General features: G+C 44.0%; 1 long non-coding RNA gene across 1 annotated transcript; it reads left to right on the top strand.

Moving 5' to 3' along the window:
* The first annotated feature begins 36,149 nt into the window (after positions 1 to 36,149).
* On the top strand, positions 36,150 to 63,393 carry LOC311582887. Its single transcript, XR_014774299.1, has 3 exons — positions 36,150 to 36,270; positions 52,719 to 52,934; positions 62,943 to 63,393. It is a non-coding gene; the product is annotated as an uncharacterized lncRNA (long non-coding RNA).
* The last annotated feature ends 8,696 nt before the right edge of the window (positions 63,394 to 72,089 follow it).

The raw sequence follows: 72,089 nt of genomic DNA, 5'->3' as shown, positions 1-72,089 counted from the left end.
GGTAGTGCATACCTATGATCCCAGCACTCAGGAGGCAGAGGCAGGCAGATCTCTGTGAATTTGAGGCCATCCTTGCCTACAAATAGAGTCCAGGATAGCCAGGGCTCTTACACAGAGAAACCCTGTCTCGAAAAACAAAACAAAAATTAGAGTTAAAGTCCCTACTTCACTACAGTGACAAGGGACATCAAGTGAAGGCTTTGGCTGGAAAGAAACCATGTACATCCAAATCCTGAACCATGTTTTCCTTTTGAGGAGAAGGCAGGATTAAACACTATAACTTGTGGTTGGGCATCCACTGTGGCTCCAAGGCTTTAGATGCACTTGCAGTGCACTGCGCTACTACACCGGCTTCTAGAAGGCTCACTCTAAGGCCTTCTAGAGACTTCCTCAGAGAAGAAAGCTGGGCTGGGCTGTGCAGACCTTGCATAAGGACCACAACAGCAACTCTCACTAGGAAAACACAATGGGAGGCATATTTGTCATTTAACATTTTCTAACTTCTTGCATTTCCCCCAAATTAAAAATCAGCTGATTAAATTAGTATCAATATACTCTATTAACCCAGTCATTCAAAGTATTAAGAGTTCACCATACAGTAAACATTAAAGTCATAATCAAGATGTCCTTTATCTATTCCCTCATAAGTTATTGATGCTGGAGCAGGGGGATTTTATAATTACAGACAATCTCAATTCTAGTTATACACATCTGTAGGGAATATCTGACTTATATTTAGATTTCATTTATCTCTCCGACCATTAATTCAGTAAATTGGAACTCAAGAACCCAGACCCACTAGAGATGCATGGTCCATTTTGGTCTCCGGCTCCCACCTCCAAACCTTTGGGCCAAGCTGCCTGCCCTGGGCACCCCACTGCTTGTTCTCCCTACCAAGGACTCACACATCTCCTCAGGGCTGAGCACTTCATCCTTTCTCTCCTGTCTCCTCCTCATTCGCTGAGTCTCTGCCCACAACGTGTTCATTCCCAGTCTCCCGTGCGTGTTCTTCACTCAGCCTGCAGAGCAACTTGGCTCCTGTTTGCCTCCTTGATGAAACCAGCACCTGCTCAGCACTTCCATCCCTCGAAGGACCTACATTTCAAATCCTTACCAGGATCTCATTAGCACCTGAGCCAGAGCAGAAACTCCACTTGAACCTACGACTAAGGTTCAGCCCTTTTTCCCAAGGAAATAGCTTTCTAGCTAAATGCCTTGCCCCAAAGAACACGGATATTGGTAACTCATCTTTACATCATGGTGGGGTGGGGGTAGGGAGGACTTCAATGCCAGTTTGGATCATTACCTTTCTGGCACCATTAACTCCTCCCCTTCACAGAGAACCTTCCCCCATCTCCCACCTAAGGGCCCTCTCCAGGGTGCTCTTTTCTCCCACCATGGTTTCTCATTATTTTAGTGTTTACTTACTCGTTGTTTTCAAATAATTGGCCTCCTTATTCACGAATTCTTGTTACTATACATATACATACCTAAGGTTCTGTACCCTTACAAAGTGATGCCACCAGCTGGGGACCAGGCAGTCATCACCCAGGAGCATATTCGGGGTATTTCTTATCCAAACCCTCAATATGTAAGTCCAGCTTCTGTTTCTTCCACTCTAAGTCTCCTGAGGTCAGAGAACCCTTGTGTTTTCCTCTCTGTGCACTGGGCTCCACTCCCTGTACGTACCCTGCACATTCCTGATGAATGAATGAAGTAGCTTGCCAGAGAGGTAGAAGTTTTTCCCCAAGTCAGCCCTCTCTGATAGAAATAGAATGTGAATCATGTCTTTAATTTTAAATCTTCTAGTAGATTCATTTTTATATTAAAAAATGCAAAAAGAAACAGGTGAAATCTGTTATTTTATTTTATTGAACCCAATGTATTCAAAATATAATTATTTCAACATTAGTCTAAAAATACAATGGAAGGGGTTTTTTAACCTTAATTTTGTCACCTTTTGCAATCCAGTGTCTTCTCTAATTATACCATATTTCAGTTTAGATGCTAAATTTTTATTGGAAATACCTGCTTTATATTTAGGCCTCATAAACTGACAGTTGAGGAACTAAGATTCCCGTCTTTGAGTTGTTCTAAACTCAGTTATGAAAGTTTTCCAATACCTGAATCAAGTGATGATTTTTAAATTCTGGTCAACTCAAATGAAATAAAGTAGAAGTGTCATTACCCCCACTCTAGTCTCCCTAGGCACATTCCTGGTGACCTGCAGTTCAAGGATGGCCAGGGCATTCAAGATGGCACCGCCGAGCTGAATTGTTGCCTTGAGCACTGTGGATGAATTTTACTGACTTTGCCTCCATTCTCAGTGTCTGAATTAGTTGCTTTTGCATCACTGTGACCAAAATACTTGACAGAAAAGACAGCTCCATTTCAGAGACATAAAACTATTCTGGCAGGGGACAGAGCAGTCTGCACCATGGTGGCCAGGAAACACAGACAAGAGGAAGGGGGCATTGATATGAGACCTTTAAAGACCCACCCCTCATGACTGTCTCACTTCTTCCAGGTAGACCCCACCTCTTAGGGTTTCCATACCTGTCTGAAGTAATACCACAAGCTGGGGACTAAGCAGTAAGTGCCCAGGAGCCTATCTGTGCAGGGTACGTTCTATCCAAACCATAGGAAGGCCAAAGTCCAAGTTTCAACATTGAATGGTCAAAGTGCTTTTTACATCTGCCGTCTGTGCCCCCTTCATCACCTGCCTCTCTGCCTGTTACTAGATTGACTGCAGCCACCTCAGCCTCCTCAGAGTTATTCACACTCTTTGCCTCTTTCTCCTTAAGACCTTAGTTCCCACATGTCCCTCATATCTCTCTGAGTGGCTACTACTTCATTTCCTTCTGGCCTTTATCTAAATACTACCTCATCAACATACCCTCTCCCAGAAAGTCTACTTTGAAGTAATTATTTCTATTATTTTAAGTGTGTGTGTGTGTGTGTGTGTGTGTGTGTGTGTGTGTGTGTGTTTGCATGTGCACACATGTGTATAGGTATCCAAGGAGGCCAGAGGAATCAGATCCCTTAGAACTAGCATTACACCTATGAGCATACACGGGGGAAGGAGGTCCCCCTCAGTCACAGTCATAGGGGAGGGGAGTAAGGGGATAATGGGAGGGAGGGAGGGAGGGAGGAATGGGAGGATACAAGGGATGGGATAACAATTGAGATGTAATATGAATAAATTAATAAAATATATTTTTAAAAAAGAACTAGCATTACAGCTGGTGGTGAGGTATTCAGTGTGGGTGCTGGGAACCAAAAGCAGGTCCTCTAGAAGAGCAGTCAGTGTCTCTAACTGCTGAGCCCCAGCTAGCCTGCGTTGAATCAATGGTCCCCAACAACAGGTACTGACACGTCATGTTCTCCTGCTTTGATTTGCTGTACTCACCTGTATCATATGTCACTACGTAATAAGCTCTGCATTTTACTCTCTGAGATCTTCTCTATCTCATTATTCTTCCTATAAAATGTAAACCCTGTGAGAACAAACACCTGATACTTGTGCTCCACTGGAGGGCAATTCCTCAGGGCTGGATTTGTTGGCTAGATGAATAAATGAGTAGGCAGGGGTATACTGATATCCTGTGGTGATATTATTACCCCCAGGTGCTGAGAAAATGAGCCAAAAGGAAAACAAACAGGAAGTAGTCAAAGGAGGGGCTGGGAAGATGTCTCAGTGGTTAAAAGTGCTCTCTGTTCTGCCAAAAGACAGCACCCACATTGGCAGCTCACGACTGTTTCTAGCTCCAGTTCCAAGGGATCTGACACCTTTACACCAATGCACATAGAATAAAAGTGAAAACAAAAGAAAGCAGTCAAATAAACTAGAGTGCCAAAGGGCTTTCATCAAATCCTATTCAGGTTTTATCATGCATGCTGCCTTCACAGGTTTGCTGTTCATTATAGACATTTGGGTGTGTGTGTGTGTGTGGAATACTATAAAACAGTCAAAAATGTAAATATTTCAAACACCAAATCATCCAGGCAACACGATTGTGAGGTACTCCCACTCCCACATTCACATCTGGATTTTTGCCTCCGTCAATCACAGCATGTCAGGTTGAAGCCTCGGGTAGGTCTGCTTTGAGGACCGCTGGCCTCTCTTCCCAAGCTGTGTCTATCAGAAACCCCAACTCCAGACGATGCTCATGCATTCACACTTGTTAGTATGTATGCAAATGCTTGTCCTTATAGCAACGATCGTGACATTTTAAAGTGAAACAATGGGGACTGGCAAAATGGTTGAGACAGTAAAAAGGCTGACAACGTGAGTTCCACCCCTAGCACTCACAGGAAAGGACGAGCATATTGGGATTCTACAGACTGTCCTCTGAACCCCCACACATACTATGGCACACATGCACACACAGAAATAGATGTAAGACCTATGAAAAAATAGCTGATAATTATTGCCCACTAGCCCTTTTGTATGTGTACATATTCTTATATGTGTATGTGTGCTTGAGTGTACAGGTACCTACGTATATACTGACAAGGACACGTGGAGGCCAGAGGCTGCCTTTAGGTGTCTTCCTCAATCACTTACTTCTTCACCGCATTGTTCTCCTACAGAGCCCTTTCACTGAATCTGGAGCTCATCAAGTTGCCAAGATGGAGTGGCTACCTAATCCCAGCCATCCTCCTGTCTCTGCCTCCCCCGCCCTGGGATTGCTAATCCCTATACCTGGGTAGGAATCAGGTCTTTGTGCTCACTCTGCAAGCACTTTACAGACTGACTTCTCGCCCCAACCCTGCTTGCTAACTTTACAGATGTTCATCGTCAGATGTATGCGTGGCCATATGAACTAAATACTATTATGCCCATTTGACGAATGAGGAAACCAGGAGTTAGATATGGCCGTACCATTGTTATGTGATGGAGTCAGAATTTATTTTCTGCAATCTCCTCAAGAGCAAACTGTTTGGAATGCCTGCTATGACTATTAGAAACTCCTCGTCAGAACATCTTCCGGCTGGGGGAAAAAGAAGATAGAATTAATTCAACAAGCCAAGTTAAAACCCATTCATTTCCCAAATAAATTCACAAGTTCATTTGCAGATATGTAGAATCTTGTAGCAATTACGTTGCCTCGGATTTGCTTAATGGAATGACAGCTCGGCAAAGGAGCAGTGGTGCTCAGAGGGCCTTTTATTAACATTTTTCTTTCTATAAATCCACCCGCGAGTCAAGTTAATGATAACAAATCATTAGTGGGAAAGCACCTTCCTGAAGCTGTACATTTTGGTCTTGACCTTGGGATCCATAAATGCTGGCATAAACACATTGCCTTAGCTTCCCCTCGCATCAGGTGTGACAATCTGGGAGAGACTAATCCAGCCCCGGCGCTATGTTGACAATCATTTGTTGTTAAGTGACACACATATTTCATATTCTCAATGTGCAATCGGCCTGCTTAAGTATTGCCATTAATATTCACAATGTGGCTGCGACAGAGACGCGTATTGAGAGGGTTATCTGCATTTCAAGTTTCCTAAGGAGAAAGAACGAGATGTTGTTCAGTGAAGGCTGCATGGGTAACAGAAAACAAAAAGCCCTTCAAAGAAGCTGAACTGAAAGTAGAAAGTGTATTGTAACAATCGACTCATAACTCAAGGGCAGACAAGGTAGCCTGGCCTGAGGCATGCTGAGATGAGAAAACTAAAAGAGCTTAAGTATACTGGACACTATATCCCGTCATCTTTGCTGCCTCACAAATAATTTCTAGGCCTTTGATTTCCCCCCTCTCCCTCCCTACTACAGCTTCTGTCTCCCCATCGGCTCGCACACAGAAAGACCACCGGAGCTCTGAAGTTTACTCACTCCCTTTAAAATAACCTTCTGACAACTGCGAAGCCCAAATTCTCCAGGAATAAATCAAATTGCCATAGTGTTGCTCATAGAAACTAACATGGACTCAGGAGTCAGCTTTGCAGGGAACAGCTGTGGGAAAAGGTTAGGAAGGGAGACACAAATGGATTGTGTGTGGCTGGATGGACACCTAAGAAGGTATCACGTGTTGGTATGCCTGCCCTTGGGCAATCCTTTGCCACCATGGCCATCAGTCTTAGAAAATTCACTGTTTTTCAGTTCAGGTTGGATATGAAGTGTCTCCACTGTGGATTGGATGTTGGGGACTTTTTTTTCAGCCATTGACAATGCTTCTGGGGTTTTTCGAAGCTAAAGTGTAAGTCCTCACTAAAGGAAAGGCCTGTGAGCAGGTCCTTAAGAGTGTGCCTCACACCTCGGCTCCTCTCCTGCCTCCTGTCAGCATGTGATGAGAAGCAACTTGGTGTCACACTTCCACTGCTGTGACGGTCCTCCTGTGCTCACGAATCCAAGCAACTATAGATTGAAGCATCTGAAACAATGAGCAAAATTAAATGCTTCTTCCCTTAAGTTGTTTAGGTTGATTATTTTGGTCTCAGCAACAAACCCGAGCAGATAATAGATGATAGGTAGATAGATGGATGGATTATAGATGTAAATAAGTGAATAAATCTATATATGATCTCAAAAATCTGAACTCTATAATACTCCCCAAATAGAAACTTCTTGAGCACTGACATGAAGTCACAAGCAAGGGATTCCACACCACTGAACTTTTAATTACATACCAAATTATTTAAAATACCACACTAATTTACCTTCAAGCTATGTGTATGAGGTCTAAATAAAATATGAATGAATTCCGTGGTTAGACTTGGGTTCCCTCCACAAAATACATGTGTGTGATATTTCTGAAGGCTAGAGGGAAAACAATCCCTCTCTAGTCTAAAATACTTCTGACCTGTGGCATTTCAGATAGGGAGTGCTCACCCGACCTGTGCTTGTTTGGTCAATAAGCATTGACTATGTAATTGGTCACTAAGTAACAAGGGCCAACTCTAACTGGAGGAAGACGCAGCACAACGGATGAAAGCACTAACAGGCTACTGTTAGGACCTGTAAAGCAGCCAGGTATGTGGATCTCTGCTGTAACCCCAACAGTTGGAGGCTGAGACAGGGGGTAGTTAGTGTTCAAGGCTACATAAAGAATCACTCCCTTCCCCTCCCGTGTGTGTGTGTGTGTGTGTGTGTGTGTGTGTGTGTGTGTGTGTGTATGTGTGTGTTGTGTGTGTGTGTATGTTTGTGTGTTGTGTGTGTATATGTGTGTGTGTATATGTGTGGTGTGTGTGTGTGTGTGTGTGGTGTGTATGTGTGTGTGTGTTGTGTGTGTATGTATGTGTGTGTGTTGTGTATGTGTGTGTATGCGTGTGTGTGTGTGTGTGTGGTGTGGTGTGTGTGTGTGTGTGTGTGTGTGTGTGTGTGTGTACTATGGGACAGTTACTATAACGGCAAACCACGAGACACTGGAAAAGTGGATGAGCAATTCAACCCTCATAGAGTTGGATAGGTCAGGACGGAAGACTATTTCCCAGAAAAGCCAAGACTGAATGGAGCTGTCAAGGGTAAGTAAGAATTAAGCAGGCTACAAAAGAGCGGAGCAGGTAAACATTTTTAGACACGACAAGTACAGGTATACAACGCTGAGTTATCAGAAAACAGGGATTTGAGAGCAATGCAGGAATTTGAGCTGGAAAGATGAGCAGAGGTCAGAAAATAAAGAAATATCTGTACCTTAGTGAAGAACTCAGAGGCTCTGCAGCTGTTCTAAACACTAGCTCAGTGGACCCAAAGACACCCTGCTAAGAAGGCAAATGTAGTGACAGCGGTTGATTTGTACAGTATCCCTTTGGAGGCTCGCAGCTTGCTTCAGCATATTAAAGGTTCTGAGAAGTCCTGTAACCAATGTCTAAAAACACCTGATGAAGTGTGCTTAGCCAAGGGTTTCCCCATTGTGCTAGACCCGATCCCATTCCAGCCCTACCCTGTGAAACCTCATTAATTCAGCTTGAGAAAGTCTGTGTGCAGCAATGGGGAAGCCCGTGAAGGTTTCAAAACAGCGAAGTGAAATGACTCAGTTTGCACACTAGAAACGGCCTACTGCCTGCTGTAGAGAATGGAAGAGAGCCGTGTAAGCCAAGATTCGAGGAGACCGGTTAGGGGCCGTCATAATTATCTGAAGAGGAGATGACGAGGGCCTGAACTGGGGCCCTGGCAGTGTGGATGGTGATGCTGGGAAAGTCGTGGCTGCCTGAGATCCTAATACAGATGGCTATGTCAGGCGCCATTGAGGGAGATAAAAAATGAGCAAGAGACTGACCTGTATTGTGAGAGCCAAGAATGGAAGCATTAGCCGGGGGCAGGGCAATTACCAACCTGTGGCTAGAACTCTCTGGCTTCTAAAATATCTGTCCTTTCAGTGAGGACAATGCCCACCCTGCTCTGGGACAGCAAGCCTGCCCTCTGGGAAGGCCCGCTGAGTCAGAATCGCTGGCCAGGCTTGCGGATCAATCCACTCCCACAGAGGTGCTGTCTTGTTGAAGCTGAAGGCTGCAGTGGGCAATCAGAAGGGCGTCCCAATGCCAAAATGCAGCCTACCCCTTCTTCTTCGCATGCTTTAAGTACGTGCTGTGTGCTAAATTGTTTGGTACTTGAATGTCCATCTTCTAGTCTGTCTGTCAGCCATCAGTTGTCATCAAGCAAGTCATCCCACAGGTAATGCCTCAAAATATGCTCCTCACAGTCGTGTGTGTGTGTGTGTGTGTGTGTGTGTGTGTGTGTGTGTGTGTGCATGCGCACGTGCCTGAGCTTCTTGGATGCATGTTCTGCTCTCCGCATGGTTTGCGTCAGTCATTTTCTATCACTATAACAAAAATCCCTCGGTGAATTAATGTCACAGTTTGGAGGTCCCAGTCCGTGATGGAATGGCTTTGCCACTCTAGGCCTGTGACAAGGCAGTGCATCATGGAGGAAGAACACAGTGGATCAAAAACCTCCCGTCAGGATAAGGCAGCTAAGCAAGAACGCTGGGCTCCCAAGGTTTCCTGAAAAGGTATAGCCCAGCGACCAGAAGACATCCCAACTGGCCCCAGCTCTTAAAGGTTCCACAGTCACCTAAGGCTTACTCTCTTCTCCTCAACGTGTGATTTTGATAAACTACCAAGAGACAGGTAATAAAAGCTGCCTCGCAGAGCCATCAAAATGACTTAAAACACGGGGCAATTCTGCGTATAAAAGTTAAATTTAAAACCACCAACACAACAAAGCAGGTACACTCACATCTCTTTGTTCCTTGCCTCTCTCTTACTCTGTAAGTAAAGATATCAGTCTGTATCATTTTAGTCTGAATGTACACAGCATAGCGTTCTTAGCATTAGGCTTGCCTTTTCCCATCACTGAGACTTCCTGCCTAGGCTTTGTCTTTGGCCTTTTTAATTGCTGAGCTATCCCATTACATGCCTGCAGTCATTTACAGGAGCCTGCCCCCACTTGCGTTGAAGTGATTCCTTATGTTCAGCTCTGTAAATTACACTGATGCCTACATCTCAATTGCTCCTCTCTAAAAGCAATTCTTTTTTTTTTTTTTTTTTTTTTTGCAGCAATTCTTTGAACTGCTATTTGTTGGTAAAGGTATATAAAAATATATATGACTCTTGGGTGCACTGATAAACAGTCTCCCAAAATATGTGCACCAACTCCATCACAATGCCACCCACACTGGGTTTTTGATAATTTCCTTTGTTTTGTTTTGTTTTGATTTTCCTGTGATAGGAATGAAATATATGCTCTGTCTCCTGTCTATGTCTTAAATTGCCTGCATTATATTGTACAGCTAGCAATTTATGGAGAGCTCACTGCATGTGTGTGCTATATTAAATATTTTCCAGAGGTGTTGAGAGTTACAAAACAATGTTTTTTTTTTTCATTTCTATTTGTAACGACAATGGAACAGACACTTGGAGACTTTGAATAGTGAAAGATCTGGGATATCATTAAAAAGTTAGCTACTTACTCTGAGATATTAATAATTTTATTCATTCAGAAAAAAATTGTAAATGTCAGTAATGTCTAAGCCAGTGAGCTGGTCAGTAAAAAGGGTAAAGTATACCTTTGGACTGAGTGGAATAACAAACACAACACACACACACACACACACACACACACACACATACAAACACACACACACATACATACATACATACACACACAAACACACACACATCAAAAACACACCAAACATCAATTCATACTCTTTGCAGTACAGCTTTAATTATTTTTAAAATTAGACTATTAATTTTATTTTATGTGTGTAATTGTTTTGCTGACACATGTGTACATGCACATGTGTGTGCTTGATGGCCATAGAGGTCAGCACAGAGTGTCCTGTCCCCTGAAATTGACGGATTGAGAAAAACCATGTGGGTGCTGGGTTTCTATGAGAGAAGCAAGTGCACTTAACCACTGAGAGATCTCCCTCACCCCACTGTTATTTTAATTGTTAATAGCATTGCTGAGAACTGAACTAAAATTATACATAAGTCATTGTTTTCCATGTTGCATCGATAAAACGTGCCCTTTGTCCAAGAGGGTGGGAAGAATAAATAAATGTGCTATGGACTCCGCACCAGAACTTTCTGGAGCTCACCAGCCAGGGCTGCAATAATTCTAGGTAATTCCATATAAGAGGGAGCAAAGGGTCATGACCTCACACCTTGACGAAGGCACTGCTGTGAGCTCATGGAGTAAGAGAACCTTGGGTTAGTCCAGAAACAATGGGAAGGGTCCAGCCTTACAGAGCCGAGGGACAAGGAAGAATCCTGGGTATTAGCTTTGTAAAAAAGTTCTAGCATCTCCATCCTAGAAATGCCTCCCCACCACACAGACAGTGCATGCAGTTTACTGTACAACAGTCAGCAGTCACCCTTAGCCCAGCTCTCAGGGCCAATCAACATTAAACACTACAGCCTGGGTCTCTGAGGAGCTTAATTGATGCAGAACTAACTGGAGAAGAAGATAAACTGGGGTACAATTAACTGCTAATTGGGTGGTCCTGAAGCTCAGGCAGCTTTCTCAAACGAACCAGATGAGAAAACACCCCTGGAGCACTTACTTCGTTAGGATTTTCAAGGCCCCACTCATCCTTGGAAATCTCCATCCAATCGGGTCTGGTGGGAGGGTCAGATTCCCCAGAACCACCACGGGTGTACCGGAGCAGGCACAGCTGCAAGAGCTCTGGCTCCTTCTCCCAGAGGGGATGTCAGAGTCCCTAGTACGCAAAAACCCATAGCCGTGCAGGAATACCGAGGGGAAAGGATGAATGCTTATTCTTTCGTGTGTGGCAGCTCTGGAGATAGGAAGAGGATTCCTGGAAAGCATGGCCTTAAGATGGATTTGAGTATATATTGGAGTTCAATTAAAAAAGAATGCAGGGCATTCTGGGGGGGGGCATTTAAGCTTGAGCTGAAGAAAAGATATAGGGGTCAGAACTGAATAAATGATGTTTGAGGCAAAAAAAAAAAAAAAAACTGAAGGGAAATGACTGAAGTAGGGAAAAATTAAAGAGGACCTAGGAAGTCCAGACTAGCCAATGATGATGAGGGAGAAAAGGGAGGAGAAGGATGAAGAGAAGGAGGAGGAGGTGAGGCAGAGAACATGATAGTGATGGTGGTGGTGGTGACAATGACAACAAATAATGATGAAGATGATGTGTGTAGGTTACGGTGGTGATGCCGATAACAATGATAAAAAATCAATTCTCAGAACCACACACCATTATAAAGAGCAAACGAGGACACTAGAAAGCAGCCTGTGGTGTCTTGGCACACCCTACGGAGCCCTGTTGTGGATGCAGCACGTGGAAGCTCTTCCCCGGCATGTGTAGCACCTGCACTGCAGGCTGCCAAGCTAAGAAGAAACCCGTCTGCCTTGTGCTGTACAAGGCAATCTTTCAAAAAAAAAAAAAAAAAAGAGGTTTGTTTTCAGTTGTGTGTGTTTGGGGGTCGGGGGGTAGGGTGCACAAATGAGGGAACGTGTCCGTGAAGTCTAGAAGAGGATGCCATAGCTACAGTTACATGTGAGCTACTGACATGGATGCTGGGTACCAAACTCACTCCTCTGCATGTCAGAGATGGGCCTGGGGTCCCATGGAAATGGCTATATAATCCAAAGTTAACTCATCAATGCAGAAAGTGTTACTAGTGCAAAAGGCCATGGAACCATGTGAATCAAGTAGGCAGGGAATTCAGCGTGGACCCATGTCTCACTCTGAGTGTGGTTAACTAACTCAGAATGACTTAGCATAGTACAGTTTTTGAAAACAGGACACTGCCTTGAGTACACGTTTTGATTTCACGAACTGTGGGTCTAGGAGATATTTGAACTTCTTCCAAGTGGCTTCTTGACAGCTGTTTTTCTTGAATGAAGTTTTGTCTTATTTAGCACTTTGATGGAAAAGACAGTAGATTCTGTTTACATTTCCCACATACAAAGGTATTGCACATTCTTCGCAACAGAGCCATCTCTCAAGCCCTGAGTCCTTTCCCTTCACGGCTTCAGTTCAACAGGCCACGATGGTTTATCATTCCCGCATGTGCTTTATTCTTCAGGCTTAAATGATGGTCAAGGTCTACAGTGAAGTCTGGATGTCTTGTCTCCCATATCGGCTCCCCTTCCCTGCCTTGTACTTGAACTCTCTGAGCTTGGCCCTGCCACTTACTTGGCATTTTTCTGATGACCAACTGAACTTTCTCTTTCGTTTCTTCTTCATCAATGTAGGACCCGGACAGGACAGGACATAGACAGGGGATATTTTGTGCCTTTCTCAATGGAGCTGGAAGTAAGAAGTTGCTTAGAAGAAATGACTATAGGACACAGAGAGGATCACTAAAAATCTTGCAGGACCTTAAGCCCTTAGTGTTGAGTGGTCCCAAAGGCAGCTTCAGCATCTGACCTCTTATGATGCATCCTCTAGATTCCAAGCTCCACAAGGCAAGGGGTCTCCATTGATTTTGAAACAGCTATGGTACCAGCAGGCAAAACAATTCTAGTCCCACAGTAGATTATCAATAAATGTAATGTATCTGCTCTCCTCCACTTTCAACCAAAGTGAGCTAGCCCTGAGTTCTACCAACATGATTTCCAACACTCATTGTCAGGAACACTTTCTATCAAGATTGAAGGCAAGAAACAGTGTTTACACTCCAGCTCCATACCCGGGCGACTGGGAGTTACACATGTTAATATGGCCAGGAAGTTCTCACTTCCAACATCTTGTCCCAGAATAAAACCAATCTAATTATCAGAAATAATATCTGTGTTCCTCAGTGATGACATCGATCAACCCAATATTCTTGGGTCTCTAGGGGATAATTGCCCACTCTTTGTTATTTTTCCTTCAGCTTGGAAAAGAATGTCCTAAGGAATCCTGCTCTCATTGCCTAAATGGGATGGACAGTGAGCTATGTGCCCTCCCCTTCCCCATGTGCAGTAACTCATCAGTCCACAAACCCCATTCCAGCAGGCAGGATGGAGACAGGAGAGGCAGACTTGGCACAGAGAGAGGAGCGCAGGTGTCTCCTACCCAGGCAAGGAGCCCAGCTGATCTGGAGATCCTTAGGCTTCGCTCCAACAGAACTCAGTTTCAGGAAAAGGCTTGGACCTCTGTCTCAAGACCTAGCAGGGTGGCTATTTGGTACTCACCAAAGAACATCCAGGTCGAAATGAAGTCACCTACACTTCCTTTGAACTTGAAATCTACGAAGAAGAAAAAAGCCAGACCCTCAACACTACAAGCCAGCTCTAGCAGCACAATTCCAAGGTCTCTTCCTGCAGAACACATTATCAAAAGCTCTACTGAGCTGTGAGGCAAAGTGGGAGGCAGTGGTGTTGTAAATTAGCCATGTATTCCATGGTTTGAAAAACGCGTGTGGACTTCCCCAGCCTGCAGTGCCCCAGAGAGCACTGAATGGGAAGTACTCACACGGGTTCTCCTAGTCAAGAGCGTGGGGTAGCTCCCAGGGACAGAAGCCAGGCTCTCCCTGAAGGCCAAAGCCATTTCCTGGAGCACATTTCCCATTAACACCAGATCGGAGATTTGATGATATGCTCTTGTAGAACTGAGAATTCCACAGCCCCGAGGGGTTGCCTCAAAGGAGGTGAGTGATTGGAAGAGGCAAAGCAGGCGTTGCACAGGCTTGCACCGCAGGCTGAGGATGCGTGCCTTGGTGCAGCCTTGGGAAAAGACCGGTTCCTGAGCATGGAAGCTGAGGCAATGAGGTGGGTTTGACAGGGTAGACACAAAAAGACCTAAAGGGGAAGGAGGCTGGGTTGGAGACAAAGAGGGAAAGGAGAACAAGAAAAGCAAAGAGAGGCACTTATTTCAGGCCACAGGTTTCTTCTTGAGCCCAATTCTCATGGAGAATTCAATTCTTAAGGAAGATAAAGAAGAACTGAAGAAAATATAATCTCCTTTTCCAGACTCACTCATTCATTGAATATACAAATTTCACCATATACCCTGCTTTGCACTGGGTTTCGGGATGCTCAAGATCAGAATGCAAGAGGCCTCTGATAATAGCCACCATCCTCAGGAAGGTGCCCATTGCTGCTGGCCTGCAAATCTCTTCCAGCACGTATTGTAACTCCTTTCTGTTCTGCAGAAGTCAGAAGCCTAAATCTGTGCTGCTTAGTCTTGACTGTCCACTTCACAGGATTTAGAATCACCATGGAAACAAAATTCTGGGCAAGACTGTAAGGGATAATCTAGATTACATTAATTGAGGTGGGAATAACAACCCCTAAATATGGGCATTGTCATTGCTGGAGTCCTAGACTGTGTAAAAAGGAGGAAGTGAGCTGAGCACAAGAATAAGTGTCAAGTCCTCTGCTTCCTGGACATAATGTGACCAATCATCTCCAGCTCCTGGGGCCATTACTGTACTTCTATGATGGAGTGGAACTACTGGACCTAAGCCAAGACAAATCCTTCTTTCTCAAGTTGCTTGATCGGGTGTTTCTTTGCAGCAACAAGACAAATAACTAACGTACCATCTTTCTCAGACTCCATTACAACTGAAGGTCCAGATGTGCTGTTATTTTTTCCCACTTTTTATATGTGAGGAAGCAGATCTGAGTCAAGCGAGAGAAGAGGCAAGCTGCAAAGAAGCACCATTTTTGGTGGTGTGGGTCAGGACAGCAGGGGGTGTGAAGGCTTCCTTGCTGAATCCATAGGCCATTTCTCAAGTCTACAATCTGCTGACTGTGGCCAGGGCAGCAGCATTGTTAGGGCCTCGGTTCTAGGGTACCAAAGGTTCCCTGACCTTGTTTATTAGAAACAGCTCATCCTGTGATACTAGTGAACATTTTATCACTCATCCTTTAATAGGAAATAAAAGCCATAATATCATTTACCACTTTCCAGGTCTAAATATTTCCCCAAATGGCTGCCATCCATATGCATCACCACATTGCATTTTTACTGTATGAATAGATGTTATATAATAGTTTCCTCTGAGTTGAAATATCCCTCTACAGAAAGAGGCTCCTTAACACTGAAGGTGTAAACAACTCGCAAGTGACAGGGAGTCTTTGAAATTCACCAGATGCACAAGGCCCCTCCTTTCTAAGGTTATGTGGGCAGTAAAGACTGCAGGCCTTGGGAGCTGCCTGCATGAAGTTCTGTGGAGAGGTACAGAATTGCAGTTTTCATTCATTAGGTTCAAGGCTCGGTAGGCATTTCAGTGATGCAGCTGCCTGTATGCGCCCCCTCACTCATATTTCTATAAGTCATCCCAATAAACTGTTTCATCAAGTTGGACTGCGGTGGAATCATTTCTCTTCTCTACCATCAGCTCCCCATCTGAAGTGCATAGACATTTGCTTGCATCTCCCTGGGAAAAATCTCAAACAAAAATCGTTAGGTGACAACAACCTCGGGAGCATAGAGCACAACAAAATAGCAAAATAATTAGATGAGATTTGAGGTTTTATTAGTTTTGCCTTTCATATCACTTACTTAATTATACATTTCTAAATGCAATTTTTAGTAATGTGTATGTTTAATAACCAGCTGGCAAAATTTCTTAAACCAGTTGACAGCCGGCTCTTGGAGCTCACATGAGCCAAATCCAGTATATCATAGACCTCCATGTACCCAAGTGGTCACTGATCCTGAGGACCTTATAGCTCAGTGTCATCTGTATCTCTGCTAGGAAGCCTTCCTCACAATAGCATCCCAAATCAACCACAGCAATAGCACACTAAGCAACCAGAGAGTGCCTCAAAAGATGCTCAGGAGTCCACGGTTGGGAGGCAATAAATGAGGGGGCACATACATTTCCATGCACACACACAATGGGGCAATTTTGATCCATGCTCCGCCAGCTTTTAGACAATCCTAGAGATTGCATCTAGTTCACCGGTAACAGTGACCTCATCATTAATGCACCCTGCACAGCTGCTCCCCACTTCTCTATTCCACATCCCCCTCCCCTCCAAACACACACTCATCGTGTCTTCTGCTGACAGTCTCCAAGTAAACTCCTCTCATGTTAGAGTCTGCATTAGGGAATATCCAAACTAAGTCAGTGTGGAATTCACACTGCTAGTGAGGCAAAGCGTCTGGAACTAGGCATGGGGAAAGTGCACACTCAAACATGTTTTAGTATTGCATGTTTAAATATTTATGGGGGCATGGCAGTTACCGAGTGCCTGCTGCGTGTTTCAGGTTGGGTGTTGGGCATTGTACGTTGTTGTTAGGTCAGCATCCCAACAAGGCACACACAGGTGGAGGAATGCCCCTGGGGCATGCACTAATAACAATTACACCATGAAGGCATTTCAGATGCTATTAGAGGTCTCTTGGCCCAGTGCTTCTTATTGGTCAATTAAAGAAATGGGAGTGTAAGGAGAAGAAGAGAAGCATCAAAGGTCACTTGGGAAATCAGCATCAGCAATGAAACTAGATGCTGGTATCTTGATGGACAATAGAGGGTGCTGTCCACTCCAGTCCCTGCAATGGCCCAGAGCCATTTTCCTTGGCAGAGCGTGAAGAAGCTGCTGGAGTTCTGTGAAAGATTCTCAGACCCCTCCCTAGGACTATGAAGTTGACTTGGGGAGAGGATTTTCTAAGAGAGGTTCACTGAGCAATGTTAGAAATTCTAAAGTTTGAGCCACCTGTGACAATAAGACTTGATGGAATAAGATCCCCAGGACCACCTGAACTCATCACAGCCACTCACGCCAGTGGCACTGTGGTCTCTTACAGGAGTGGAACCCCATTCAAGAAGGGACTGCCACTCTCTAAACCTTGGCTCTCAAGGGAAGCCGATGTCTGGCACCATGCTTACACCTCAGTCCAGACACCAGGATAACTCCTAACTGCCACTGAAATCTGCAAAGGGCCAAGTAAGCTTCACACACATTATCGCAGCACTTGGGTGGAAGTGTGCTGTGCGCCATGCTACCGGAGTTCTCATGAGAGTCTCGTGAAAGCCAAGGTCGTTGGTTTCATTTCTATCAGGCTTCTTGCAGTTCAGTGCTATTAACTTCTATGTCCAAGCTTATGTCTTTTTAGGAGAGCCTGGCTTTGAGTCCTGATTTTGGAAGAGGAACTTAAAAGAATTCTCACTGGCTCACTAAAGAATGACAGAATGCCCCTATTAGGCAGCAATGTCATGACGTATTCAAGAACAGCACCAGATCCAGGACTTGAATGCCAGGCACAAGGTCAAGGGTCAGAGCCTTAAAGGCCAAACTGACTGATTTTGTTTTGTAGTGTGGGGAACAATAGAGTTGTATTATATGAAGTTAACCCCATCTCAAAGGAAGGCCTAAATAAACCCTACACCCATCAAAAGTAAGAAGAAAGTGTCCAAGAAAATCAAGGAGGAATTCCCCCCAAAACTCCAAGACCTTGGAAGTTAAAGCCAATACCATGGGTTAGAACCAGAGACTCATACCACACTCAAGCTTTTTGTCTAGAGTCAATGTATGCGAGACAGCACAGGAGAGCAGAAGCCAGTGGGCAGACACTTAGAATGGAGACCATATATCTTTAGATAAGCTCACTTCTCTCTTTCATCTGACCAAAGTGGCCCCTTCTGACACAGTACTTGCTTTGCAGAATCACACTACCAGGAAAAGGGGAAGATGCTTTAGTCTCCGTTGCTTCCTTGATCAGGATTTGAAGGATGAACAGATTTGGAAGTGATAATGGATGAAAGCAAGGCAGACTGGTATCGACAGGAATACATATTCCTGTGGTTTCTTGGATACCTAGATGCATGAGCCTGGGTAATCTAACGGGACTTGGTATGTCAGTGTAGAAGGATGACAGAGCGGAGGGGCGGGAGAGCAAGTTCAGAAATGTACCTATGTGTAGATGGATTGTTAATGCCTTTGATGATCAATACCAAAGAATTCTATGGTGAGAACTTCGGCTGGGTGCTAAGTTCTTTGGAGGCACCTTGGAAGCACACCCCTGAGGACAGGGACAGTAATGGCCCAAGGCTTTGTAGAGTATACTAGGGGCAGGGTAGGGAGCAGATGCTACAATCCAGTTACAAAATAAAGCAACCATGGCCCGAAAAGCAGTGCAGATACTCTCTCTATGGAAGGCTGCATGCTCCAGTTCTCATGAAACCCTGGCAGGTATTTCACAAAAGCCAGTAGGACCACACCACAGAAAATCTTCTGCTACATAAAGATTTCAAGTGAAGAGAGAATTGAAACCTATTTTTTTTTCCTAAGTATGCTGCCTGCAGAAAAATGCCTGTCCATCCAAAACTCAATTTCTGTCTTTTTAATTCAAGTGCAAATGGATTGAAGGCTCAGATAACAACATAAAATTGGTTAATCAACTTTCATCCCATATTTATATTGCAACAGGGAGATTTTACAGTTTTCTGCAGCTCAGCCTGGTGTTCTGTGAAAGCCAGCCAGCATTTTATGTCCCCTTAAAATTGCAAACCAGAGTCCCCTCTGCTGTCAGTGACCCACTGCCCCCCTGCTAACCAGTTCTGGCCTGTCTGGACAGGGCCAGTCGGTTCTGTTTCCATTCTGTGTGCGTAAGGCCCTGCAGGAATAGGTTTTATGTTTTACTGGAGAAAGGAAAAATCATTTTTTTTTTTTTGCGCCCTTCATCACATCACCACAGAGGCATGCCAAGGAAGTCATAGAATGAGTAAAATTACTGAAAATATTTTAAACTTAATTTTCTGTGTCAGGCAGACCCATGCCATGCTCATCACAGGCCTGGTTAAATCTCTCTCTTGGCTTCCTATTGTTCAAAGGCTCAGGTTAAAAGCTTATAGCCTGACACACAAGGGCCTCTGGAATCTGCCCCTTCATCGATTTTTCTAGAAACAATTTTTTGGAACCTGGGGGGGGGGTGCCTGTCACAGCACTGCAACTGGGAATGCAACTGTAAGAGGAGCACCATTTCTCCTTTCAAGGGCCCCCTCCAAGTAATGACGTGGGGTAACAAGTGAATAAAATTACATTTAACTACAGAATAGCAAAACAAAGGACTCAGACAACCAGTAGGAGGGAGGGGAGGGAGGAGGGAACCAAGGGAAAGATGATCCTTTTTTCTAAAACTGAGGTTGCTAGGCAGCGGGAACAGCATCTGCGAAGGCTCGGAGGAAACATGAGGCTGACGGGTTTGAGAACAAAAAAGGAAAGCAATGGCTTGACAGCAGATTGAGACGGAAAAGCCACGGGTAGGGTCGAGGTCTGGACGGTCAGCCGAGGCCAGCCCAGGCAGTTCCTTTGTGCATCTTTGTGCATCATGAATGACACAGGGTTAGGTTGCACTGTAAAAGGACTGGAGAACAATGTCAAGCTTCTTTGGCTGAAGCTAGAAACGCACTGGGACTGGAATCAATAGAGTATGTGAGTAAGCTGAGAAGCAGTTTACATGCCCAGCGTCCTTCTCTTTCTAACTATGATCCCCAGCCCCCCAGCCCCTAAATGTCTTGTACTTTTCACTGACTCGAGTCACTTATCCCTTCTCCTTTTTATATATTAAAATCCCACATGCAAGGTGGTTTGGGAGAGATAGGCAGTTGATAAAGTGTCAGTCGCATAAGCATGAGGACCTGAGTTTGATCCCCAGCGTCTATAGGAGAAGCAGACATGGTGAGTGTGATCCCAGCTCCAGAAAAGTGAGACAGACCCACTAGCCTTCCCTGGCCTTCCATTCTAGGCAAATTGGTGAGACCCGAGCCCTAGTGAGAGGTCCTGAGTCAAAAAGAAAAGGGACAATGGATCCTAAGACTGACTTCTGGCTTCTTTCTTCTGTGAAAGTGTGCTTATAAACACATAAATATGTGTGTATACCTACACACACACACACACACACACACACTTCCTCAGAGGAATATTAAGACAAAGACAAAGACATCGACACACCTGAGTGTTTCAATGTTTACATTTAGGGATATGTCCCTAACTAACACTGAATGAGCAAAGTAAGTGAAGGGCCTGTCTTCAGAAAGAGCCCAGAACATCTTCCCCAGCATAGCTGACCCTGTTCATTTGTAGGGCAATTGCTCAAATGTTTAGAAAGCAGGAAGTGGAGGAGGAGGAGGAGGAGGGTGAGGAGGGGGAGGAGGAGGTGGTGGAGAAAGAGGAGGAAGAGGAGAAGGAAAATAAGAAGAAGGAACACGAGGAGGAGGAGGAAGATAGAATATAGAAGAAGAAGAAGAAGAAGAAGAAGAAGAAGAAGAAGAAGAAGAAGAAGAAGAAGAAGAAGAAGAAGAAGAAGAAGAAGGCGGCTTCCAACTCTGGCACCAAGTCCTATAGGCTTAAAAGTCATCTGGAAAATTAAGAACAACACTAACATGATAATTAAAACTAAACCAAATGTGCCCATTCCCTGGTGCTCAGTCCTGGTGGGAACAAAGAAGCATCTAAGCCACCCTAATTATGTGCTCGTGTGTGTGCAGCATCACTTCCTCTGCCATCACCTTTCACAATTAATTTGGTTTCTTTCCTACACGTATAATAATCTGTACCAGCAACACAAAGTTTATTGTGTCCTTTGCACTTTAGTTTTTAAAAAACTGCAAGCCCACAAGTACAATTAATATTTAAAAATGAAGTTCTCCCCAGTGTGAGTTTAAGATTAATGATATTTGCTATTATTGGATGATCTGCCTTCAGTAAGTGGCATGAGTAAGGACTACCTCTTGATCTTAATGTATTTATTTTCATAAGCCAAACAGCTATAAACAACATCAAAGACAATTCTCCAGAATGGTAACAGGTTATTAACTTCTTAAGCCATTCCCTAATGGCTTGTAAATCTCTAAAATACAGAGACTTCTAAAACAAAGGAGACATGGTGGAATTCCCTCCTGCCTTGGGAAACCAGCCCATATTCATGTTCTGAGCTCCTGGAGGGGAGCCAGTCTCGCAAGATGTCTTCTCCAGCTTCCCTGGGATTGCAGAACGAATTGCTTTCTTTCCCAAATCCCTGCCGCTATTTTCACTGCATCTCCCCACTCCTGTTCCAGGGTAGGTACAGAATCAAGCCTCATTACTCATTACATCATAGATATTTGTAACCGTGAACCAGAAAGTCAGAAGCCTATAGCAAGCCCAGGGTTTGAGCCTCCAGCCCCAGGTCCCGTTGTGTATGAACAAGTCTTAGACACAGCTGGTTCCTCGATGTCTTTCAGAGCAAGAAGAATAGAAGACGTACGGTGACCCAAAATCCTCCTGGGTAGTCTTGTTCTGAATGGAGGACTAGCCTCGCAGCTATAAGCTATGAGGATGAGAAGGGCGAATGAAGAGCAGGAAAGAGATGGAAGGTGGTTGGTGGGGCAAAAGACAACACCAGAGAATTGCCTTCAGCACCCGTGCACATGTACTCACAGACAGACAGACAGACAGACACATACACACACACATACACACACACACACACACACACACACACACACACACACACACACCACCCCACCTTGTGTACTGTGGACTTGCTGGACTAGATGTTTAAGGAGCTCCAGGGATCTGAGTATCTGGCCTCCCTAGTGCTAGGGTCACAAGCGTGCACCACTGTGTCAGCATTTCACTGGAATCCACCTGGCCTGGAATCAGCTGGCTGTTTTATTTTGTTTTGTTTTTGTTTTGTTTTGTTATATCCTACAATACCTGCTGCCTGTGTGTTCTGTGAATGCCTCTTTTTTAGATTTTTCATTTTTTTTGTTGTTACAATTAAAAAATAATTATATTGTTTTGCCCCCCTTCCTCCTTCCAATCTTTCCCAGGAACCTCTACCTTGTCCTCTCTTAAACTCATGGCCTTTGTTTTGAAAATATATAAATATAACCTGCTCTGTCTGTCAGACAAGTATAGGTTTCACACTAATCAAAGAAACACCTTGCAACAGGTAAAGCTCATTACAGAAAACCACAAGAGATCAAAGTGCAGAGAACAATTGACCCTGTGGTGTCTGGTCCCACTGGTAGAACAAGGGCACCCAGAGCTCATGACCATAGCGGAAGAGACGGCGGAACGACTGTAAGAGGAGCAGGGCATTCACTGTGTGTGCTTCTTGCCCTAGACACTTCTCTTCCCTGCTAAAGCTTCCTGTGGTGGGGGGGATATTCTGACATGGTCAAAAATAAGGGAGAGGGTTCTGGTTTTTTTGCAGAGCAGGAAGGAGCAGGGTTTGCTTCTCTTCGGCTTCGCTTTGTTGTCCTTTCAGCAAATACTCAACTCCAGGTTTCTAGGATGAAGAACATAGTCGGAGACCTCTAATGGACAGACTGATCCTCTTGCCCCCTTTCTCAGCCTCAACACTTCTATCTTCCAGAGACTCTTGCTTGGCCTTCAAGTCCTGCTTCAGCAATCCTTCCAGAAGGGTCTGATCCGAGTTTGCTCTTTAAGCCTGGGAACATCTACAGTCCAAACAAATGTTAATCCCCAGATTTGCAAGAGAAAAACCAGTTGCACCATTGTGAGCCAAATTTGAAGCAAAGTTTAATTAAATACATCAGGATGGACTTTGGTCAGGGACCAAATTCCCTGGAATTCCCAGGGAATATCGTGGAGACTTGTGATAGGAGATTTTTAAAGGCAAAACCATATGGCCGCCATATTTTCCCATGTGGCTATGATATTTTCTAAGAACTCTAACTCCCAGCGTACCAGGAAGTTACCTGGTCCTTGGGCAGAGGAGGCTTACAGTTGACGATGGAGCTTAGAGGATCTGACGCATGGGAGGGAGAAGCTGAAAGAAGCAGGTCACAGACAATCTTGAGACTGGCAAACCAGAGAAGAGAGAGACTGTGATCTAGGCAGAGCTATTTAGCCAGTTACTGCCTGTCTGGGCTGACCTTTGACCCCTTTTGGCTAAACTTCTCCGAAGGCTTTGTTAGAGTATCTGTCTTAGTCCAGACTTTGTGCACATTGTGGGGGACATGGTGAACTTACAGAGTCCTGGATATGACCACGGAAGAGCTGAAATACAGGAAAAGGACACTACCCATGGAAGTGCAGTTTTATCAGCTTCCCCGGGCAAGTCTGAGATTTCCTAATGAGTACAGTGCCTGCTCTAGAGAAAATCTCAGAAGTGGAGCTGAGCTTGTAGGCTAATGCAAGGATCTGCCTAGTCTCCCTTACGGTCCCTCTGTTTCCCATGCAACAGGCTGACAATGAATTGGTTTTCAAGGGCTCTCTGCCTTGTGTGCGTGAACTTAAGTGAGTTAGCAGATGTGTAAGCATCTGCCAAGGCCTGACAAGGAACACACATTCATTGATAGGAGCTGCCCTTGAGAAGGAATGCAACTCTGACCTAAAACTCCAGGCAGAAACCAGCAGGGTTTCATGAGAGAATTTCATCCATAATCCACAGAGACACAAATGAAAGGACAGGGAAGAAAGGCCCCGCATTGGGTAGTGATGACCAATCATTTCTAAAAGGCAGCATTAGCCTGACTGTGAGGACCCACAGGACTCCCAGGTAGGGTGGGAATCATTTTCTTTCCCTGTTTCCCATTTTTCAAAATTGCTTAAAATGTTCACAATTTGAAGTCCCTCCTCATCAAGGCCATCAGCGGATGGGCAAACAGTTGGGAGACCAGCAATCCCTCAGCCCCGTGCTGAAGCCAGAGCCTTGGTGAGGCAGGCTGCCCTTCTCTTTATCTCCCCGGTGTGGCACTGCAAGAATTTTGCACTGAGCAACATCTCCACACATCCAGCGCTAGTCTCCTCTCTCAAGCTGCCACCTGAGACTCAGCTCCTGGCTGAGAGAGCTCATTCTTCACAGACTAGAAAGGCCGCACCAGTGACTTTTGTGGCATGAAGGAACACATCTAGTTAACAATTTAAGGAGGCGGGGAGACCTACTTTACTTACAGTTTCAGAGGACATCAGCCGGTCGTAGAGGGGAAGGCAAAGTGGGACAGTTCAGTTCAGGACAGACCTAGAAGTAGGGTCAGAGACCAAGGGCCAGACTGTACCTTTCAAAGAGTCCTTCTGTCAGCTGGGCCTCATCTTCTACAGATTTGACATCCTGCCCTAAATCCCATGACTAGGTGGATTGGTACAAGATATCAAAGTATTAGTCTGTGGGAAGCACTTTTGGATTCAGATTTTAATAAGGACCTTTCAATAACAGATACTGAAATAGTACTTATGTGTATCATTTCTGATGGCGTTGTTTTTTGCTTTTATGAGACGTGTAGTCTCTACATAAACCCTGGCTGTCCCGGAACTTACTCTGTAGGCCAGATTGGCCTTGAACTCACAGAGATATGCTTGCCTCTGCCTCCCAACTGCTGGGATTAAAGATGTGTACCACCATGCCTACCTATGTATAATTTATTTTGTTTATTTATTTTTATTTGGTTGGTTGGTTGTTTTTGGGTTTTGGGGGAGGGAGGGGTTTGTTTTTGTTTTTGTTTTATTTTGTTTTGTTTTTGATACACAGTTTCTCTGTGTAGACTTGGCTGTCCTAGACTCACTTTGAAGACCAGGTTGGCCTCAAACTCACTGTAATCTGCCTGCCTCTGCCTCCCCAAGTGCTGAGATTACAAGCATGTGCCTTCGTGCCTGGCTTGGCTATCTGTAATTTAAATTCTATATCTCTCTGGTTGTCTGTTAGTCAGTTGGTCTGTCTATCTATCTGTTGTGTGTGTGTGTTTGTGTGGGGGACATGCATACACTGGAGCACACACTTGAGATTCAACCCAGGGCCTTACACATGCTAGGTGACAACTCTAATATTGGCCTCTATCTGAAGCAAGAGTTAAAGCAAAAGTCTTGTGACATCATTGTATTTTGAAAGGAAGGAAAGAAATATAGTTTCCTATTCTTTGTTGTGTAAAACGTAAGGGCAATATACCTACCATAGGAATAAATCAAATGTATAAGGTATAAACATAAAGGGTAAATAAATAAATAGAATTTGAGAATGCAAACAGGAAAATAGAATGAGAGAAACAAAACAATCAGGTAAATGCAAAATGTGAGGTAAAATGGGGAAGATGAATCAAAATATGCCATGATTTATTAACTATCATTAAAAAAACACATGGTCTCATATTAGACTGGGGGAAATGTAAGATATATAATGTCTGTTAAATTCACACAGAAAATCTGAAAGTCAAGAGAGAAAAAGAAAGCCACCCTAATCAAATGCAATCATTTTTCTATACTGATTCAAGTTATGTTTTATAAATTTACCATAACACTGAGTTGAACCATTGATTATGGTAAAAATATACAGGTATGTTTCTGTAAGCTTGCACTGATAACATTTTCATCAGTCATTAATACAAAGCATTGTTTTTTATGTGCCTGTTTTAAATGTCTGATATTAAAATATTAATTTGTTTTATTAAAATTATACACACGATGTATACTGCAACTATCTGTTTTAGAAATGACTGCCCAAAGTTTGACACAATAAAAGAATTCTTATTTCTGTCTTTGTTGACAAAGATTTACTCATGTGGTTTTGGATTTCCAGATGGAAGTATTATTCTAAAAGTCATCACGGAGAAACTAAGCAATTGATTCCACCCTCTTTGACAATATATATTTTGTTTATTTTAGTGAGTCAAGCAGACTACCTATAAGCAAAAATTGCTTCAGTTGGAGGTTCTCAGTTAGGTGTTTGTTCTGAGACAAATCTCATTTTAAAAATTTCAACAATAATTATTTAGTGGTTTTTGCTTTTTGTTTTTTGTTTTTGTCCATTCACTCTGTAAAATGACATGGACTCAGTTGCCTGCTTTTTGATCACCTATCCCTTGGTGGGGCTGCCTTGCCAGGTCACAGGGGAAGAGGACACACTCAGGCCTGATGCAACTTGATGAGCTGGGGTGAGTGGGTAGGGGGCTCCCCTTTTCTGAGGAGTGGGAGAAGGGAGAAGGGGAAGAGGGAAGAAGGGTGGGACAGGGAGGAAAGGAGGGAGGGGCCATGATCAGGATGTAAAGTGAATAAATAAATTAATTAATTAAAAGAAAATCAGGTACGTCCATAAATAGAACACTATTCAGTGTAAATGGTATCATGCATTAATATCTGCAAAACCATGAGTAAACTTTATATTTTTTTTAAAAAATGTATATTGTTGATTTGTTAATCCTGAACTCAAAGCCAGGAGCACTATAGCCCAAGATACAGATTCATCTAACATGTGAATTTTCTCCATAAGGTACATTACAGCTTCCTTGATTTATCGAATGTTACTGAGGACTTTAATATTATGCCTTAAGGTCACTTTAAATTATAAAATCATCAACAAAATGCATTAAGATTTTTTAAAATGTTGAAATAAAAAGATTCTAGAGGAGGTGGTGAGCTGGCTCAGCAGGAAAGTGAAATTGTTGTCCAAGCTGGTCACCTGAGCTTGATCTTTAGAACCTACAGTATGGTGGGAGTAGAAAACTGACCACACAGTTAGCCTCTAACCACTGCATGTGCCTCATAACATGTGTACACACACGTGCACACACACACACACACACACACACACACACACACACACACACTTCATATACACAATTATGACAAGTAAAAATTGAAAAAAAAGGTTCCAAAAGAGACACTTGTTTATACTATGAGAACTGAAGGCTGACACAGGTCACCTTGTTTGTCATCAGCTCAGAAAACACCCATCACTTGACGCAAATTTTTCCTTGCTCTGCACATATCAGAAACTGACCACAGTGATGCCGTAAGTATTGATTCTGAAGTTACAGATAACTTTTAGTGAGTAGACATAGCCAGAATCCATGAATAACAAGAACCAGCTATATACGTGGAAGAAAAATGCAGCTTCTATATTAATAAATCAATGAGCAGCCAATAAATGAAACTGGGACAATTGACCATCACTATAAGAGGAAAAGTAGAACAGAATAAAATTAAATCCCAACTTAAATTAAGCCCAGATGGTTTCCAATTAAAAGAGTGTGTGTGCATGTATATGTGTGTGCATGTGTGTTTCTTGAAAAGCTAATTAAAAACTAGAAATATAAAGATCCAGGAAATTTGAAGAAGTAGAAGAAAGGGAATAATTTGCTTTGCTGGGTCTGAGAGTGATTATAAGCTCGGTTAATTAAGTTAGAGTGGCAATAATAGAGAAAGAGACAAATATATTGATGTCACAAAACAAAATACAGAAAAGAGCCCACACATACACAGAGCCTTAATCCATGACCAACATGCTACCTACCACAGAATGGGGGGGGGGGGGAAGAGAGCTTCCTGGTAAATGGCTAATGATGCCTGGGTATCCATGGGGATAGAGGTGCAACCAACCCATCTGTATCCTCAAACCACAGCAATCAGAATGTCCGACAGCTGCTGGATGCAGAAGTGCACTGTGGATGTCCATGGAGCACTATAACACACCATCATGAAAATGGTCTACACATATCAATTGAACTAGTCTCAACAGGCTGAACACTTGGGAAAATAATGCTGACACGGAAGACTAGCATATGGTTGGAGTACATCTCTGGAAGTTCCATATGTTGAAAGCTGGTTTCCCACATAGTGGATGTAGTAGACCATTGCAAGGCAGCATCTAGGTAGGTGACTGGGTCATTAGAAGCATTGCCCCAGGACCATCCTTAGTTCTTACAAGAGAACAACAACAAAAAAAAATCAACAACAACAACAAAGAAAAACAAGGCAAGATTTCGTTCAGTCTCTGGTTTCCTGTCTCACTCAGTTATCCCTCCCCTTATTGTCACTGTCCTGTGATGTCAACTCCCATAATATGATGAAGCCTAAGGGACCCTCATCAGAGACCAAACACACAAGGCTACCCAACTAAGACTTTCTGTCTCCAAAACTATGAACTGACAACCTCTTTAATTTATAAGCCATAATGTCTCAAGTATTTTGGTATAGCAATAGGAAAGTTGGTTAATGCAGGGTGTTACTATAGAATTCCATTTACATATAGCTTGACAAATACAAACAAAACCACACAATAGACCTTAAGGATGTTTAAATAGTAAATATTACTTTTACTCATTTTCAGGCTGATTGTATACTTAGTAAAACTGTGATTAGAAGCAACAATATGACTGACATACTAGAGCAGTGATGGATGCAGGCAAAGTAAACAAGTTATAATCGATAGCAGGCAAATCTGGGGTTTCTCTAAGGCTGTTTTATTTCTTGTCATAGAACTAGTTGCATCACAGTTACTTTATAATAATTAAGTATTTGGTTTAACTTTAAATTTTTTTACTTTAAAAACATTTTAACCCATTTGTATTGTTGAACTAACTGTAAAAATTAAGCCTTAAATCTCTTGTAAGGCAATATTGTGGGCTATATTTATGGCCTTATAAGAAGAGAATTCCTTAAACAAAATGTTAAATGCACAACTACACTATGTTAAGATTTATAAATAAGAGAAGGTTCTGAAAATAATAAAAGATAGCCAAATATTGAAAAAATCATTTTCAATGGATATAAATAAAAAGGATCTGTATACAGAATATATAATTTCTACATGTAAAAAAAAATAAGCACATGTCAATCTTCTCCATTGATCAGAGAAATATAAAATTTCGTTACATAGTTACATGCTGTCTGTTGTACATAACATTGCATTGTGTGACAATACCAGTGCTGGAAGGCAGGCTCTGTCATTTTATTAGTGGGAGTCTCTCTAAAGTGTTTGCACACACTTGTACAAACACTTTAGAGAGCAATTTGGGGCCATTTACTGAAACTGTAAGTGTGCACGTCTGACATTCAGGTAGTCTACCCTTACGAACCCAACTGAGAGAAGGCTGATGTACCTGTGTTAAGAGCTCGGAGCAGGAAGAGTGGTTTTTGTATCAACCTAAATGTTCACCCAAAAGGGAACGGATAAATACACCATGGCATCTTTGTGCAATAGCACATAATCATTAGCTGAAATAAAGAAGCTCCACTTCACTTGACCCATAAGGACAACTCTTGGGGATCTGCTGTGAATAGGCAGGGGAGAGATAAGTTGGGGAGCATGTATTTATTACTGTGCATGTACATATGCTTGTGTGTGCATATGTGAGTGTTCATGCACATATGTTTTAAAACATTACCATGAGCCTAAAAACTGACAGCATAATAATAGAGCCAGGACCCATATCAACTTCAAAATAGTGTTTTGTCTAGTTTAGAAGAGAGGAAAGAATGGGGGGGGGGGGGGGAAGGAGGAAAAAAAATGGTCCAGTGGGTTTAGAAGATAGATGCATGTCCACAGCATGGGTTCTTAGTTGCTTTGTGGAATATAGAAAACAGATGCAGTAAAGTAATTCCTTTGTTTAAATCTTCCTAGTATGTATACACATGTTCCTAGTATGTGTACACATGTTTAGGTGATCATGTTTCTGTTCTTCGCTGAACATTTTTATATATTTCAGAATTTCTACAAAGGTATAATACTATGGAAAGGGGGGTATGACACACCTCACAAAGTGATGCTACAATGTAATAGAACATCTTGTACACAACAGAGTTTCTGGGATCTTAATTCTTTAAAGTCCTTTGGCTCCACAGAGAACAAGTCCGAGGGAAGAACACAGGCACAAGGCTCTAAGGTGGGTCAGCCAGTGGCCGAGCTTCACTTCCAGCATCCTACCTTGTGCCAAACTCCAGTGTTACACATATTTCGCTATGTGGGAACTTTCGTTTATGTGTCTGCCTCCCCCACCAGCCTGGGAGCTCTGGGGCAGCGAAAGAATCTTGTGGCATGCAGCAGGTGACATTATACATGGGCAAATTTGAAAAATGGCATGCACACCAGCTCAATGACTTAGGATGCCCATGTCCTAGGTAAGCTGAGGATTTGGGGTTAAATTATTCTACATCTTATGCTGAGAGGGGCTTGGGGTGCCTTGGGGGTGCCTTGGGATGATGTAGTAAATCTTTTCCTATGAGTCTAGTGGGCTAGGCCCTCCAAGAAGGATGGAGTAGAGAGCAGCCTGTGATCTTGGCCTCCGCTCTCTGGCTATATATCACAGTAAATGGTGTGAACACTCACAATGACAAAGCACACATTTACAGATGCTTCTGCACAGGGACCCAAAGGGACCATAGCAGCATGGAAACAGTTGTTGCATCAAATTGGGGAAATTATACCTTTCCACCTATCTTCCCAGCTTTCTGCAATATGGTTTTATTGTTCTAATAAAAACTTATAATGAATATAAAAACTATTTCATCTATTGAGTTGATGGAATAGGATGGTAAGTATCTTAACATTTCAGCAGATTTATTACCCTACCATTTAAATTTTCCATTGTAAATGACCAATAAATATAATTGCAATATATATACATATACATTAGATTGTCTATACATTTATATTTCAATGAAATAGATAATGCAGACAACAGTTCCTTGGGAAAGGCAAACTCAAGGATCATTTCTGTAAGAGTACTCATGGGATAGAGAGATAGCTTAATGGTTAAGAATGTTCACTGCTTTTGTAGAGGACCTCGGTTCAATTCCCAGCATCCATAGCAGACATCTCACAGTTTCTTAAGTCCAATTCCTAGGATTCGACCCTTTCTTTCTGCCCCTAAGGGTACCTGCATACACATGTTGCACAAGACTTCACACACACACACACACACACACACACACACACACACACACACACAAACACACACACACTTTTAAAAAGAAAGTCATCAGGAAGGAATAAGAAATAAAAATCAGGTTTTCATGTGGAGGGTCCCCAGTCAAGGTCAGGAATGCATGTTGACCAAGCTTTCCAGGAGATTCAAAGATGCCTGCAGACGAAGCTGTGGACAAGCAAGAACAAATGTAGGTTCAATGTCTACTCAATAAAAGCAATGCTCACAGGATACAAGTGCATAGAGTCTGAAAGTCAGAGAGCTCAGTCAAGGTAGATGAATGTGGCACAGGTAGTAGTGGTCACCAGGGTGGCCGGGATCAGCTTGTCTTTGACATAAAAAGGGGTGCAAGTGAAGTGAAGGGGTTTGGTTGACAAGGCAGGGGTCTGACCATCAACTGAGGAAGGGACAGAGGAGAAGTCTTCTTCAGGCCACTTCTACAGACATGGGAAAGCTGCACTATGGCTTCCCCGGAGACATTATGCACCCCACCCTGTACACAGAAGCATCCCTGTGCAAGTCAGCATGGACCTCAAGAAAGGCACTGCTTCCCTGATCTGCTTAGTCTTAAGGATCAAGAGCCATTCAAACTCGTTACTCTTCCAACATTGAGCAAATTGAACTTCTCTCTAAGAGAATGAGAACCCCTAGAACTTCTGAGAACATACTAAAGTTCACAAGAGAGGAATCTTTCTGAGTTTCCTCGGCAGTGATACAGAGAGCAAGAGAACTAGAGAAACAAGAATGTCTTCTAATTTAGATTCCTCACAAGGTTCTTTAGTCATTAGGATGGTTATATGCAAAAGGATAAAAAAGCATTGTTTCTGAGTGGATTTGGATTGTTGAAATATACTACTGTATAAAAACAGAGTTAGAAAGTCAGAAATTGTCTGATACTAAAAACCCAATTGGACAAATTGACCTACTTGAAAACTCTGCTTCTCAGCCCCAAGGTTTACGAAACTTGAAAGAGCAAGTTCCTCAGCACAGGTTAATTGACCTGAATCCAATTGCAACTATGACACTCTCTTGCCTAAGCATAATGTCATCTAACTGCCACTCAGCCTCTCCAAAAGTGACATTCAGTTGACTCCTAGGACAACTTAACGAATATTGTCCAAAGTCAATGGAACCTTCCCTTTGCCTTTCCTCAAAGGAAAGATACATTCCCCACTTCTATGAAACTGGCCCCTGACTTACAGAGATCCCTCCCCCAGAGAGCTATTCTCTTTTGCTAGTTAAATCATTTGTTGAACATTTTTATATGCCAGGCACTGCTTAAGCAAAGGGAAATAGTGTCAATAAGACTATAAGTATCTTAATAAGTAATTAATAAGTAAGTGTATAAATACCATGGAGTGTGGCATTGACATACAAAACCCAAACCACCCTCTAGTTACTAGAGGAGTGACATGTCAGGATATTTGTCTAAGTATTATTAACAAGTTATTGAATGAAATAGATACTATCGTGTGTGCGTGTGTGTGTGTGTGTGTGTGTGTGTGTGTGTGTGTGTGAGAGAGAGAGAGAGAGAGAGAGAGAGAGAGAGAGAGAGAGAGAAATCTGCTTTTCTCCAAATTTAATTTTTGAAATATTAGTCCTTAAAAGTGGCTATATTTAGGCTGGCTATGGTGATACGCTCCTTTAATCCAGCACTTGAGAGGCAGGCAGATCTCTGAGTTCGAGGTCAGCCTAGTCTACAGAGCAAGTTCCTGAACAACCAGGGATACACAGAGAAACCCTGTCTCCAAATCAAACAAACAAAAACCCTCGAAACATGGCTATAATTAAAGATAGAGGTTTCATAGTGCGTGCTATCTAGGATTTGATAACACCTTGGCAGACAGCAACTTGGAGAGGAAAGGCTTTATCTCTCTAAGTTTCAGGTCACAGTCTGTCACTGAGGGATGTCAGGGAAGGCACTCAAGCAGAAACCTGGAGGAAGGAGCTAGAACAGAAGCCATGGAGGAATGCTACTTACTGGCTTGCTCCATTTGTCGCCTTATATGCCCTAGCACCACCTTTCCATGGATGCTACTGCCCAAAGTAAGATGAAGACTTCCACAATAGTCATTAGCCAAGAAGATGCCCTACAGACTTGCCTTTAGGCAATCTGATGGAGGTATTTTCTTAGCTGAGGTTCCTCTTTCCAGATAACAGTGGAGTATGTGCTGTCCATTGGCTAGATCTGAATAGGAGTTCTAGGTTTACTACATTAACTGTCCTTGATTGGTACAGCAGTTTGAGCAAACCACCTGGGTCCAGATCTGCCAGCCTTGATGTTCTTCTTTCCAAGGACCCTCTGGATCCTTCAGTTTCCCCATTCTCCCATACCTCTCTCACCTAGAGTCCCAGTAGGAAGTCCCAGCATCTATCCCAATCTCCTGCTAAGTGAAAGCATTCAGGGGACATCCCTGTTGGGCTAGTGTCCAATTGGAAGTGAGTACATACTATGTGTATCTTTCTTGGTTTGGGTTAACTCACTCAGAGATCCCCTTCTGTCACAGACCTAGCGGAGGAGACTAGGATGAAAGAAGGAAGGAGGGGGGGAATGGGAAGATACAAGTGAGGGGATAACTATTTAGTTGTAATCTGAATAAATTACTTAAATTAAAAAATTAATGTTAAAAAAGAAAAGATAAAGAAAAATCCAGAACAGGATATAATTAGAATTAAATGAGATTTTAAGGGTAAGTCTTACATAAATAGAGTTAGAGACCTTGCAGGGATAGGAAGAGGAAAAAAGTACTTCTGTGTATATGCATGGAGTAAAGATTATAAAAGGACAGTGAGTCAGTAGCCATTTATAAAGTAGGAGGAAAGTCATCACCAGTGACCAAACCTTGCCTATTCTTGACCTTGAACGCTCCCACCTCCATAACTGTGATAATGAATTTCTACTTATTTAGGTGGTATTTTGCTACGGCAGGCAAAGGGAACTACAGACCAGATCTTGAAGATTTCTGGATAAGGATCTTAGGCTGTTAAAAATGCTAAAACTTGGAGCTAGAGAAATGGCTCAACAGATACCTGCATTTGCTCTTGCAGAGGACAAGAGTCAATTTCCAGTTCCAATGTGGTTGCTCACAACTCCCTGTAACTCCCATTCAAAGGGACTCAGTGGCCTCTGTGGGCACCAGGCTTACATATTATACACAGACACATATCAGGGAAACACTCACATCTATAAAACAAAAGGGGATTTTAAAAGTTATTTTTAAAATGGTAAGACAAGTGAGGGCAAACTTGGTGGATTTAAGGGTCAACTAAGAACAGCCAACATGGCTGGAACAGAGCAAGCAGGGGATTGCCAACAGGTCAAGTGTTGGCAGAGGAGGGGAAGAGGTGAGGGCAGATCATGGGGAGACTTCAGTCTTCATACTGCAGGGAAGAAGGATGCATGGAGCACCACGATGCATGGAGCACCACGATGCATGGAGCACCACACAAAAGGCCCATTCTGGGTACTGACTCAGAAACAGTGTCATTTGGAAAGCTAGACCATGATGAGCAATGACAGTAGCCTGGGCTGGGGTGATTATGCTAGAGAGAGTGAGAAATGCTCACTTGTCAGGGTATGTTTTGAAGGTAGAACCCACAGAATTTGGCTGTGGATTTCATCGCAAGTATAAAAGAAAGAGGATTTGAGGCTGGCTGCAATGTTTCCCTCTTCTCTCACACAGTGACGGGATTGTCATTTACAAAGAGGCAAGATGCTTCTGGAAGGGTGAGAGAGCAGGCTGGGCAGAGAGTTTGGTTGTAAGGCATTGAATTCAGATGTTGTTGAGGTGTGAATGTGCCCAGGAGGCTGCAATGACTGAGCCTAAACCCCCAGGAAACACATTTGAGAAAGGCAACTGCAAAAAATGTCTGGGCACCACTGAACGAGATCCTCTGTGGACCAGAACCTGAGTAAAATTGGAAAAATGAAGAAGTAACCATCATCAACTGAGAACCCACAGCAAGGAAGCTGGGAGAAGCAGTGTCTCCTGGGAGTGTGGAAGGAATAGGAAGAGATGAAAGGGTTGATGGGGTTCTGAGTGACTTAAGGAACAGATGCTTGGCTTTTGGATCCTGGACCATTAGTAGCTGCAGCAGGATAATGAGGACAGCAGCCTGGCTGGATACCACAGAGGTAGAAGACAGAGGAGAGGACGGAGTGTCTAAGATGGACAGCTTGCATAAAAAGTTTGTTTTGCAAGAAGATGGTTTCAATAGACAGATTCTTTCAATGTGAGCTATTACAACATGATGAATGGTTGGATGGATGGATGGATGGATGGATGGATGGATGGATGGACGGACGGATAGATCATCAGGCTGGTCAAAGGAAAACAAAAGCTGAAGATGATAGATAGATAGATAGATAGATAGATAGATAGACAGACAGATAGATAGACAGACAGATAAACAGAGAAGGACACCAAGGATGAAGATTCACATCACATCTCGCAAACTAAGTCAGCCTTCTTAATGTCTCCTATTGGTTTAACTCGGACACTCCTTCAACTCCAGTCCAAGTTCCAGCTCACCTCTTTTTTCATTCTTTCACGTAGCGAGAAGTGATCTCTGCTTCCTCCCTGTGACCCCTCATACCATTTAATCTTGATGTTTTATTGCAGCTATTCATTTCCTCTCTCCTGCCATATTGTAAATGCCTTGAAGGCATAGAGTATGCATTATAAACCTATTCATCCTTCCCGGCCATTAACACGGGGGGCCTAGCACAGGACAGGAGTGCAAGCAACAGTTACAGCAGGCCAGCAGGTGGGGAGAATCAAAGGGGAGAGCTTGTGTGTCTGAAATGTAAAACCTCTAGCAGTTCAGAACCCACAGCTTGGGACTGAGAGAGGAGGGAGGGAGGGGAAGAGAGAGAAAGTAAGGAGGTAGAAAGGAGGAAGGGAGGAGGGAAGGAAGGAGGGAGGGAGGAGTTCCTCCTTGCCAAAGTCCCCTCCTAGGACTGACCCCCTAATACTTATGGCCTCCTTCCTTCCTGACTAGAGGACAGCATTTACGTTAACATATCCTCCAAGGGGCTGTTACCCCTTTACTCTTGACTCTGCCTCTTTCCTGGTTCTGTTCCGAACTCACCAGGCCTTGTTAATAATAAATCAAACACGCAGACACTCCGCAAAGGGGAAGGCCTTCCAGGTGTACACCTGTTAGGTCAAGAAACACCTGGAGAAGAATTTTACCATCTGCTGAACTGCAGCTGGGACAGAAACTGCGGGAGGACGGGAGAATTTCAATTCAGGAGCCTCGGTAGGTCTCCCACTCCACTCGTGCCAGATCCTGTGCTAAGCAGAAAGAGTGACAGGAGGGAACAGAAACGGTTTTTCCCAGGCTCACTTCCTGTGGGATGGATGGCAGAGTAGCCGAGCCAGAGTCAGAATTCTGTGATCATATGTGAACATGTATCAATCATTTGACTTCTTTGAAAATTCTGTTCTGGAGACTCGGGTACTGATTAAGTCCTCAAGGAGCTTGACTTATTTTGTAAGGGATTGATTGGCAGGTACAGAATTATATAAGCATGGGGCTAGAAATGTAGCTCAGTTGGGAGAGGGCTTGCCTAGCAGACAGGAAGCCCTGGGTCTAGTCTCTATCACCATATAAACCATGGATAGTGGCACTTGTCTGTTTGCCAAGTACTAATGAGGTGGAGGCAGGAAGATCAGAAGTTCAAGGTCATCCTTTGATACACGGTGAGCTTGGATCAGCCTGGACTGCAAGGACACTTGAGACTGCTTCCTGCATTGCATATGCCACCAGGTCACTGCTGCATATGAACCTTTCCATAGCTCACTGCCACCCTGAGGACAGTCTCTAATCTCCTTTGGAAGGCCTCAGCCCCTTCACTGTGCTCTCCTTCAGACTGACTCTGCCCTTACCCCATTTGGGAACTTGTTTTTGTTTGTTTGGCTGGCTAGTTGTTTTGTTTTTGTTTTCTTTTGTTGCACAGGCAGGTGAAGACTAAGCTGGGTTAACTTCTCTCTCTGTAGACTGTGAGGCTGTCATAACTTTTTGGAGTCACAGTTTTCTTACACTTAAGTCTCTTTCTCCTGAAGGGGGTGAAATATTAACCTGTACCAGTCCTAGAATCATTAACCAAATACTGTGCAGGAAGAGGCCTTGCCAAACATGCAACACAACAGGGGTAAGTCAATAAAGCTGAACCAGGAAGACTGCAAACCATGCTAAAAGCCTGGCCTGTGACCAAAACTTCTGAAACCATGTGTCTAGGAGGAGGCTTCAGCTTGCACTTTGTAAAAGCTACCTAGTGATTCCAACTTGGAGCAAGTGCCTAGACCTTATAAAATAGAAAAACGTAGTGAGACTTGCGTAATTTTGATTTCCTTAAGAAAACACAGACATGCTATGGGAATATGTTTTTGCTTTAATCCCAGGGGTGGGGCTATGGGGCTGCTTTACAGCAGTTGGTTATGATTTGCCTCTTGCTCTAGCAGGGGCATGGTTTTACCAGCTGCAGAGTTTCTCCATGTGTGTGACATTTGGAATTCTGGGAACTTTTCAGGGGATATATATATATATATATAAATGATACGGGGCCAGAGTGGCAGGGTGGCTGTTACTGGTTGGATGCTGTTGGTTAAGTAGTTGTGTGAAAAGAAACAAGAAGAAATTAGAAATTCGGAGGGCGAAGATGAAACTTGACTCAAGAAACTTAACTCTCCTAATCAGCAGGCAGTCATCTGACAATAGTGACACCCCCTTTCCCCTCCAGCCTTTCTTTCCCTCCCATCTAGTGTTAGTGGGTTGAAAGAGAAGAAATAAAGGGGTGGAGAAGGGTGGTGTGTGTGTGTGTGTGTGTGTGTGTGTGTGTGTGTGTGTGTGTGTGTTGGGAGGAGAGAACAGAAGAACATTTGAAAGCTATTGTGCTCCTTTCTCTAGCCTATCATTACAAATGAAGAGTCCTCTGCCCTTCGATTTGTTTTGCTATTTAGCTGATTTTTAAGATTTTATCATTTTCGTCAGTTTTCAGTTTTCAGTTTTCTATTTTAGTTATTTTGCTCTTTAACTCTGAAATTCCTGTTTCATTCTCTGTTATATCTTCCAGTCTTTTTCAGTGGCTTTCTGTGTTTTTGATTGCTTCAGGGATGTTTGAAACCGTTTGTTGCACACTGTGCTGTCTGTTGTCTCTATGCTTCTGTCAGGAACCTTTGCTTCCCTTTCAGATCAAGGTACTTTCATTATGGGTATGTTAGGTGATTTTCTATTAAAACCTGGATACATCATGGGTTATGTGATGCCACTGTGGATCTTTTTGCAAGCTATTCTATTTTTAACAGTAAATATTAATTTTTTCCTAAACTTACCTTTCTGTGCTTCTTTCACAATGTGATGTCTTTAACTGAAACACTCAATAAGAACTAAAGTTATCAGATTTTTACTTAATGAATTATGTAAGACAAAATATAGTCAGAATAACAATGGTTTTCGTAATGGGAACTTGAGAGTCCAGCTGTCATTCTAATTCTCATTACAGCTCTACAAAATCATTTGTTTTAAATGATTTAAAGAGTCTAAAGAATAATCTACACATAGTAAAACTTACCCTTCTTACCATACCTCTCTGTAGGTTTTGACAAAAGCCCACTAACATTATGATGCTGATACAGTATAGCTTAATTTCCTAGATTAAAACATACAAAAACTTTGAAGGGTTTTAAACACCTTCAGGGTGTAGCTACTCTGTGTTCCAGGACATCAAACTTCTTATGATCCAGCCTTTGTCCCAAGAACCTAGAGTTCATATGGGAAATAAAAGAAGGTGGCAAGTCTGCCTTTACCTTCTCCTCTGATGCAGGTTCTCTAGAGTCATCTTCAGGCTCTCCTTCAAGGTAAAGAAGAATATATATTCTGACAACCCACTGCTAAAGACAATGAGGAGTCAGAAACAAAACCACGCCTGTGTCCTTCTGCCCCTCCAGTCCTGTGGATCCTTGGTGAGACTGACTCAGATGATCCCTCTCATAGGCTGGCATCTCAGCTGAGCTGCAGTCTCTTGGATCCAGTTGGAATTCCTGGGGCCTCAAATTCCTGGAGATTGGATATGTGTTGAGTCTAAGGGAGCCCTGGCTGGACCTGTTCAACTTGGCTACACATAGTCTGTCAGGGGTCCAGCACCAGCTCAAGGAGGAACGGTGGGAAGCTATTTAAGCAGGCGGCAGCTTTCAAGTCTTTAAGGCACATCTCCTGTTATGAAATATGTTTAGTACTAGTAAGAGAGAAAGGGCGAATGTGTAATGCTATGCAGGCCACAGCACGTGGTGGCAGCTAAAGGACAACATGGTCGAGTCAGTTCTCTTGTTCCACTTTTACGAGGGTTTCAGAAATTGAACTCGGGTTGCCTGACCGCCAAGTACCTTTCTCCACTGAGCCATCTCACTGACTCAAAGTATTGCCAGTAGGACGTCAAATGAAAATGGGGTTGTGAGATTTTTCTATGCAGTACTAGGCATTGAACCCAGGACTTCATGCATGTTAGTCAAGCTCTCTGCCACTGAGCCACATCCCCTGGCCATTACATCATACTTCCCCATAGGCCAACAGCTACATAAATACAGATTCGAGGAATGAAGAAAGGGACTCCGTATTTTGAAGAGCAAAAATGCAGTGTCATATAATAAAAGGTTGGGAGGAACTTGTGTGGTTATGTATTAACAACACACCACAGTGAGGTAGAACAAGAGACAGCAAAGCACAAGGGTGAATCTGAATGTCCTTGGCAGAAGCCTACAGTAGACACTCATAGCCACACTGTATCCAGCAAACCTGGATAGAGCACGTGGCTCATCTTCATTTTGCACAAACTGTCTTCCTAAAGAGATCCCAAGGCATCTGGGTTCCCGAATACACCTTAACTTTTCCAGGATGGGGAAGTTATAGCTCCCTGTTCACTGACCAGTCCAAGGAGGCTGTTATTTGGTACACTGCCTCTATTTTCCTATTAACAATCAATGGTACACCAATAGCAAGGCTTTCTCTTGGCAAAGGCCATAATACTGTTCCTTCCTCCAATCCCTCCTTCTCCCCCGACCCCTCCTCTCCCTCTAGTTAACAAAGACAGGGTTTTTCTGGGTAGCCTTGGCTGTCCTAGGCTCCCTTTGTAAGACCACCTGCCTCTGCCTCCCCAAGAGCTGGGATTACAGGTGTGTGCCACCACGCCATGGCCATTCCTCTCTTTATATACTGAGGACAATCATGACAATGAGTAGTTACCACAGATATGGGAATCAAGCAGATTTATCTTTGACTATTTATTGTTTAAGCAAGTTAGTTAAGCTTGCTAAACTTCTGGTTTTTTGTCTGTAATACAAGAGTTAGAGGTCTTGCACAATGCCAGGCACATGGCACAAGATGCCTTTGATAGTGGCTTCTTCCCTGGCAGAACAAACGGAGTTCTGACCCAGAGGCAATGGTGCCCACAGCTTCCAGGCCATCAAAGACAGAAGGGGATTGTTTTCTTTGTTAAGTTATAACTTGAAGCAGACAGAACCAACCCTGTAAAGTAATTTATTTGTTGCCTCCAGGCCCATGTTGGGAAGAGCTCCCTGTCTGTTCCAGGCTGATTTTGCAAACATTAACATATGTCAAGAGCTTACACAGAGCCAAAGATATAAAACTGCTCTTCACTCTTTAGGAGATAGAGGAAATAGTGCACAGTGCTAGGAAAAAATCAGGTAGTAAAGACCAGATATCAAGCAGGACGGGCTATGGCTTCTGGGTTTGATGAACCATGATTCCTAATTGAAAGGTAAGAAAAGAGGCTTCCAAGGGGGAAGTCTGGGTTTTCCTTACGACGATGTTAGCAAGCTCTTTTTATGGCCCACCTTCTTTATATTATTATGTGCTACCTTCTTTTCCCATTCTGTTTATTGTTCTCCTCAGGAAGTACTAACTTCATTCTGTAGACTATGGAACTGATATTCATAGGTAGTAAGTAATTTGCCCAACTTCATGCAGATTGTGTAAGACAGAACTGAAATGCAATCAGAGGTCACTGGATTCTAGAAACTATATTTTTTTTCCTGAATCAGTTTCCTCTATCATAGAACTGTTCTTTTTCAACTTGAATATATATTCAATCATATATATATATATATATATATATATATATATATATATATATATATATATATACATACATACACACAGATTGAATCCAGGGACTTGTGCGGGGAACAAAGTGTCTCTGTCACTGCCCATCTCTCTCATTTTTAACTTTCTTTAAGCAAGCTAAGACACTGAGACTCATTGGGATTAAGCAAGCTTCTGGGAACACAGCACTGTAAGGAATAGTGCCATGACATGGTCTTGGCTAGGGGCTCATATATATCTAGGTCTTCAAGTTAGACCTCAGTGAAACTCATGACTGTCTTTCTGCCCATCCCATTGATCTGTCAACACTAACGTCACCTAAGGTCACCACTCCCAGTCTATGATCCCCATACATTGGCCTGCTGGCCCCTGAACACTTTGGGTTGTGATAGGTGTTTATCCAGCTACTTTCTATTGCCTCAGGTCTAGGAGGCGGGATTATCTTCTGTCTTCCTCTCGTGACCTCAGGGCCCTCCTTCACTTAGCTGCTCTCCTTCATTCAGGATTAAACCTTCGCGTTAGGCTTATAGGAACTGTGTGTATTGTTAAGGCTGTGAGTGTAAATTCCATACAATTCTTGTTCTCGATGAGCTTGTATTCTATTCTGGGGTGACAGAGACACAAGGAGACGATCACAGAGCAATAGGTTCTGATCACTTCTCCACATGGCTTCTGCCATAACAATGAATCCCTCCGACTTCCTATGCAGAAAGTGGGGGCATTTTCAGTTTTAAAAAGTTTGGCAACTGTGCCGAGGACAACGGATTAGATGGGGCAGAGAATATGGCAGGTGAATACGTGGAGGAAGCAAATGCAGAAATGCAGCAAGGGTAAAATAAAGGCAATGGAAGCAGAAAGCATTAGGAAGGTCTTATGAAGGGCAGAAAGCCGCTGGTGATTGATTGGTAGAGTGGTAGTGGAGGAGGGTATGAAAGAGACTGGTAGTGGCAACGGGCTTGATTGCAGCACTCAGGTTTAGACCCGGGGCAAAGGAGGTGAGCGGAATTAGATGCAGAGCACAGAGCCCTCTGCAAATGCAAACCCTGAACCAACTAATAGGCATTTGCTGAAAAGGGGGAGAAATAATTACCAACAAGCTGCGGTTCAATACATCCTGGGCTTATTGCTCTGATTGTCCCGACCTCTGAGATGTGAGGCGCTGTCATTGACGCGAGGAGGAGAGGTTACTCTGCGAGGAAGATTCACACACCTGACTGCTTCAGGCTTTCATGAGAGACAGGAGGGAAAAAAGGGGGCCTACTTAACTCAGAATCAAGAATTGCATTCAACTTCTCTCTGTGAAAGCCATGCATCTCAAAACAGAAGAGCACCCAAAGAAGAGGGAGTAAAGAGGCATCCTGGACCCGCACAGGCTCCCAGAAGTCTACTTTTCAGTGCTTTAGAGATGAGGCCTTGAGGCACTCACACCACCCAGTTCTCGGCCGCCCCATCTCTCACTCTCTACTCTTCTTATATGTATCAAAGGGTGCTTTTTTTTTTTTTTTGAAGGTTCTTAGACTGACCCTTTGTGCAAAAGGGTTTGCAACATCTTGGATAAATGGCTCAGTTGGTGAAGTGCCCTCTGAGTTTGGATTCCTGGGACCTACATAAAAAGGGCAGCATGCTTCTGTAACAGTGTGCTGCGAGAGTGGGCCATGAAGGCACAGGTAGATTCCTGGAGCTTCCTAGCCAGCCAGCCTAGATGGTCAGATGACCTCCAGGCTCAGTGACAGATTAAGTATCAAAGACTAAGGTGGCAAGCCACTGAGGAGGACACCCAACACCTCTGGCCTCGAGGGCACGTGCGTGTGAATACTCTGGGACTGCAGTGGGCCTCAGGTGACTAAATGAAAGTGAAAGAACAGATAAGGAGGTAGCAGTGAAGGTGTAGGCTACATTCCAGGCCCATCTGACATTAAAGAAATGGCTCATGAAATAACAGTGTGGACCAGCTGGGAACTATCCATTGACACTTTTCTGTAAAACTCACCCCAGAGCCTAAGAAGAATAAATTGCTTACTAAGCCAGGCATTTGGCTTGTGTCCTGTAAACCAACCAAGTAAATAGGCTTAAGTGAAAGTTTGGTATATTTATTTCAGGAAGTAGATCAACTCTTTTTAGGTGATGTTTGCATTGAATTCACAAGATGCTAGCTAACGAACAATCCTTGGTATGACAGGTAAGTAGGTCAGCCACTTGCATGGTAGTAACCAGGGTTTGCCTATAAGCCAAATAGCCTGCTTCAGAATGGGTATTAAATCAGTGTCTTCAAGTGGGATGTTTACACACATGCAGACAGAAAGTGGTCTAGGAACCGGGAACGGTCTCTATAAACTAGTCAGTGGTGTCAGCTCTACAGGACACTGACATGACATTATCTTTAAAGGCAAGACTCTGGCTTCTTCTAGAAGGTATGTAATCACATTGTTCAATTGTCTTACAATGAAGTTCTACATTCTCGTGACAGCTCTTTCACCGTCCCTAAAGGATCTTACCTACCACACACAACCCAAGTGACTTGAGGGTTAATTTCAGTCCATCCACTTGATGCTATTTCAGATGGTGTTTGCCCAAGGGCTAGACACACAGGAAGAGAGGGATTGGGCAAAGGGTTTTTGCGAGGAGATGTTCAAGCCCTGCGCTGTATGTCAGTGACTAGGAGTTGTACTTGAATCATTTACTGATGGACTCTTTACATTTTGAGTCACAAAAACCATTTAGACTTGAAGGGCTGAACTAGACAAAGAAGGGATAGTCAGGGGAAAGGAAAGCAGAATAAAAAGCTCAAGCTTGCATCCCTCTGCCTATGAAATAGGCAGAGTCATAGAAAGACCTTACCTAGGTGTGTCTAAAAATTACACAGCTTCATGCTAACTAACAAAGCCAGGAGAATAGACCCAGACATCCCTAAAGTACAAAGGGGAAGCTTCTGGTCTTGACTCGCAAATCGGGGTTCTGTTTAAGTTACTTTAGGACTTCAGAAAATAGTTCCAGTTTCATTTTCCAAAGGGCAGATAGACTTTCCTCCCTTTCCCTCCTAGTAATAACTTCCTTAGGACGGACATCAGTGTCCTGGTGTCTGTGTATGGCCTTGTCAGTTTTCCTTAAGTGTCGGTGCCGCACCGTCCAGCGGAAATAAGACACCAACAACCAGACTTCTTCTCGAGATCTTTACTCAGGATTAAGCTCAGTGGGAATGGCCCCGAAGAAGGGAAGGGCCAAGCTTAAGTACAACTCAAGGGCCAATCAGCTCATGCCACGTGCCACCTCCTCATAGGTCCACGTCAGAGCAGGACTGCGCGTCATCAGATCACCAGTTACCCTTGCACAGCCTTTTGCCATATAAGGACTTGTTTATCTTAGCGCTCACTGTTGGGATGGCGGAAACTTGCACCTTGTTAAGGCACGGCACCTCGCAGTTCTCCACACTTAAGAGCCTCCTGTGATGGTTCACTATGTACAGGCCTAAGAGATGCCCAGGATGCTGGCAAAACATTATTCTTGAGTGGATCTGGGAAAGTACTTCTGGATAAACTAACATTGGAAGCGGTAGATGGAATAAAGATGGCCAGCCCACACATTTCAGAGGCCTTACCTAAACCACTGAGAATTCAGAGAGCTCTACCTAAACCACTAAGAATTCAGAACACTATCCCTAAACCACTAAGAATCCATAAAGAACAAATTTGGCCTCTTTTCCTTAAGTGGGGAGTTGGTCCTTACCTCCCTCCAGCTGCCACTCCTCTCAGTTCTTAGGCCTTCAGACTCAGTTTGGGGATTACACTGTTGGATGCCCTCATCCTCAGACTTGTAAGTTTGGGAAAATTTTTTCCATGAGGTCTTCTGTGCCCCAATTTCTCAAACGGACTATGGGATTTCTTGCTCTCATTTACATGTGTAAATTCCCCCACAATAAATTAGTTTCTACAGATTTCTCTCTGTATTTCTAACCCCTGCTTGTGTATCTTCTATCTGTCTATCTGTTAAAATACCCCCCATAGAGTGGGTTCTATTTCTCTGGAGAAGCCTAACATTCTGCTATATGTCAGCTACTTAAGCTACTAAGAACAATAAGACACCCTCACAAGCCATGGATAGGCCACATCAGCACAGGCACACAATTCTAGAGATGAAGGCAGAAAGTTACAAGTCCAAGATCTCTCTGAGCAACAGGGGAATAACTTATCAAAACTTTGACTCTCACCTAGAATCCCAATAGGAAGTCTTCCCCCTCTGTCCCACTTTCCTGGTAAGTGAAGACTTTCATGGGACTTGCCCCTTGGGCTAGTGTCCAGATATAAGTGAGTATATACAATTTGACTCCTTCTGCTTCTGGGTTAACTCACTCATTATGATCATTTCTAGTTCAATCCATTTGTCCATAAATTTTGGGAATTCCTTGTTTTTAATAGCTGAGTAGTATTCCATAGTGTAAATGTATCAAGGATCCAAAGGGTCCTAGAAACCTACAAGTAGACCATTATGATGGGCAGATCTGGGCCCAGGAGTCCTGCTCAAACTATGGCACCAGCCAAGGACAAGATGTGCAGTACACTTCGAACCCCTACCCAGATCTAGCCAATGGACAGGACATTCTCCACAGTTGAGTGGAGAGTGGGGACTGACTTTCATATGAACTCTGGTGCCCCATATTTGACCACATCCCCTGGATGGGGAGGCCTGGCGGCACTCAGAGGAAGAATAGCAGGCTACCAAGAAGAGACTTGATACCCTATGAGCATATACAGGGGGAGGAGGTCCCCCTCAGTCACAGTCATAGGGGAGGGGAGTAAGGTGAAAATGGGAGGGATGGAGGACTGGGAGGATACAAGGGATGGGATAGCAACTGAGATATAATATGAATAAATTAATAAAATATATTTTTAAAAAACTTTGACTCAAACTTTAAACAATATACATACATACATACAAACAATCTGGAGATCCACCTCAATGATAGGACATAAATTGTATTCAATTCTCAGAGAAGAAGAAGGAGGAGGAAGAGGAGAAGGAGGAGGAGGAGGAAGAAGAGGAGCAGGAGGAGGAAGAAGAGGAGGAAGAGGAAGAAGAGGAGGAGGAAGAGGAAGAAGAGAAGGAGAAATACGAAGAGGGGGAAGAGGAGGAGGAGACAATGATTCAGAGAATTGTTACATTAGTTTACACAATGGATAAAAGTGTCACACATATAGTGGGTATCTAGTTACACTATTTTCTACTTAGGCATTTAAAATATAGATATTGCAACAATTAGTCTGGAATGTCCTTGAGTTGGCAATAAAGGCCTTACCTAGCCTAGTCACAAGAAGTATGGTAAAATAAAGTTGAGCTTCTGCTGTCCGAGTAAAAAGATCAGCTTTCAATAGTCATTAGTGATTTAAAATTAAATCACTTGCAAAACAATCAGTAGAAGGGTGATAATTTTTCATGCTCAGGAAAGATGACCCAACTGGGACTTCAAAATTAACAGCAAGAAATAGTGTTGTCAATATGACACCAACACAGTCCATAATTAATAAAATCGCAGCCCCTCTGTCTGCTGGGAAACCTCTGGAGAAGTCCATTCCCAGTGCCTTGAAAGATAAAGGTTGACCTTGCTTCACTTGCCTAATAATAATTTATAGATGTGTAAACATTTACCACAACAATTACAGGTCAGCCTAATGAAATTCGAGGAGCACAAGTCATGGGAGACCTGACTGTGCATCATGAATTCAGATACAAACTGCAGGCTGTGGCTGCAAATAAATGATGCCAAGGCAAACCCCTCAAGAGCTGACTTTCACTGGGCTCACAGGGCAGGGGTGGGGATGCTCTAAAGCCATGAAAGGACCTGGATATCCACAGGCCAGGTCTCAGGTGCCAGCCAGCTCTTTGGCATCCTTTACTTGAAATTCACTTAACCTTCCCGGAACTGTCTCCTCATCTGTCAACTGGGTGGATGACAGTATTGGGACTTCTTTGCATGGCAGATATGAGTGTAAAGAAAAGACATGCTCATTGGTTTATTGGATAAGTAATTATTAATTACCACCTATATCCCAGACATCTAATGTTTACAATAATACCAGGCCTCTGAAAGGAAAGGGTGGTGATTCTTCTATATTTGATTTATCATTACCCATAATAAGTAGCAATCTTACGACTATGAGAAATCTACTATTTAGAATTTTATAGGGAGCAGGTTTATTGCAGAGAAGCATGATGCTGGAAGAGGCAGGGAGTTATCAGAACCTCTCCCAGAGCCCCAGGAGACAGGTTTGTAGGCTTCAGCAAAGAGAAGATAAATTAAGGCTCCTGTTCTCTGAGTTCACGTGAGCAGAAGTGTTACGTTAAGGAGGAAGAGGCTGAAGGTTTCTGAGTGGTTCACACACACCAGGCCTTTGCTGGGGAATATTTACACCGTATCATTTATTCCCTGAGGATTTCTATTGAATTTTTTATCCTCATTGAATAAGCAAAGTAATTGAGATCTCAGGAAGGTAGATCCAAAGAATATAAAGAAGTGGGAAAGACGTCTAAATATACACAGATGCACCGAAGGGAATTAGCAAGCATACATTACTCCCAAAGTCTAACAGCAAAATCTAAAGTGTCTGTCACTCACAGTAAGAACTCTCTGTGTACATATGACAGATGGATAGACAGACAGATAGATAGACAGACAGGCTGGAGATGTAGCTCAGCTGGGCTAAATGCTTTCCTAGCTCTCTCTCTCTCTCTCTCTCTCTCTCTCTCTCTCTCTCTCTCTCTCTCTCTCTCTCTCTCTCTCTCTCTCTCTCAAGCTCAGTCTCCAGCATCCAGCAACCTCAGGGTGCTGGTACCTGCTTTTAATTCCAGCATTAGTGGGATAGAAGTTCCAGGCAGGCCATCTTCAGCTACGTGACAAGTTTGAGGCCAGATGCAGGAAGTCTTTTCTAAAGATAAAGCAGAGAAAAGGAGGGGAGGAGAAGAAATCAGGACACAGCTAACACCACTCAGGCTCCTTGAAGGGTCCAGTGTATGAGATAGACTTTAAACTCCAAGGCAATATCTGCTGGTTCCTCAATCCAGCAACTGAGATCATTAGTGGGAATGTTCTGGAAAATGTTCCTTCTGTCACATTGCAGTCCACAATTTTCATCTGCTTTTTACACAAACCTGATCCTGTTTTTTTTTTTTTTTTTAATGCAAATACAAGGCAAGTACCCAAAGGCCAGGCTGGAGGAACTCTCTGTGTCTGATTAATCCTTAATGTGGCTCTTCAGCACATGTGCTATTCTCCTTAAGTATAAACCCCATTTGTGAAGAAAGATTTGTTCCAGTTGATTGCTTGGCTTGGCTACACATCTCGTTGCTGCTTTTTTTCTCTCCTCTTGTTACTTAAAAGAACCAAGCTCAGACCTCTGATTGCTAAGCATATTCTGAGGTAGAGAATCTTATGTTCTGATCAATGGATGCACTTCCTGGGTAACCCATGCCCTGTTAAAAACCTACCCAGATTTGGATTGTGTTTCCAAAGACCTCTTACCAGGAAAGGGCAATAGCAAACCGAGAAGTTCCTGGATGGAGTTCCAGCATGGCCGCTGACACAAGTCATACCCTCTTTGTGTCCTCCATCACTCATATATTGTCACAGTTGTGAGGACTCAAATGAAACGTTTATACAAAGCACTGAAAATGATGTCCATGCATTGCCTATGGAGCTCCCCCAAATGTTAGCTAAAATTATCATTTTCTTGTGGGAATGGAACAAGGCAGCTTGTTAAGTTCTGCTAGACAGCTGGCACCTGTCTCTGTGTTCCTTTAACCTGTCGCATCCCAAGCAAAGGCTGAGCACTTTTTAGTGTCAGGAACCTTATTAGAATTTCCCAGCTTCCTCTTAGTCTGATATCATAGGAAGGCACAACGGTGTGATGCTGAGAAGGTGATGTAGGCCCAGAGAAGAGGCATCCAATTTGCACACTGCAGATCCATTGAGGTGTTGCTTTCCGAACCCCTGTAACCTCCCATGCCTCTTGCTCACCATCCTCCCTAACTCACTTACAAGGCGCTGGGAGAGATAGGGTGCTGATAGAGGGGAGAGCCTTGTGGAGGAAGTAACATGACTCCTGCTTAGGTACAATATGTCCCAAAGAAATCTGAGGAGGAGGAGGATGATTTCTGTCAAATCCTCTGATTGTTTTCCAAGATAAAGAAAGAACCAAAGGCAGTAGACAACAGCCACATCAAAGGTCCCTGTGCAAAGGAGGACACAGAGGGACATTCCATCTACCTGAAGTTCAAAACCAGGGTAAACATCACGCTACTGTGGTGGCCAGTGGGAAGCAAGGACTGTGGGAGAGGGTGGGAGAATCTTGCGCTATCTCGTGGGGGTTCTGGATACATGATACAGTCATCAGAAGTTGTTCGATTGCATTCTGCCAGTTGTAAGACTCAGAAAATTACCGAGTTGAGAAGGATGGAATGGAACTCACAAAATGGGGCAGAAGGTACAGCAGGGATGGGGTGGGGTAGGGCCCAATCAAAAGGCTACAAGCCAGGAGGTTGCTGGGGGAAAAGCCAGATCTGGAGTGCATCCATCATGTGTCCCTCGCACAGGTGTGGTCTAGGTTTGGGGATCTCTGGGAGTTCATGCTACTCCCTCAGTGCTCCACCTTTCACTCCATGTCCTAAGTTCATTTACATCGCCTTGGCACCCCATCTCCCAGCAAGTGTAAATCCTTAGCCTCCACGGAAAGGATCCAGCTCGGACTTCCTGCCAAAGCTCTAATTCCTTACCTAGACATCGACAGTTCATGTCCATGAGAGGGATTCCCTTGAAAGTGACACTGAGGGCCTGGGGACGAGACAAGTGAAGCTGCTGGCAGTTCCTACAGTCCCCAAAGCAAGAAAGCCATGGCTTAATTGGCTTTTATGATTTTTCTGGTCATACTGCAATCATGTTGTTGATGTCAGCCCCAGTGCTCTGACTTGTCCTGAGTAAATAAAAGATCATATAGAGGCCCAAGTCCAAGTCAGTGCCAGATCAGATTTTTGTTCTCTCTGTCTCTCTGTGTGTCTCTGTGTCTCTCTCTCTGTCTGTCTCTGTCTGTCTGTCTGTCTGTCTGCCTGCCTCTCTCTTTCTCTGCCTCTCTCTGTCTGTCTCTGTCTCTGTCTCTGTCTGTCTCTCTCTCTTTCTGTCTCTCTCTCTCTGCCTCTCTCTCTCTCTCTCTCTCTCTCTCTCTCTCTCTCTCTCTCTCTCTCTCTCTCTCTCTCTCATTCTGTGTGTGTGTGTTTGTGTGTGTGTGTCTGTCTGTCTGTCTGTCTGTGAATCAGTGTCTGGGTGTCTCGGTCTGTCTGTCTGTCTGTCTGGGGGCCTAGGTGTCTGTGTTTCTGTGTGCCTGTGCTTGGTGTCCAGGTGTTTACAGGTCCATGTGCATATTTGTGACTGCCCCTTAGAAGTTAGAAGCTGACATTAGGTGTCTCCCTCAATATTTGTTGTCCTAGTTCTTGTTCTCTTGCTGTGATAAGCATCATGACTAAAAACCATTTGTGGAGTCTTAGCTAGGGTTTCTATTGCCATGAAGGGACACCATGACTATGGCAAGTTTTGTAATTGAGGGTGGCTTACAGGATCAGAGGTTTAGTCCATTATTGTCATGGCAGGGAACATGGTGGTGTAGAGACAGACATGCTGCTGGAAAAGTGACTGTAAATTCTACAACTGCATTGGCAGGCAGCAGGAAGACAGAGGGACACTGGGCCTGGCTTGAGCTTCCAAACCCTCAAGCTCACCCCCAATGATACACTTCCTCCAACAAAGCCATACCTACTCCAACAAGGCCACACCTCCTAATAGTGCTACTCTTTATGGGCCTACATGGGCCATTTTTATTCTAACTACCACCCACCACCAGGAGGAATGGGTTTATTTGGCTTACAAAGGCATAGCCCGTCATCAAGGAAAGCCAAGGCAGGAGCTTGAGGCAGGAATTTGGAGGCAGGAACTGAAGCAGAGACCATGAAGAGGCACTGCTTACTGGCTTGTTTTTCATGGCTCAAATCAATTTACTTCTTGATGCAACCTAAGACCAACTGCTTAGTGGTGGCACTACCCACAGTGGTGTCTGCCCTCCTACGCCGATCATTAATCAAGCAAATACCCCCATTGACTGATGTAAGCATTTTCTCATCTGAGTTTCCATCTCCCCAAATAGCATAGTTTGTGTTGACTTGACAAAAACTGATCTGCATAGCTCTCACCTTAGTTTTTGAGACAGGATTGCTAATGGGACCTGGAGCTCACTCACCATTTTGGATAGACTGACCGGCCAGTGTGCCCCAGGGCTCCACCTGTCTGTGCCTCCCCAGTGCTGTGGGGTTACAGGCATTCCCAGCTTTGTTATGTAAGTTCTAGGGGATCCCACTCAGGTTCTTATGCTTGTCCCACAAACACTTTTCAAACTACACTTCCACAAACTGGACTGTGCTAGAAAACCCACAGCACCTGAAAGCTCAGCATGTTTACTACATAGAGTTGAACATGAGGTGGGATTGCTTTAGACATTTAAACAAGGAGGCAGGGTTTGTTGTGTGCAGCTGGACTAAGGGGACAGGTTCAGCTAATTTCAGTAGGAGCTGTTTCTGTGAAGGAGCAATCCACAGGCCGTAAGTGCCCAGGGGGAGAAAGTATTGGTGGATATTTTCTATATACATTGTCAACACATTGTCAAACTCGGTCTCCTGTGCAAGGCTTTGCCATGTCCCTGAGCCTAAGGCTTCGCTGTCCTTGACATTACTATTCCTATGTCAAACAATACCCATTGAGTCCAAACTGCACCTACCCCTGGCTTCCTCTGATCCTCACACTGAGCCATCTTCCCCAGGCCATATCCCAAGTACTCAATTCATTTTCTTTTTTAATTCTCGATGGTAGGAGCAGCAGCCATTATCGGAATTACCAAAATATTTTAAATCCCATTTGACCTTCATATATTTATACTTGCTGTACTCTTTGCACGTGATTCATTTGTTCTTGTTTGGGCACTTTGCTTATTCTTCCCAAGACTGGGATGTCCCTACATTTACAGATGTATTTGATCATGCTGACCCTGTTCCTACCTCACAACCCAGGCAGCACTGGGCACCCATGCATCCATCCCTCTCACTACTTAACAGCTGTTTAACCTCAAGCCACAGAGATCCTTCATTCTTTCCTCCTCAGAGTACACAGTAGGTGTTCAACCAATGCTTGCTATGATAAGGTGCATGCATCCACCTAACCTGAAGTTAATGGAATGGTGCTTAGCACAGATCTTCCCTTTCAGGTTTGGGATCTGTACTGAGGAGGTCCTTCTGATCTGAACTGGAAAGAGTTGACATCCTCCCATCGCTCCATCTCTGTGAACAAGACCTAGCAGTGATATTAAATCTAGGTCCTCCGAATCTCCAGGGCTTGGAGCAGGGAATTTAACCCAACAACTCAGCGGTAAATTGAGGAAGTTGATAATGTCCTCATGTCTTAAGGAGTTTTGCACCCTAGTAGGGTTTTTTTTTTAATTTTGATTTTTTAAAAACTTTTGTTTTCCTCCTCTTCTTGTTTTAATTTTCAACTTCCTCCCAAACAGGAGACATCAAAGGGAGCAGTAAATACGAAGCACTGAGCTTTTTTAACCATGGAGACTCTCTGCCCTTACAGGGGCATTCAAGCAACAGAAGAGGCTAACCTGGAGGGCCAGCAGCCCCACCTCCAGAGCCCAGGCAGCTCTGCCAAGGATCCCTGAAAGGCCTGTAGGCAGGGTTGCCATGGTTACAGAGCTGTCACAAGTCCAGGGTCTTGCTGGGTAAGCACAAATGGATGGCATGCTGGATCCCTCTTTTCATTTGAAAATTACCACTAATTTGCAATTAGTTGGAGGAAAATTAGAGATAGAGGAAAGGGAATTGCTCCTTTCAGCAAACAACCGCAACCATAGAAAATTGACTTTTCTCCTGAGTCATGATGGAGAGGAAAGAACAGTTACTACTAAAGAGAACACAGGCTTTTGGCTTTGGAGGCCATGGGTCCTGGTCTTCACTGATGTCCTAGTTGTGTGACCTTGGGAAAGTCCCTTGAGATCCCCAGCTTTGCTTTTCTCCAGATGTGAGACACACATAAAAAAAAAAAACTTACCTGTATTGTTGGTGGGAAAGGTTAAGAATATAAAAGAAGCAGTCATTAAGTACACAAGTTAACAGTAACTTACTACCATGATTGGAGGCTTGCATTCTTTCCCTGTATGCCCTCTGTCCTTTATCACCTCTTTGGTTTCACTAATTTATTCATTCCCATTAATATTTGTTTATCTCTTCTCTAAGTATCTTCGAGAAACTACAGCTTGTCATATCCCAAGCTTATGAGCTGTGGATTAACTGTATCTGCCTTCAGCCTCATAGGATCCTTCAACTCACTGCCTTCCAGAGGACTAGCCCCATCAGCACCTTCTCTGCCAACTCAACTAGGGTCAAGATTCTCTCTTGCTCCTTATTTGAGTAGCTGAGGTTCCCAAAGCTAAAATACAAAGCAATATCAAAGATGGCGACCGTGGGAGCAGCAGACCAAAAGCCCAGCCAAACCCGGAAGTCTCTGCGCTGTGAGATCTTTAAAAGGTTCACTTCAGAGGTTTCACTCCCAAAATCCTCCTGCAGGGCGCTCACCTAGGGTCTGCTTGCACAGAACATCCCTGGGGAGCAAGAATTGACTACCTCCGGTTTTCCCAGGAAACTGTTCTGCTAGGAGAGCTCTTTTCTCCTTGCCTTAGCGTCCGCCCTCTTCCTCCCTCAAGGATGCACTTCTAGAGTGTGTGAGAATGAGTGCCATGCATGCTTTCTCTTTCTGTGTTCCCACTCCTCCCCAAATCAGGGGAGCATGGCAAGGACCAATGCAGAGGTCAGAGGTAACATAAAGTTGTAGTCCAGCCTCCTCTTCCCTCATCTACTAGGCTCCACAGCATCCAAGTCCTGCCTCCCGTTATCCATCTGACCTCAAACAAGTTACTGCTTGGAGCTTCAGTTTACTCATTTGGAAAAAAAAATGAGTAATCATCACTTGATCTCTCCAAGATAAATTCCTGCTGTTTAAATCCGAATTGCAAGGCCAAGAGTAAACACTGTGCTTTTTGTAGGAAACAGGACACACACTGTGAAGTGCAGCGGGAACTTTGACAATAATGACAGCAGAAAAGTGAAGCCCTTAGGCTTACACACGATGGACAAAAAGCCGAAAGGAAACAAGTACCACCATGCCACACAAAGGCATAGGCACCCCAGTGGAGCCACCTCGTAGCCTTTCCAGCTCACCTTCCATGTATAAGGGATGGTGTTGACTAATGAAGAATTATCCACCCACAATGTAAGCCACAGACAATTGTGAGTTCCATTACCCAGCATCTTGGCCAGGCTTCCTCCAGGCTCATCCCCAGATTCCCAACAAACTTTCACCCAGAGACCAGAGCGCTTGGAAAAGAGGTGGTTAGTTAGGATGCAAAACTGGCTGGTTCATTAAGTCCCTCAGCAATACCAGGCTGGTCTCTTAATCTAATGTTGCATTGCTTTTCTGTGGTATGAGGAGGGCAAAGGAGGAAGAAGGCCGAGGGATCAAGATGAGCATGTTCAAACAACTGCTCTGCTGTGAGGTCACTGGAGAATTGATCTCATGCCTCTGAGTTCCATTTGCCCCTTTGCCCAAAAATATTTACAGGGCTTGTCTAGACTAGCCCTGAGCGGTCTTCTACCTCCAACATGCTTGATGATGGATACTGACCATTGTCAGTGCCACTGACCTGCACGACACTTTGTCTTTATAACAAGAACAGATCACATTTTTCAAATGTTAGTTCTACCAAACACAGGGATTTACCATGAATTGTTTCATCTCATCCTTAAGATAAGTGACAGAGTATTCCTATTGTCACTGAGTTGACAGGCAGGTAATTGGAGCTCAGGATTAAGTAATTCGGCAATGGTTATAACAGATGTTCTACAAAGCCAAAATGTAAATCTAGTGGCCGCCCAGAGCCACCATTCCTGACCCAATTCCACATGATCTTCCTTATTCTGGATCACTGAACGTATCTGAGAACTCCTAAGTTGCTTTGGAGCTACAGTAATCTAACAGCATCACAAGCGATAGGCATGACAAGTCCTAGTTTAGATTCGGCTTCCTCCCTAATAAGTATCACAGAGCATAGGGCATGTGAAGGAGTAGTTTTTATCCGTCACACTAAAGTGTGACCAATCTTTGATTAACACTGCTCTTCAGCTACTGTTGGCTCTGGCTGATAACTCAGTGACCGTTGGAACACTTCCACCACTGCCTCTCACTCTGGGCAGCAGCTGATGCTGGCCCTTCTGCCTAGGTGCGGCCTTCCAAAGTCGAACAGTCACTGATCAAAAGTTCTGTACGTAACCAGGGCTCATTGTACAGGCCTGTAGTCTCATCTACTTGACTGGCTAAGTTAAAAAGATGCTAAGTCCAAGGCCTACCTGGGCTGCAGTGTGAGTTCAAGGCCAGCGTCAGGAGCTCAATGAGGCTCTGTCTCAAAAGTTAAAGCATGAAAGAAGAATGTTGGGTTTTTTTTTTTAATGTAAAAAGGGGGCTGGAGGATAGAGATTAGTGATGAGCACTTGCCGACAAAACACAAAACAAAGTGAGTCATCCCTCCTTATTTGTTTCTCATGAACAAATATTTTTGACTGTCGCACATAAGTTGAGTCATCCAACAAGGTCTCAAGCTTTGCTGAATAGAATGAGTCAAGATCAAGACAGGACTTCAGCTGTGCACTTGTTTGCCATTTCATTTGATGAAAAGACGCCCCTTAAACGCTCATAGCTGCCATGATCATCTAACCAGGCTGAACAGCAGAACCTTCTAGTAGAATCAAGAAGATAGACTGGTGTCCCCCACTACTTTACTGATTCTGAGTGTCAGAGATGAAGTCCTCAGGCCTTCATGCTGGTGCTCAGTCTGTCTTTGTTGAGTGAACCTACAGAAACGACTAAAGCTGTTGTTTCTCAGTGTGATATTTATGATGTCACTTTGATCTATGGACATGCTTTCTAATCTTTCCATACCTTAGTCTACCTCTCAGTAAAATGCACTGAGTAATAATAAAAATATCTGTTAACCATTTGAGAACAAATATCTTGATATATAACCCATGTATTATATAAGTCACACGTTTAAGCTATATAGTCCAAATACTTTTAGTGTATCCAGGGTGTGTTGCACATTGTGCATCTGTAGAGGAATGCTGAGTGGATGTAATATCTATCAATAAAGCGCTGTTTAGCCAATCAGCTGCGCAAAAGGTCAGGAAGTGAAAGGCGGAGCTTCCTGGGGAGGAGGAGGCTTGTCAGTTGGGGTGTAAGTATTATATATCAGTTTAGAGTAGTTTGTTTACCATAATTTAGGAATAGATTTGTATTAGTATAGTTTCTTCCCGGAGCATTGTGCTAGCAACTTTAAAGTACGCTTCAGACTCTATATCCTTATTTAGCACCATAGGCCGAACCAATACATTTTTTTTACTGTAACATGCATCTATCACCATAATCAATTGTAGAATAGTTTCATTACTTCTCTGTCCTAGTTTCACTTCTATTGTCATGATAAAATATATTCTGACAAAAAGAAAATTTATGGGAGAAAGCACTCTATTCTAAATCTAGTTTACTGTCCATCACAATGGGGAAGTCAAGCCAAGAACCTTAAACAGAAAGTCCCACTGTATTCACAGTCAAGAGCAGAATGAAGAGGATGGATACATGGCCACTTGCTTGTTTACCCGCTTGTACTCAGCTTGATTTCTTACGCAGTTCAGGAATCCTTCCTAGGGAATAGTACCTCCCACAGTGGGCTTGGTTTTCCTACATCAATTAATGTATCAAAACAATCCCCCCCCACACACACGCATGTACATAGATATCCCCACAAGGCCAGCCCAATAAAGATGATCACTCCTGGAGACTATTTTCCATGGTGATTCCAAGTTGTGTCATCTTGACATTTAAGGCCAACTATCACAACTCCAAACCTATACAATGTCAACAATAATTTCCTCAACCACTCCTCCACTCTTCCCAACCCAGAGAACCATTAATCCATATCCTGTCTCTATATATTTGCTTAATCTGAATATAACCTAGCATATAACATATGGGCTTTTGTAAACAGTTTCTTTTGCTATGCATTGTGTTTTCAAATCTCACCCATGTCATGTCATATGACTTTTGTGTATCTGTGTGGATGGTGTGTGTGTGTGTGTGTGTGTGTGTGTGTGTGTGTGTGTGTGTGTGTGTTCTTGTGTATGAATATAGGAACATGTTTGCCACTTGTTTGGTCATTGTGTATAATTTTTGTACATTACTGAATTTGGTTCTTTATAATTTTGTTAAGGGCTTTTTCACTACATAGTGAAATGTTAGTCTGTTCTTTTCTGGCAATATCTTTGTCTGGACTGGGTATAAAATAATACTGAGTCAGGCAGGTGGCTCATACCTGTAATCTCAGCACTCAAGAAGGCAGACACAGGCAGACCACTGTGAATTTGAGGACAGCCTCATCTATAAAATGAGACCAGCACAGCCAGGGCTACACAGAGAAACTCTCTCTTGAAACAAACAAACAAAAAAGAAGTAATATTGACCTTTCAGGGTGAATGAGAAATTATACTACTTTGAATTCATGGAAGAGGTGCAAATAATTGCTGTTCATTGTTTAAATATCTAATCGCATTCATCTACAAAGCCCTCAGATCATGGGCAGTTCTATACAGGAATTTTTTATTAATAATTCAACTGTCTCGTTTGTTAAAGTTTTTATGATCCTTTGTGTTTCCTTGAGTCAGTGTAAGTAGTTTGGATATTTGTAGTTTTCTATTTCTTCTACGCTCTCTGTATTGTTGACCTGCAGTTATTAATAGTATAACTGTACACATTATTTATTTCATTTCTCATTTTAGTAAATTGAACCTAATAGATAGTTGTCAAAATTATAGATCCTTTGGATGAGATAACACTTTGTTGAGTTGATTTATTTCCCTACATTTTTTCTATTCTCTACTTTTTTATCGACTTCCAATTCTTAGAGGTTCCTTCCTTCTGCCTGCTTTTATGGTTTTCCAACTACAAAATTTTCACTTGCTTTGTTAAATTTATTCTTTGGGTTTATTTGTTTTCATAGTATTTTAAATGGACTGCATTGTTTAAGTCCAATGTTTCATAGGAGTAAGGAGAGTGGACATCTCTCCTCTGTGTGTGTGTGTGTGTGTGTGTGTGTGTGTGTGTGTGTGTGTGTGTGTGTACATGAACGCAGGTGCCTTTGGAGGCAAGAAGAGAGAATGTGATCCCTTGGATCTGGAGTTAAAGGCAATTGTGAATCCCCTAAGTGGATGCTAGTAACCAAACCCAGGGTCTTCTTTAAGAGCAGTTGACGCTATGAGCCATTTTTCTACCCCACCCCACCCATATATATTAATTTTCTGTATTTGTGAATTTCATAGATCACTTCCTTTTCTTAATTTCTAATTTTATTCCAGGATTACCAAAGAACATATTTTGTACAATTTTAATCCTTCCTACATTTATCAAAACTTGTTTGTAACTCAGAAACAGTTATGCTAGAGATTTGTCTGAATTTGAAAAGAATATGTGTTCTCATGTTTCTGGCTAGAGAGTTCTTCAAATGTGTAAGTGTCTAACTTACAAATAATGTTGTTTAAATATTTCCCAGTTCTTGAAATTTAGTGGCTTGGAATGCTACTGGCTTTGATCCTTTAAGCTAGATAGCAATGCCTCTTTCCTCATTCCTGATTTTAGTAATTTAAGTCTTTTATTTCTTTTCCTAATGGGGTTTGTCATATACATTATTTTTAATTGTCTGTTTTTCTCCTCAGTTTTGCCAGCTTTACTTAACATATTTTGAAGCTTAGTTGTTAGGTTCTCCCCTCTCTCTCCCGTGTGTGTGTGTGTGTGTGTGTGTGTGTGTGTGTGTGTGTGTGTGTTGCGCATGCACGCCTGCACATGTGTACATGCATGTGTGCTGTGTGAGATTATACCTGTGACTTCCTGAAAAACTGACCTTCCCACCATTATCAAATGTTCCTCTTGAACTTCTGTAACATTTCCAAGGGCTTAAGTCTAGTGTATCTGAAATGAGTATAACCATTCCACTTTCTGCATTTCTATGAGTGAAATGAATTAGCCCGTATGAGTCACATAACAAGACAAATGCCATAGAGTGAAAGTTAAATAAATATTAGCTAGCACTGTAAACAGTGGTACACTATCAGAATAACCACTCATGCCTGACGTCAGCCAAGCCTCATATCCAGCCCTGCAGAACATGTACTTCACTGTATTTCATAGAAGAAAGATGGAGGAACAAAGTCCAATTAGATTGCCCAAGATGCTATGGTCCTACGCCCAGAGGATGAATCCAAAAGACTCCTCTGATTCCAACTCCCATTATCTTCCTGCATATTATGCCTCAGATGACATGACAGAGAACTCACCAATGGGACGTTAACTCTAAAGCCCAAAAGAAGACAAACTATAGTGGCCAAGACCATGATCTTAGAACAGGCATGGCTATGCATAGCTGTAACTCCTAGTGCTTAGAAAACTGAGGCAGAAAAGTCACAAGTTCAAGATCATCATGGGCTATTCTGTCTAAGTATGTAAGAACGCTAACTTGGAGACCATGAGAATTTGGAGCAATCCCTGGATCCAGCACCCAATTGATTGGAGGACCTGTGATAATTTCCATACCTTCAGCATGGCTTGGTTTCCTCACCTGTTACATGGTCATGTTGATGTTGTTGCCCCCCAAAAGTCATGATGAGTGCTAACATCTGAAGGTCCTAAATTACTTTTTGGTACTTGCAGAATGCACTGACAAAAGATGACTACAGCCAAGACAATAATAATAATGGCCATTATTATGATGGCCAGGTAAAGAGAGAGATGCATTACCACATCTCCTAGAAAGTTTAAGAACTCCTTTAAGGTGTAGAAGAGAAAGATGTGCATCCATTGGAGGGAAGAGTATGTCCCTGAATGATAGAGCATCTGAAGTTCCTGAGGACTGTGGCAGTTCCATAAAACTCGGGGTAATACAGAAAGACTCACAAGATGTTACTGGGCTAAAGAATAGAATAACTAAAGCACCAGCACAGGCAAGTGTTTAACAGGCAGGGAATGGGACATGTGCTTGATGTCACCCTTCAGCATGGCCTGACCCCCTGTGGGAGTGCTCTCCTAAACTTCCATAAAACTGGAAGCACTTCAATAAAGCAAGAACAGATGGCCAAGGTACTACTACTTCACCACACAAGGACCCACCCTCCCTCAACCACTGCTTGTCACCTGTCCTGCTTGCCCTTTTCTCTGATGAGCTGATGCAGAGACCATCTGCTGAGTGGTAAAAGCTCCATAGGGCACAGAAGGCAGATCTGGGAAAGAAACACTCTGGAAAACTAAACTTTCCCTTTGGTTTTATCATCTCCTGAGAATATGGATTTCCTCCGCACACAACTGTTATGGTGTCTCTTGAGTCTCAGCCAGTGGCAAAGGAGCAGATGATCCTGCTAAGATGAGAGGAAGTAGGGTGTGTGTGTGTTAGAATGTGCTAGAACCTCTGGAGAGAAGCCAACCCTGGGTGCCATCACCCAACCCTTCTTGCTTTATCAGTTCTGCCATTATGATCAGGCTGTTCTGAGCACCCTGAATTCCAGGTCATGGGAACTGAGGAACATCAGCATGCACCACCAGTATGTGGGGCAGGCTCTTCCTCTACCTTGTGAGCTGGGCTTTGAGGCGGATCGATTACAACTGTGACCATTGTTTTTCTTCTTGACAGCCTATGTCTTGTTTTTAATTTTTTTTATGGGGTTATAATATCTAAGTAAGGCTCAACAAGGCATGGCTGTTTTCCAAGGGTCACAAGGTCATAAGTGAAGATAGCAAAGGTAACCGTCTGCTAGCATCATTTTCAGTTGAGAGACATGGGCCACCGGGCAGTTCAATGTGACTGGTGAGCAAACCAGGTGTGGCAAAGATGAATCTCTGGGGCCATGGGTCTTTTTCAGATCAGAGTGCAGGTCCATCTCAGATCAATGGAAGAAACAAAGGGAAGGGGGCCAGGCCACTATGGAAGAGACAGGAGGCACATGCGGGCTCTTCCCAGCAACCTCCCAGACCTGCGTTAGTTGATATTAACATTTATTTTGCCCCTGCTGCTCGTCAGATATTTTCCAATAGTTCATTTCCTTGTAGTCCCTGCCATGGCAAATCTTTTAGGTTTATTTAAGTCTCTATCATGGTAGCTTTCCGTAGCTGTAATAAATTCTCAAGACAATCACTGTATACAAAGGAAATGATTGTTGGGGCTAAGAAGTTTGGAGGTCCTGGTCAGATGTTACTCATTCACTCTTGAGAGTTGGGGGCCTATGGTGAGGTGAGCTTGCACAGAAGAGCAAAACAGCTCACTGTGTAGCCCAGAGACCAGAGTCTAGAAACTCTGCCTTCCCACTGGTCTAAAGTTCTCCACTAAGACCTACCTCTGAGTGTCCAAAACATCTCACTAGCTCTCCCTGGGACACTTTAGAGGATACTCCAGATTTAGTCTGCAGCATGTATTTTAGCATTTCATAGATGGGAGTAAGGCAGAGCTGTTCACAAGTTCCTGTCCTTGCCTTCTGTAACACCCTAGAGGGCAGTCCCTTTCAACATCTGCCTGCTGAGATGAAAGGTATGCTTCCTGCTCCCGGCCAGAGGCGCTCCATGCTTCATTCCCATTGTCTGCCTGCTGGCTAAATGCAGAAAGTAACTTGCAGGTCTCAGAAGCATGGAGCACTGGAGAGAACCCTAGGTCCCTGAATGACAATGACGTCATGGAGCACACCTGGGAGGGAGGGCCCTTGGCAGACTCCCGGGAGACACAGTGCTCCATATAATGTTCTGGGAGACCCGCTTCTCATTTTCTTCCCTGAGGTGGGTCTCAGTTTTCCATTCTGTGCAAGGTGACTAAATGATACCCAATAGTATCCCATGCCCACCATCCAGAGATGTTGTGTCCCTTTAAGAAGGGATGGAGCGGAAGGAACTGAGGGCTCTTCTTTAAGTCTTGCTTAGCCTCTTGGAGGTTCAGTGATGCCTCAGGCACCCCTGCCCGGGGTCCCCTGTATTAGCACATGTGAGTGCATTTTTACATCCAACAAGCATGGACTACTTAACCTCTCTCTCCAGCAAAGATACTCAACTGAAAGGGAACCTCTCCCATCTGAAGTCCCCTACCTCCTGTGGTCCCCTGAGACCTAACACCCTGGAGGCATAACACTAGGAGATGCTTGCCTTTCTACCTTTGTGCTTGGACACTCCTATTGGACAGTGACATTTTATTTTTACTGAGGCTCACAGCTGGTTTTACTATGCTCCAGTCCCTGGTGACCTGTAGAAGCAACAGGAAAAAAAATACAGCTGCTTGCTAGAGCCATGGAGACCATTTCTGCTGCCAGAGTTCTAAACAAGAGACATGCCTGGCTTCCTAAACCCCCCCTGATTATTTGTTGGTGATGTTATTTCTCTCTCCATTCTCGCTTCATTGTCTCCTTCCCATGAATATCTGTCTTTACCACTCACTTCTCCAGAGGCATTTGTCTGCTGGGAAAATAGCAGCTGACAGCAAAGGTCACCGTGACCAGGTCTGACTCGCCGCATACAAATGTGCCTTTTAGCGGTGGGCCCTGCAAAGACGGCCCAAGTCTTATTATTGATAAATCCTTGAAAAGACTCTAATGTATCTTCATTTCAGGGAAAACAACTGCCTTCAAGGTTGTACCGAGAAAATAAAGCAGGCGGCCCAGTGACGGATTCGAGAAGTTGGCGTTTTCCCGAAGATTAAAAGATAATAACACTTCTATTAGGATCACTCGGCCACGCTGTATTGATCTCATCAGGGAAGCCACTGCAGGTCTCATATCAGCAGAGCGGGTCCTGGAATTAATCACGGGGGTTTTATTATGGTTCATAGGGCGTTTCATTCAAGCCACATCGTTTGCAATATTTATGATCCTGCTCCCTGGCCATCGTTAAGAGCAAGTGGGGCTGGTGGAGCTGTGCCTGCTGGGATAGCAGACAGAGTCATTCTTCAAAGGTAAATCTTACCCAAACTTGCCACACAAAGCTGATCGTGTTTTGATTTACATTTTAATCCAAGGAACGGAGCCCCATTCTAGAATGGGAAAATTGGGGCAATGGAAACCCCTCGATTACACTCAGGCTCTCTGTCCAACTAGAGGTACCGCTTCCAAGAAGCTCCTTCCTCAGTTTCCAGATCTGTAGAACAGAAACAGAACCTATCCCCGAAGGCAGCAGCAGGAGGAAATAAAACATGTACCATATGCAAAGTGGGGCTCAAATGCTCTCTCAAAAATAACCACTGCTCCTCTCATGGAAGACCTTCTCTGGAGCAACCTAAGCAAATCATCCAAAAGAAATGGGCTGATTGAAATCTCGAGCTAAATACAAAGAGAAGTGGGGTTTATGACCGGTGGAAACCTGGGTTCTATCACTTCTGCTGGATTCCCAGTACAGCCACTGCTGGGACTACACAGGCCATACCACGTAAACCAACCCAATAAACTACCTTTGTAGTACATATCCATTCTACTGGTTCAGCCCAAGAACACAAACACACATTGAACGTTGACATTTTTCAATGTATTTAGACTAGTTTGTTCCCCTATATATGGCTTTCGTAGAAATTCCCCGTGCTAACTTGAAAGGGGGTACCTGCTGGTGTTAGGTGCAGTTCTACATATGTTAGGTGTAGACAGATTGTAGAGCTACTTGAGTTCTCTATAGACTACTGAGCCAAAGCTAGCCAATCATTGTTTGTATTAGGATTGACCCCGTCCATGTTAGTGGCCAGGCCACTGGGGCCCCAGTCATGGTAGGCGATGTCTCTTTCTCCTGGGCTTCAGTTTGGGGTATGGGTTAGATCCACACATGCGCAGAAGGAGGTGGTCCTAGAAGTTAAGACATAACTTTATGAGATCCCTGCTTGGGATCTCTCAGTATCCTAGCTAGGGGTTGCAATCCCTCGATTGTTTCATAATTGATATTTGTGTATCTTGAGAGAAAAGCAGTGAGAGGAAAGGTAGAGTGGGGAGACAGCCAGGGAGAGAGTAGAGGAGGAGAGAAAAACAAAGGGGACAGTCCCTATGACCTTGGGGCCATAGACAGTCAGAAAGCAAGCTACCCAGCCTTGGGGTTTCAGTTCCTGCCTGTTAGCCTGCTGCCATCACCCATCACTGCACGGACACCGTGGTGTTGCCTGAGATGGGAGAGAATAGTAAAAATAAACACCCTCACCTTTTCCTCCGTTCTCTTAGATAAGAACTCTGGTCCTTGTTCCTCGGGCTTGTGTGCTGGTCATCACAGGCTCCCCTATCAAAATGCCCCGGCTTGAGTGTACCAAATAATAGGCATTCATTTTCCCACAGTCCTGGAAGCTACATATCCATGATAAAAGTATCTTTGGGTGTGCTTTCTGATGAGGCTTCTCTTCTAATGGGCATCTACTTACGTCCTGTGCCTTTTCTTCTCTGTCATTTAACGGGTGGAAGAGGAGGGAACCAGTGCTTTCTGGTAATTTCTCATAAGGGCACTATTGTATTAGAGCCCCATTTTTACGACCCTATTTAAGCTTAATTAATTCCAAAGAGGCCACATTTCCAAAACACAACCACACCAGGCATTTGGGCCTTAGTGGTTTGCTTAGGAAATGCTCTCTTACAGGCGCGAACTAGTGGCACTATTTTGGGAGGTGGTCTGAAATTTAGGAGATGGTGCCTAGCTTGAAGGAAGTAGGTGACATTAGTCCCATTCCTTTAAGGGACATATCTTGACCCAGGCTCTTCTTGGTTCCTCTGTTTCCTGGTTACCGTGAAGTTAGAAGCTTCCTATGCCACATCCTCCTGCTGCCACGATGTTTAGCCTCACTAAAGGCTGAAAGCAAACAAATGCAGAACTGCACACGGAAACCTGTAAACACATGGGCCCAAGTACATCTTTGCTCCTTTAAACTGTTTCGAATAGAAAACTAGCAAAGTTGCCCACGTACATCCTAACACAGGGTTTCACCATATAATTACTTTGTGGGGGAGAAACACAAAGAAGCATTGTATAAAAACTAGAAATAGAAGTCTTATGGAACACTGTCCATACAAATTGCATTCTTATTGATTTTGGATGGCTCAGGAAACCAGTCCAAGAGATTCGGGGAAGGTGGCAACAAACAAACAACAAAAGAAAACTGTGAGGGGAAAAAAAAAACCCAGAAAACACATTGCTGGTTGAATGGAACTTAAATTTGGTGTTTTCCCTCAAAGTCCTCTCTGTGCTAACAATTTTAGGAGAAAATCACTTCAGCATTACTGAAAAATAAAATACATAATGTGTGTGTGTGAAACTCAGCCATACCATAAATACAAAGTCATTTACAAGAATGTCAACACCAACTTCATTTTTAATAACTGAATACAACACAACTGAACTAACTGAAAATAACACAAATACTATCAACAGGAGAATAAACTTAGGAATACACAGAATAGTGCTCAGCAAAATAATCAGCAGGCTCAAAAACTCAGACTAAATTCATAGTAAGCATGCTTAGTCAACAGGCCTTTGGGCATATGCAGGGTGGATGTCAAATTTTGTACTTGCATATGCAGTTCTGTAAATAACAAAAGTTGTGCTTGCCGGTTGGGAGCTAGAGTAAAGTAGTCCTGAGACAGAGTCTGTCCAGGGAGGACTACACATCCCTCCTCTAGTGCCCTCCAGCACCCACTTTGACAGCAGCACCGCTGGGTATAGATTACTGGCAACGTTTGAGAATAATAGGCTGGACAGATCCACCGCCCTTCCCTTTCTGTTTAACGACTTGGTAGCGAGGTGTGGACGCACATTCGTGAATATGCATGTCATGTGAAGAGTTCTTTCTACGCTGTGGCACCACAGGTCTCATCAACACTGGTGTGCTCGGTGGAGAGCTGGTAGATGGTGAGCTGCAGTCCCCTGAGCCCATTCCTGAGCTGAGGGTAAACCCTGAAATGGGCGTGGTAATGTTGGAATCACATAGGATCTTCCCATAGGACAGCTTAGTGCTATAAGGCCTGTCACGGTTAGCAGGTGATGTTGAGCCTGCAAATCTAGGTTGGGTTTTGCTACCTCTTGCTTGCTTGCCAGATAGTGAGGTTAGGCCAACTGCTGCTGTTGAAGTAGATGGTTTCCTCACAAAGACCCAGCCACCAGGCTGTGTCCTGTTTAGCAATGCAGGAGTGACCCTAGAGGTAGCTCCAGTATGCTTGAGAGCTGTAGTATGCCCCCAAACTGACTGGGGAGGCAAACTGTTGGAGATGTGGTCAGCAGCAGGTGAAGAATGCAAGATGACAGCTTTAGAGGGTGGAGTGGTATCCATGAACTCAAAGTCCATGGCAGGATGACAAGGGGTTGTTGCTGCCATGGGAGGAAAAGCTGGTACCAGCCCTGGCGGAATCCAAACACCAGGATCACCACCAGCGGGAGACGCTCCCTGCTTCTGCTCTTCGATAGCACTAGGAGTGTATAGATTATTCCCACAAGGAGTGTGGCAGGGGACCCCAAATGCAGGTGGGCCAATGGACATTGTAGCATTTGCAGCCATCCCCTCCTGCATACAGCCATACCTAAGAACAAATGGCAAGGAGCTCCCACTGTTGACTGCAGATGAGCTCAAAATAGATGCCTCTGAGGGGGGTGTGGTGTCCATGTCCATCTCTGTAGACCCTGAAGATGGCTCCCAGCTCATGTCTTCACAGGCATGGGGTGCTGTGGTAGGAAAGACTGTGGGAGAGTTCCTGAGGGAAGGGCCTAGAAAAGTAGCAGGGAAGAGACAAGGGTGGCTAGATATGCACACTGGGGTTGGCAACTCCCTCTTGCAGGAGGGAGGATTAAAAGACAAAGGTTCAGGACCAGGTGTAGGAAGGTGAAAACCAGCAGGAGCCAAAGCTGTGGGCAAATCAGTAGGGTCTTTCTTCACAGCTGGTGGAGTCTCCACACAGAACCTGGCCCCACAGGGAGGACGAGAGTCAGAAGGGAGAGCTGGAGGAGAAATAGGGACGGTGGGTATACTTGGTGTGAGGGCAGGTGCAGGGACAGATGGGGTTGGGGGCCCGGCCGTCTGGCATAACAAGGGAGTGGAGGCAGGAGGACCCAGGCTGGAAACCCCATCAGTAGGCAGGGACAGAGAGGCTGCAGGCTCTGAGGCAGGAGGTGGGAGGCTAGGCAGGACAGGCTGAGGGGCAGAGTGGACTGACACCAACTGGGTTTTAGGCCGCAAGACATCCACTTTTTCATTCAAGATCCGGATGGCTTGACCCTTCATGTTCTTCCTGGCATCAGAGTCTGTCTCTGTGTCAATACGTGGAATCTTGGGGGGTGGAGGCAGGTCAGCTTGTTCCCACAGTTGTTGTAGTAGCGTTGGGGGTGGCAGTGGCTCTGAGGGTGGCAACAGAAGCTCCAGTCTGGCTGCTTTTCTCTTGTGGGGATTTTTTAGTGCAGGCACGGGAGTTGCATGCCTCCCTGGTACAGTAGCCTGAGGATTTCCCACTAGCTTCTCCTTTTGTGGTTCTTGGGAATCGGCAGAACCTGGAAGACCAGTTCGCTCTAGGTCTTTCTTCAGAAAAGCCTCCTGATGTGTAGAGCCGCTACCTGAGACTGGCTCCAGGCACCCCGTTGCATCTTCATCAGCCTGCCCAAGAGTAGGGCTGTGTCTGTCAGGGCTGAGAGAGCTAGGGCAATAAAAGCCATAGGGGTACTTCCTGGGACACACCAGGGCAGTCACACTTATGCACTGTGGTAAGCCCTGGGGATGCTGACTTCCCTCTTGAGGCCCATAAGTCTGCCTCATATAAATCACTTCTGCTTTGGCAGCTAAGGGTCTAGATGTTTTTCTTTGTACATGACTGCTAGGTGACCCTCTTTTCTCATTGTCTTGACCTTCAGTCTCCTTGAGAAGACACCATTCCTCCTTCTCCGCTTTCTCTTTATTGTCCTCCCCCTGCCTCTCCTGCTCTTCTTCCTTTTTCTCTTCCTTTTCTTCTTTCTTTGCAACACTCTTTTCCTCTTTCTTCACCTCTCTCTTTTCCTCTTCCTTCTCCTCCTCTGCCTCCTCCACCTCCTCTTTTTCCTCCACTTCCTCCTCTTCCTCTTCTTCCTCCTCATCCCCATCCTCTTCCTCCTCCTCCTCTTCCTCCCCTTCTTCCTCCTCCTCCTCCCCTTCTTCTTCCTCCTCCTCCTTCTCCTCCTCCTCCTTTTCCTCATTCATTATCTCCTCCTCCTCTTTCCTCCCCTTTTTAAATTTTTCTTTGTCCCTCATCTCTGTTGTCTTTGTACAAGGCAGGTGGCCCAAAGTCACTGAGTCTTCAGCCTCTGCCACTCTCATTGACTTGACAGTCAAAAGAGTGGGATTCCGCCTTGGAGGTGGGGTCCTCGTGGTTGTTGAAGATTCAAATATCCCGAAACCGTACCGTCTCCTGGAGGTCCTATAGAGGCCAGTAGACCAGAGTGAATAGCGGGCCTCCTGTCTGCGCACCAACAGATTCACTCGGGCTCGAGAAACCTGGCGACCTTTGCGGGGCAGGGGCTGCTTCCGGCCCATGGGGTGTGAAGGGTGATGGCCCAGGACAGACTGGCTGTAGGGTCGGCAGCCGAGCTGTGTAGAAAATCTCATTTCGAGTAGTTGCTGTGAGACCTAGAAATCCGCACAGCACCAAAATGAAAAGTGAGCAAGCGCTAAGCTTTTCTGGATCCAGGCAAGCTCAGGCCTTTGTGACGCCAGGGCAGAACGCATGACAGCTAGAGCGCGTGGGTTCAGTAGGTTCCAGAAGGGAGGCAGAGGAGCCAATACGCATCAAGAGAAGCTCCATATCTTTAAGGATGAAGCCAGATTGACTTCCTAGCTCCTGCACTTCCTGCTGCTCTTCCAATTGTTTCACACAACATGCCACACATTTCGGGGGTATGGGGACCGGAATATGTGTCTCCAGAGCTCTGGAGCCTTGAATGGAAATGGGCTGAAAACCCAGATGGGCACGTGACTCGGGGCCTCCCAGACCTCCTGGAGCCTCCTCTGTGTCTCTGTGTAACCACCTTATCAAAAGCCACCATGGCGATGCTGGCTGCCTGTAGTTCCTCTTGTCCAGGAAGGTCATGGTGTCCAGCCAGCATCACTCTGGCACGCAGCTTCTGCTCCCTTCCTTATTCAGTTGGTAAAGCCACACTGAAGGTGACCTTTAGGTCACACAGTTGTAGTCCCTGAAAGGTTTGCCGTCATGGACAGCTTTGACTTGATTTTCCCAGATCAGTACTTGGGATTTCAAACTCTGTCCATCTTATATGAAACATTTTCTCCTTTTTGTATCTTTTTTGTAGTTCCTCTTTATCTTACCCCTAATTCTGTCTCTTCTGTTACGGGCACATTTTTTATTGAAAGCATACCGACTAGGATATTTTAGAATCCTTATTTGATCAGTCTCATGGAGTCTGCATTCTACCTGAATCTGTGGGTGCCACACCCTGCACTCAGACCCTTCCTTGCTCTAGGCAGGTGCTTCTGACAGACTGTGGCTCTGAATGGAGCCTATAGCACACATGCTTGTCCATGAACTGGTCCTCTTAGCATGACAGACACTGTCTCAAGCCATGACCAGGCCCAGCCCTGGCCCACTTCCGGCTTCATCAGACCCCCTGACTGCTTTCACTGTCTCCGTTTGGTGGCCTACTTCAGAGTCATGGGATGACAGAAGAGGAGCCTACCCCCTGAGTGGGTCATTTAGCTAAATGGGACATTTAGCTCCCATTTTGAGTTAAACTATGTACCCAGTTGAAACCTATGGCTCTGAAAGGTACGGTTGAATAGTCTGCTGGATGTATATACATTTCTTAAATAGCTGGAAGGAAGAGATGAGGCATTTCTAATTCCCTCCAAAGTTTTCTCATGTTCCTTGGACATCGCCCCTGTTCTCCACTCCTTAATTGCTACTGTCTCCACTTCATTCACTCATCTCTTTGTTCAGTTCTTCTACATCTTAGAAAAGAAATCATGTCACTTCGGTAGCTGGCTTCTTCTCAATTTGTGTGTGTCACTTGTGTTACTCTTGTTAGCAATTGTGTGTGTGTGTGTGTGTGTGTGTACACACGCATGAGCACACCTTCATAAGTGTGTGTTGGTGGCGTACAAGTGTGTGTATGTAGGTAGAAGGCAGAGGACAACCTCAAGTGTCCTTCCTTGGAAAAGCCATGCACCCTTTGGAATAAATGTCTCTTAGTCAATCTCAGACTTGCCAAGTAGATTCAGCTGACCGGGAGGCAAACGTCAGGCTAGTGTTGGTGCTGTGGGCACTGTGTCTGGTTCTGACTGCTTGCTACCCATGTCTGAAGCAACCAGATCCATCGTTTTCTGGGCTTCCTGCCTGTAAAGCATTTTCTTTGAAGACATGTTAATAGAAATGCCCATAAGTTCCCTGGGAAAACAAAAACATCTTCATTTCTTTGGCTTTTCATCCTAAAGGGCGATCTAAGTTCCCTGCTCTTCTCTCCATCCCACAAAACATTCTGGCCCCAAACTCTCAGTCTGTCTGACCAGACTTAGCACTTTCATGCCCACGATCCCATCATCTCACCGCCCCCCCCCCTTTTTTTTACCTTAACATATAGTGCTTACATGAAAGACTCTAGAGACTTGGCATGACTCTCTGGTGGGTCACCTTTTTAGTGCTCTCCACAAGAAATGTTAATCAGCTTTTCTTTAATTCCATTTTTTTTTCTTAAAAAAGGAAGGGTCTCACCTAGCCAAGGCTGACCTTGAAATCACTATCCAGCCAAGATGACCTTTAATTTCTGATCCTCATGTCCCTGCCTCAAGAGTGCTTAGATTACTGGCACATAGCACCTGGTTGTGTTGAGCATTGAGATCAAACTCGGGCCTTCAAGCATGCTCGGCAAGAACTTCAGCAACTTAGCTACAGCCCAGTCCGCAAATAATAATGTACCATTTGAGCCACCTCAGCATCTCTCCCAGTAGTGTGAGTGGCAGTGTATATGCCCCTTGTTCATGAGTGTATCTACAATGAAAGTGTTCACTATCCGAGGACTCAGTCCAGCTCCTCATTAAACTGTTATAATGAAGTGAAGATGAAGTGGGTGTCTCCATAACTTTCTTTAATGTCAGTTTACACCTTTAGAACATGCAAGGAACACATTGATAGGGCTCCTGAGTCATTTTGTTAATTAGATAGTTAGCTAGTTTGCTTATTTGTTTGTTTGTTTGTTTTTAATGGGTATGCTGCCTGCATGTATGTCTATGCACTGTGTGCATGCTGTACCCCCATGAATCAGAAGAAGACATTAGATCCCTTGGAACTGGAGTTACAGACCAGATGGTGGCTAGCCAGGAGGATGCTGAGACTTGAACCCTACTCTTACTCTGGAAGAACAGCAATCCTTTTAATCACCAAGCCCTTTTCCAGTTCCCGGTCTTTCACTTTTACAGGACAGAAAATAGGCCTCCAGGTCTTGTTCTCAGAACTCAGTCCACTGACATAGCAAGTCAGACTGTACTAGTTAGCTGTCTATCAAGAGCAGGCCTGCCCGCTTGCTGGGAGCATGGCAAATGAAAATGTGCAGCTCTCTGCGAAGGACGCTAAGGGCCCTGCTTACAAGTGTCTTCAATGGCTTGTCCATCTCTGTGTCTCTGTGACTCCATCTCAGAGAGTCTCTGATGTTGCACTTTCATTTTTGCTCTGTAAGCTCAGACCCCCAAAATCCCTAATGCCAAGTCACAGTCTCGACAGTTCAGGGAGGCACCTCGGCTCCTTTCCCTTGTACCACTCTGCTCTGCTTGCCCAGGAATGAA

Source organism: Acomys minous (assembly GCF_964271855.1).
Source record: "Acomys minous genome assembly, chromosome: 14".
NCBI classification, from domain to species: Eukaryota; Metazoa; Chordata; class Mammalia; order Rodentia; family Muridae; genus Acomys; species Acomys minous.
The sequence above is the reverse complement of the archived record's forward strand: the minus strand, read 5'-3'. Positions and strand labels throughout refer to the sequence as shown.